We start from the raw sequence: 72,089 nt of genomic DNA, 5'->3' as shown, positions 1-72,089 counted from the left end.
TTTTCATTCCCGAATGGAAGTGGGATCACGTATCCATGAATTTTGTTATTGGGTTTCCGCCAACGCCACATGGTCAAAATGCCATTTGGGTGGTGGTTGATAGGTTGACCAAGACAACGCACTTTCTGCCCATTAAAGTCAGCTACCCTATGAACAGGCTAGTAGATATTTATATACAGGAGATTGTTCAACCCCATGGAGTGCCGGTATCCATAGTCTCAGACCATGACCCTCGTTTTACATCATGGTTTTGGAAAAGTTTACAGGAGGCTTTGGGGACTCAATTAGCATTCAACACTACTTTCCACCCTCAGACTGATGGTCATACTGAGAGAACAATCCAGGTATTAGAAGATATGCTTCGTGCCTATGTGCTAGACTTTGGAGGTAGTTGGATTCAATTTTTGCTGCTAGTTGAATTTGCTAATAATAACAGTTATCAAACTAGCATTGGCATGATACCCTACGAGACATTATATGGTAAGAGATGTCGATCTCCTCTTTTTTGGGATGAAGTAGGTGAAAGGCGAGTTTTGGATCCAGAGATAATTCAGCAAGTGTGTGATAAAGTCCGACTTATTCAAGATAGGATCAGTGCAGTGCAGAGTCATCAAAAAAGCTATGCAGATACTCGTGCTGAGAACTAAAAATTTGAAGTGGGTGATCATGTATTTCTGAGAATAACTCCACTGAAGGGGATCTTGAGATTTGGGAAGAAGGGTAAGTTGAGCCCTAGGTTTATTGGAACATTTAAGATACTTGAGAAGATTGGGTCAGTAGCTTATCGGCTAGCGTTACCGCCATCTCTATTTTGAGTTCATGACGTATTTCATGTTTCTATACTAAGGAAATACGTCCCAGATCCTTCCCATATCATCAGCCATGCAGAACTGGAAGTTAGTGAGGCTTTAGCATATGAAGAAGTTCTAGTACAGATTTTAAATAGAAAAGAACAAGAATTGCGTAGTAATAAGATACCATTAGTAAAAGTTTTATGGAGAAACCACGCGATTGAAGAAGCCTCATGGGAGCTTAAGGGTGGAATCAGACGGAAATATCCCCACTTGTTCGATGAATTATAGTATTGATGTATGTGCTAGAATGGTAATTTTATTTTGTTGAATCCAGTGTAATTGTAATGTAGAGCATAGGTTAGGCAGTATTTTGATTTTGGGGAAAATTTTATTTTATGGTTGTAATCTCTCTGGACTACCCATGTAACCACGGTATTCCTCGGCCATAAGTGAGGGCAAGTAATAAAATAAGTAGACCATTTACCTTTGAGAATGAAGGATCATATGAATGAGTGAATTTCGAGGACGAAATTTTATAAGGAGGGGAGAATGTAGTGACCTGAAGAATAATAAGTATTTAAATAATAAAGAGGGAGAGAAATGAAAACAGTAATAGAAGGAGGTAGTCGACGACATTACATTTTGGATATAATAATCCCAAAAAGTGTCCAAACACTCGTCGACAAACACAGGGGTTTCGTCGACGAGGGTTCTTCAAGATCTCGTAGACGAGGTCCCGTTTCGTCGACGAGAAGATATCGAGAAAGGATTATTGGGAAGTCTGAAATTCGTCGACGAGGGGACAAGTTCGTCGACGAACTTTCTACAGGACTCATCGATGAGGTGACGTGGCTCGTCGACGAATCCCGCAGTATAAATAGTGCAAAAATTCAGATTAATTCATAAATTCAACGCCGTTCTCTCTCCTCTCTCTCTCTCTCTCTCTCTCTCTCTCTCTCCTACGGCCTCTCCTCCATCTTTCTTCGATTTCGGCCCCGTTAGTCACTAGATTGACGATCTGAGGCCACAATGACGCTCCTAGCAGAGTTCTCTTTAAGTCTGCTGGGGCGGATCGTCTGTGGGATTGAGTCAAATTTCGCCCTAGAATCAGGGTAAGGTTTTTTATTCAGTTTTTGACCTTATGGAAGTTGTAGGAAATGATTTAGGCCAAGAAATATTAATATTCTTTTCTGAAAATTGTGGTTTTCCGGGTGTGGAATAAGAAGCCCTGCGGGTGTAGGACCAGTATACGATAGGGGCTTTTCGACAGTTTGGTAAGGGAAACATGCTATGCTAGGAAAACCCAGTATGATTTCAGTATGAAGTTTATGTTTTTACTAGATTATTATTCAGAGCAGAAATTTATGCAATTTATTATTGAAGTTAAAGTGTTTTTAATTATTGTGTGGCATGAGAGTATGAATACAGTATAGAAACATGTTTATATAGTATTTTCAGGAATATGTTTTACAGAATATACAGACAGTGAAATGCGTTTAATGTATCTTTTAGAATACCATAATTTTACAGTTTTACAGCACCATAACAGGTAGATTTATAGTTTATCTCAGAAAGATACAGTTGATATAGTTACAAATTATTACAGAATCATGATAAAATAGTTAGTTGTATATAGAAACGTATTATATAGTATCAGACCCTGATGGATCAGACAGCAAAGCACGGTACCGTAGCTACAAATATAAAGATATTCAGTTCAAAGTGCAACCACTTAACTCAAATAGTAAGTGGTGTGAGGTTGATCGTGCCTAGTTGTGGACAGGCTCCCCATCAGATACGAGTTGAAAAGGGCCTATCTGACCGAGGAGTAGAGTGGTTTACCCTAGTAGGCCAACTAGGATAGATCCAGCCTTCAAGCCGCACAACCCTGTCATGAGGGGTTAAATCATGAAATACAGTTATCCAAGGAAATATTCTTAGATATTATGGTATTATCAGATTTTTTGAATTTGTAGTAGTATTATGAAAAGTAATTTCATACAGTTTGACATGTTAAATTATGTAGTTAAAGATTTTATAATATATAGTATCAGCATTTTTAGCTTTAGTTATTTGTACTACTCTTAACCCAGATTACTTTTTACAGATCTACATCTCAGTAGCCACACACTAGTGATAACATGTTTCGTCTTACTGAACTTTGACTCATTCCAGTATTGAATTATTTTTCAGGTGAACCAATAGGGAAAGCGGAGTAGGCTCGCAAGTCGAGGAGCTATTAGTCTATCCTTTTGAGGGTGAGTGTTTTTGGGGTACAATTTTGTTAGCCCTGGTATTAGTAAGAGTAATTTTTGTGAGTACAATAAAATATATAATATTTGTGGAATATTTAGACACTCTGGTATTGTATATATATATGAGGATGTGTTTCATGTTATTTGCTTTCTGCTGTGTAGGAAATTAATTTAATTTAAAATAGTAGAATTTATCTTTATAAGGAGGTTGTTACACTCAGCGCACAGGAAGAGGAGGGGGAGGAAATTATTTTTTTTTTCACGCAAAAAGGGGGGGGGAGTTCTCCATTTTTCATTGCCACTGTTCACGCATCACCCAGGCTTCTCGCTCCCTCCATTACTCTCCATTTTCCCTCAAAAGGCCTTCTTGATCTCTTCTCCATCCTCTCATCTCTCCATTCTTTTTATTTTCATTCGTCACCCTCACAGTCCATCTCTCATTCTCCAACCTCCATTTCGGCATCTCACCCACAACCTTCACCCAAGCTCTCAGATTCTCGCACTTGCACACAAAGCATGAACCTCGCCTCTCTCTGATCTCTCTCGCTCTCCTTTTCATCTCTCAACCCGCTGCCCACTTACCTTGCCATCGTCACTTCCTCAAACTTTGGCGATTCCTTCGACCTTGCCGTCTCTAGCACCACCATCACCATCATCCGTATCCAACCAGTAGTCGTTGCCTATAGCTCCCACCTGTAAATCTCACTCACTCTCTCTCTCTCTCTCTCTCTCTTTCCCTGCTCTCCCTTCACCATCTCCGGCCAGCCACGACCGCGAGCCATCCTCTTTGTCTCTCATTATCCTCCTGCCATTAACCCATCTCTGAGCACCCCAACAACCACTACAAAAAATAAGGTTATTAGTGACAGTTCAAAATCGTCACTAATACTCACAAAACCGTCAGTAATACTATTAGTGATGGTTTTGTGAGTATTAGTGACGATTTTGAATTAGTCGCTATATATGTCGATACTAATACTTATTAGTGACAAATTTTTCAAATCGTAGAGTATTAGTGATAGATTAAAACAGTTACTTAAAAATCTAAGTCCGTCACTATAAATTCTACACCAGCTCGATCAAAAATCGTCACTATTGCTCACAGGCAACTATTAGTGTGGTTTTCAAACCGTCACTAATACTACAAAACCGTCACTAATAATTTTAAATTAATTTTTTTCCAATTATTAATTCCTGTAAAAATCTGTAATTACATTTTCGTATGCGTAACATTAAACCATAATTGCTAAAAAATTCATAAATTATTCAAAATTATAATTCAAATTTAAATAAAAATACAAATATATTATACAAATTCAAATTCAAATACAAATATATTATACAAATTCAAATTTAAATACAAATACATTATATAAATTCAAATTCAAATATAGAAATTTCATCTGTTCATATAATAAAAAAAGTCAAAAGTTGCATCCATAGTGCATGGCATCGTGCTGACATTGTGACAGTTGCAAACCCTACAAATTAAGAAAATAAAAAAAATTAGTATATGCTTTTTGAAAAATTTTGGCAGCATTTCTCCTGTAAATATGACATTTTCCATAGAGATATGCTCCAAGCTTAGGTGTTTACAATAAACAATTCACAATAATCCAACCAGTAATGAATTTTACGAGTACACAAGAGTTTCATATAATAAGCATTAAATAATGTAACATGTTCATGCATCTTATAAACAATATATATCAAAATATAGTTCTATGAAAAAATAGAATGTGATGTTTATGGTTTACATGGCTTCCATTGGACTCTAAAACAATTATAATAATCAAATAATGCAAATGAGTCCATGATTGATAGAATTTTCACTTAACATATACAAAAGTAAATTTAGAGATGAAGTTCAAAGTTCATTTGAAGTTCACTCATTCTTTCAAAAATGCTTTAACATTCAGCACACTATAATCATATGAGCATATGGTATATGACTATGATTATTTTAGGAAAAAGTCAACAAATTTTCGGTAGCATGCCGTCTATAAATAGAACATTTCCCAAACCTGCAAGTCACAAAAGCATGCAATTCACAATATTTTTGCATCATACAGATGTCATTTAGATTAAGATGTGTAACAACCTAAAAGTATCTACCAGCAAGCAATACACATCACTACATTAGCCATGCAGGTGGCGTTCCAATCAAGCATGTAGTCCTAATGTCCACTACCAGCATGCAGTTCACAAGATATATCAATCCAAGCATGCAGTCCAGAAGTTAAATCATCTATTAAATTGAAGTTAGATATATACCCATCTCTAGCTGCAATGAGGTCATGGATGACAGAGAAGGATGACGAAGCTATGGATGGTGGTGGCTGCATCAACGATTCTTTATCTAGTTTACCCGGAGTTTCTTTTCACAATTGATTTGAAATGCGATAAGCCTGCCCATGTAGACAAAATGAATTTTAGCCTTTCATCTAATAGGTTGTCTCTTATAGTTAAGGTATGATTTAAATATTAATTTTATTTCTCTTGAATCTTGATGCCTTTCTTGTGGATGCAATGACCGCAAGAAGGGCATCAAGATTCAAGAGAAATAAAATTAATATTTAAATCATTCTTTAACTATAAGAGACAACCTATCAGATGAAAGGCTAAAATTCACTTTGTCTACATGGGCAGGTTTATCGCATTTCAAATCAATTTTGAAAAGAAACTCCAGGTAAACTAGATAAAGCCCCTCCATTCATTGTATATACATTGCAAATGATATGCCCACTATCAAAAATAGAAGTTATCAAAAGTAGACCTAAAATTATATAACAAATCCTTCTCAATGATGGCAAAATCTAAGCTAAGGATAGCTAAATTATGTCTCCTTGACCCTTTTTACACTTTTAGGAAACATTTGATAATGTTGTTTCGTTCTAAAGTATTGTATACTATCAAACAAGGCAATCGCCTGGGGATGAAATGATGTAAACAAAATTTAAAATTTCATGAGCTCAGTCATAAAGTTAGCTACTAACGAAAAAATTAATGATCCTTAAAAGAATAGAGCCTGAAAAAACAATGGTCCTGCATACAAAATAAAGTAGAATTGACAGGAAAAAAAAAATATTACCTATGCAATTTCCTTGATTTTCTTATTTCATTTCCCTTTCCTTCGTCTAGTTCATCTTCTAATTCATTTATACCTAGTGTTCAAACATATGCTAGACCTAGCCACTCATAGCCCATGAAAAAACACACCTTTACACCCGCATACAATCGGGAAAAAAAATAATAATAAGCTTCTAGGAGATTGTATTGTACTCTGGAGTCTCCCAAAAAGACACGAAGCCGATCCCACTAGTGTTAGCCCCACGAAGGTCTTTACGGAAGACTCCTGGATACAATCTCCTAAAAAGTCAATCAAACTCCTAAGAGAATCTCAAAAATGTCTCATCACCATAGTTTTAAGTTCCACTATCATTTAAATTTGTACACAAACTCGTTGGAAACAAAATATAAAAATATAACATATTTTAAGATCTATACAGTTTCAAATTTATGTATCATCCTAAAGGCTGCTAGGCCGTGTTTGGAGCCATGGCTTTTAAGTTTTAGATATAAATTGATGTAGATTTGGATGGGACTAAATATAAAATCTACATTTCATCCAAATTCATGAAAATCTGAAAACCTGAAATTTATGCTCTAGGTTAAGAAATTCTACAAGAATAATGTTGAGAATGAAATTGGAACACTACATAATATAAAGTAGTTTTACTTACTAGGTTGAACTCACGCAGCCTTCTGATTAGATTAAGAGACCCAACTAACAAATATTCTTGCATTCTAGTGCAGTAAGGCAAAAAATTTTCTCTTGTGCCCATCCCAAACTAAAATTGAAAATAATATCCTGTAAAGGATGGTCCTCTGCACACTGTAGAGGAGAAAATCTTTGTCCATGTGTATTTTTAGTCTTCATGCTGCAAAAAAAATTCTAAGTAGAAGAATGCAAATACTATATGTTCCCCCCGTCCCCCCTCCCGGCGTCCCTAGTTCACAAACAAAATCACTTAAAAGAATGGGATCAAACTAAAATCTCTTTTGAGCATCCATGATCCAACTGAGTCACTGGCATATAAGATACAAATATTAGCATATCCCTACAAATATTAGCATATCCCCCCATGACCCATGATCTCCTACTGCAATTGTTAATGACAGCAACCAAAAACAACTGAAGGAGAAATGAGAACTTACTATTTATAGAAAAGGGCAGATTGCCACAGCCAGATTGCAGAGGGGAACCGAGCAACGGCCTACGGCAACTCGTAGGCGGTGGCTTGCGGCTAAGAGCAGGGGGAGATTGGGAGACACGATCGCGGGAGCAGGAGGCTAGGGAAGAGGAGGAGCTGGAGCAGGAGGCCGGGGAAGAGGAGGAGCTGGAGCAGGAGGTTCGCGGGAGCAGGCAGAGGGGAAGAGGCCAGACTAGAGAAGGAGGGGAAAGCAGAGTGGGAAAATATCCCGCGGAAAAGGAGTAAGGGTTTTGGGCATTAGTGAAGGTTTCAAAACCGTCACTACTACTCTCTATATATATTTTTTTTATAAATTACAAAGTATTAGACACCGTCCAAAATTCGTCACTAATAATGGACTAGTAGTGACGAATATCGAAATTCGTCACTAATAAGGAACCAATGGTGACGAATTTATAAATTCATCACTAATATTCTAAACTTAAATTTTTTTATATTTTTTTTTTAAAAAAATGAAGTATTAGTGACGAATCTAAATCTAAAAATTCGTCACTATTGGTCCCTTATTAGTGACGAATATATAACATTGTCACTAATACTCTGAATTGAAATTTTTTTTATTTGTTTTTTTAAAAAAAGGAATTACTAGTGACAGTTCTCAAATTCGTCACTAATAAGGGACAAATAGTGACGAATTCATAAATTCACCACTAATACCCTGAACTTAAAATATTTGATTTTTTAAAAATAGGAAGTATTAGTGACGATTGTCTATCCATCACTAATATCTTGTTGTACTCACCCATATTTTAGCTTAGATTAAAAGTTTTTTCTGGCTTGTGTGTTTAAGAATGATGTTTTTCTTGAATATGGTAAGAAAAATATATTGCTTAGTCACAATTTTTCAAAATTTGCCATATGATCTGGTATTTAAATTGTCATATCTTTAGGATCTATATGGTTGGTTTTTCTGGTTATTTGTTGAAATATTCTGTGCTTAAGCATTAAACCAGAAAAATATATTTTGCTTGAACTTGCGTGTTAAAGTTTCTTTTTAAGCAAGCATAATCCCCAATACTTGTTGATAATATCCAAAGGGAAATTTTTTTAATCTTTATGTCAAGAAATGAACTTTTAATAGATAATATTCTGTTCTCTTACTTCAAAATTTGTAAGCTTAAATGCATAATGACATGTTCTTTTGTAATGTTCTTAAAATCAATTGTGTGTTATGAAATTTTAAAATTCAAGGGTTTAATTTTTAAATGATTTTTTTATCATAGAATAAATTTGTTAGCCCTTTTGCTGATGACAAAAGGGGGAGAAGTATTTGGAGCAAAACTATCATATAAATTGCATCCTCTTGCCCTTTTGTTAATTACAAAATGTCAAATGATAAATGTGTTTAACTGAATATTTTTTAAATCAACTTCAACATAAACTGTACATTAAACTAAACTGATCTCAAATGCTCACCTTAGAAATTTTTAAAGTCTTCATATGTGAATATGAAATTTATTGAATATCATTTTAAATTATGCATTTTGTAAGGGGGAGCATTGTCAAACAATCCCAATTTTGCTCTTGTGTTTGTCATCATAAAAAATGTGGAGATTGTTGACTTTTTGAGTCTGATCCCTATTTTGATTATGACAAATCACAACATCTCATTTGTACTTTTAATCTTTGAACATATTTATGATGCAAAAGGCGCAAATGAGGGATGCAAAATGGAAGCCAAAGAGTACCTAATCGAGCACAAATTATGGTGTATTCCATGAAGTATTAAGGAACAAAAGCATGAAGATATTATTTATTCTTTAAGTTGCAATTGTAATTAGGTTTTAATTTGTGCATGCATAATCATATGATTTGAGTTGAAACTCTCACAAAATGATCAAGATCTTAGATTGACCTTAGAGGCATAAACTTTTCATGAAAACAAATTTTTTTTTTTTCAAAACAAGTTTTTTTTTTTTTTTCAAAAAACCCCTTTATATTTCTTTCGTCACATTGATGACAACATTTCTCTATCAATAACTCTTTATCTTAAAAGGTTTTTAACATAAAAGTTGTGGGATTTTCCCTTAACTTTCTGTTGATACAAAGTACGTTCAATTTGGAATTATATAGTAAAATATATGTGCAAAATATTGAAAGGTATCCGCAGTAGAAAAATTCCCTTCATGTTTCTTCTGTCTCATTAATGATCGATTTTATTAATCAAAATCTCCATATCTTAAAAAGTGTTCAACATGAAAGTTGTGAAAGTGTCTCTTAACTTTTTGTTGATACAAAGAACGTCTAATTTAGAGTTGTATAGAAAAATTTATGTCTTAAAAACTGAAATGTGTCTGTACGGAAAGCGCCCCAACGGCCGAAAAACGGCTAGTTTTCAACTTTATTCATATTTTAGTATCCCAACAACCATAAAATGGTTATATCTCCAATTTGTCTATAAATGCCAAGTTTATATACTTGGAGAAGATAAGAGAGACACTAGGAAAGTCATGTTGAAAATTCTTTCATTCTTATTCATTTTTATACTCTCTTTGAAGATCAAAATCTGTTTTCTCCTACCCTTTCTTTTTGAAAATCTTTTTGGGGAAATTCTTTTGGGTTAAACAAGCAAGACTTGAGCATATATTCTCTTCCATATATTTTGCTTGAGGGTCTTCTTACTATTTGTTTTTAAAGGTCAATCTTGAAGAAATATTCTTCTCCTAAATCCTTTGGGGAAAATATTTTGAGTTTTACAAGTTAGCTTTGAGTAAATCATTCCACTTTCTCATTTTTACTTGAAAAATATTTTTGAGAAGAATATCCTTACTTTACCAAGCTTCAAATTTTATAAATCATTTGAGAGTGCATTAAGGTTTTTACATTGTACAACTCAACTTATTGAGAAGCATTTCATTGTACGAAAAATTCATTGCTTATATCATTTGTATTTACAGTTTGGATTGTGAACCGTGGTGAGGTAGTTACACCTCGTGTAGAAGTGGCGAATTGTAAAGAGGTAGCTACGCCTCGTGTAAGCAGCGGATTGTAAAGAGGTAGTTACACCTTGTATAAGCAGCGGATTGTAAAGGGAAGCTTCGCCCTAGTAAGAAGCGGATTGTAATGGGAAGCTCCATCCCAATTTTAAGGAGCGGATTGTGGAATCCTTGGGTGGTTTGCCCAAGGCGAGGACGTAGGCAGGAGTTGCCAAGCCTCGTTAAAAACTGTGTTTGTGCTCCCTCTTCCCTACTCTATTTAATTTCCATACTTTCTGGACTTGTATGTTTATGTTCAATTTGCATTGAATGTTATAATTATTTTAAATATTTGCATATATTATTATTTGTGGGTTTCATGCTTGTTTAGAAAAACCCTAAGTTATGTTATATACTGATTGCGGAATTAAAATAGGGATAAATTGACCTAAAAATAATTTTTAAATACCCAATTCACCCCTCCTCTTGAGAATATACCATAACTCTCAATAACTATATATAATGCTAATATTACAAATTAAACCGCCATTTTGATTGACTAGTTCCACCAACCAAAACTAGTTGCTTCACCGGATCAATAATCCATTTGAATTTTAAAATCAAGATGTTTTGACTATGCTAAATCCAAAACTAACCCTCACTAACATTCTTTCACATAAGCCTCTATCTCTTTTTACTTTTTTAAAATTAACTTTATTTAAAATTTAATTTATTACTTATCATTTACAAATTTTTTAGGGCATAAGTAAGTAAGTTTAAAATATTTTTATTTTTCATTTCTCACCCTATAAATTTTGATCATTTATTCAAGTTTTACAACCATTAGTTGAATCTAAAATATTTTATTTTAATATCCATAGTACCTAATTATAAATCTAACAAATAAACTATTAATTAACTTAGGTTTGGCATACTGACATAGTGATAGCTAATGCAACGGACAAGACAACAAGAAAATTTAATGAATTCATGTTATACGTTAATAAATCTTGCCCGCATAAAAAAACAAAATGTTGGGAGATGAGATGACAGGTTAAATTTCAAACTCAAGTCTAAAGGAAAGTATATTTCTATTAATTGGCGACTTATGACTTTAGTAATCTAAGGTCACGGATTCGATTCTCACTCGAGAATTTATCCCAATAAATTACTAAAAGTGTGTTAATGGGCAGACGACTTTCACCTCCCTGAGTTTTGTGTCACACCATATTGTCTAAAGTGACGCGATGGTAGTTAGAATTCTCGAGTTATAAAAAAAATAAAATTAATGTGACAAATCAATATTTTCAACTAATTTAATTCAAAAATTAAATTTACTTGATTACAACATTTTTTAAAAAAAAATTGAAGATTTAATTAATAATTTTGATTAATTGAAATATCAAAACAAACATATATTATTTTAGTTATTTTTATATGATAATACACAATATATTTTTTAATTTAAAAAATACGATTTATCCTTTGATATTAAACTAAATAGTATTGTTATTTTGTGTCAAGGTTCAATTATTGGAGTTAGACGACCAAATATAATTCATATATTTCAATTTCAATTAATTCAAATTTATCAATATTTTGATCAAATTCATTTAAACTATATAAAATTTGGTTTAGTCAATTAATATAAGATTTTATTAAAATTAAATGTCATGCCACAACAAAAACACTTCAAATTAAATAATAACATTTACTCAAGAATATTATCATGTTACTAAATTGGGCAACTGGACCTTTTAAGCTTTAGTGGATTGTACATTACTAACTTTTAACTTTAAATTATGACATTTAACCTTTTAAATTAAAAAAAATTAATTTACAAAATCATACCTAACGATTAATTGCCAAACTTTCACAAGGTTACGTGACTAAAATATGATTGCATTTTGTGAAATGACTATCTTACCCATGGTGAGTGCACTCAACAAAATATTGCATATTTTTCTCTGCTTGTAGCTGACATAAAGAAAAGAGTTCATTTTAAGGCACTCAAATGCTTTTGGTTTTTTTTTGGGGGAGGGGGGGGTAAAAAGTCATTTCACAAAATATAATTATATGCTTCAAACGTTATTAAGACTAATGACGGTCCATTGTGAAACTAAATTTTTTTCCCCTGAAAAATATCAAGTAGCTAAAGGTCATAATTTTGAAGTTCAGGACGACTGACCGTTAAATTTTCCATTTTACCCCCGCTTAAACCCTAGTAGCAGAGCGGGCCTAAAACCCAGCCGCGGTCTCATTTAGGTTAGAACCCATGGATAGGTTCATCATCATCCTCTTGATGTCTTCCTCCTCCTGCAGGCCTGCCCCAAACCCAAAGGCCCCGCCCAGGATGTCGTACACGCCAGGGTTCTGGCTGTTGAGCACAGAGAAGGCCGTCACCGCCTCGTTGTCACCATTGTAGCAGTAGTGAATCAACCCCCGCGGGAATACGAACACCTCCCCTTCCCTTACCAATTTCCCGAAGGCCTGCCCTCCGGAGTCCACGAACCCCACCCGCACCGAACCTTTGCTCACGAACATCATCTCCGAAGCCCTGGGGTGGTAGTGGGGCAGAACGATGCCGCCTGCCGCCACGTCGGTTCTGGCCACCGAGATCCCCAGGGTGTTCAGCCCGGGGAAGTCGGCGGCGGTCGACATTGACACCGCCGACCGGATGCGCGGGTCCATATCGCCGGGCAGGTTCAGTTTATTGGTTTTGAAGTCGGAGGCGGCGACGTCGGCGGGGTTCTTGCAAGGGAAGCCATTTATGAAGAGGGGTTGCCGACCGGGGTTCGGCAGCGCTGTCGGACACACGTCCTGGAGGTTGTCGGCGCCGGCGAGGGTGGCTGCGAAGAAACCGGAAACTGAAAGCGTAAGGTGAAAGAGAAGAGAGGGGTTCATATTTGATGTTGCTTTGGAGCTCAGTGGCTCCTCGATCGTCGGATTTATATATGTGAATTGGGAAATAAGAGTGGCTTTGGTAATTTATGGTGTGGAGGCTTGGAGTTCACTTCTGCAAGGTTTTGGATTGAAGCGGATTACGTTCTAAGAATTAGGTTGCTTGGAAGAAAGAGCACTTCAATTTGCTGAAAAATTCAGCTTCTTATTGTCAGAAAAGAAATAATAATCTAGATCAAAATTCTGCGAGTGTCGTTTTCAATGGGACGGAACTGGCACAGCTCGGACATCACCATTTGCGGTTGGGGCGTTGAGTGGTCTTGGGAGTCGCCATGGCTAAGAGTCCCAAGTACTACCGGAATTTATAATCTTTCAGTTCACGCCACCTGAGCTTTGAATTTAAAACTTTAAATATGGATGTCTTTTAGTTTGGAACACTTGTGCACAAGCGTCTTTTATTAAGAGTGCTTAATTCTAATAAATGGTGATAATAAGTATAGATTACTGAAAGTTATAATTGCAACTTGATTGCATCTCAGATGAGCAGTGTTTGAATCAATTTCTCACGAATCCCTTCAGGACTCAAAATCAAACCGATTTAGGATGAAAAGGGGGGAAAGGAAAATTAATTAACAAAAGAATATTACCTTACCTTGATTTTCTTCTCTCAACCCTCTACGACTTGTATCAGTAGTTTTTCGTATCCCACTATTATGCTTGTGTTGAAATAGTAAACTTGACTAGAGATGGCTGACAGCCCACCGCTGTTGATTTTTTCTGGAATCGGTAGGCAACCTACTCTACCTACCAGCCAACTTTCGTTGAAAATTTACTCCCACAATTGTTGATTATTTGTTTTTGTATCTGTTATAAATAGTTGTGTGTGTGTGTGTAATGTAATGGGATGTGTTGAGAGTATAAAACCAGTGAGCTAGAGAAAGAGTTCTGATTTGAAGTCCTTTATATTTTTTCAGATTGAAATATATTGTTATTGTGCTTTTATTCTCACTGAGTTTCAATCACAATCAGTGACTGAGCGTTCCTCTCCACCCATATGTGGTATCAGAACATCCAAGTACGCCGGAATTTGCCAAATAGAAAAAAAAATTCAATTTTTTCCCATATTTGAAGTTGCTCAAAATCTAAAATTGAGCCTACCATTATGAAATTCGACTCGAGACGATTCCAATGGTGAAAACCACGTCTCAAACGGACTCCGAGAAATGCTGTAGGCGCTCACACGTGCCTCAAACGGTTTCAACGTTTTTCTCACGCGCCTCACGCGCCAACGAAAACTTTGTGCCGGTGAAACGCACCTCACACGCTCAGCACGCATCTTCCTTGCCCGTTTGGTGAGATCCGACCCAGGTAGCAACCCGCGATCTGCAACTCGAATCCGTACCTGATACCCGACCCACTTCCAACCGGCGTCCCAGCCGCCGACACGCAGCACGCGCAGACACTGCCACGTGGACAAACGGTAAGCATTAACACCATTAAACAGCCGTTAAGTTAAACCAGCAAGTTTAAAAAACCACCCAAATTTCCTGTAGCTGGTTCAGTGATTTTTGGACCGGTTCTTTGCAACCCAAAACCAGTTCCTAAGGTTTTTTGACCTTCTGAACACATTGGTTGCATCAAATTTTCCAAAATCAATCCCCATGTCTTTGTTTTGATATATTAAATTCGATGGCTAGAGGTGTTACCCAAGGTGTCATTCCAATGTTGACCCGGGAGAATTATGACAACTGGTCTATTCAAATGAGAGCCCTTCTAGGTGCTCAAGATGTCATGGGTATCATTGAAGATGGATACAGAGAAAGTCCATCAAAAGAAGTTGAAGCAACTTTGTCCGATACTCAAAGAACAATCCTGCAAGCTGATCGAAAGAAGGATTGTAAGGCAAAATCCATAATCTACCAAGGCCTTGATGAGGCCACGTTCGAAATCATCACCTCCGCCAATACATCCATAGAAGTTTGAGACTCTCTCCATCAAACACACAAAGGTGCAGATAAAGTGAAGAAGATTCGTCTTCAAACATTGCGAGGTGAGTTCGAATCTCTAAAAATGAAATCTACTGAATCTATTGCTGGCTACTATACATGAGTTATTGTAGTATCAAATCAATTGAGAAGAAATGGAGAGACTCTCAATGACGAGAGAATTTGTGAGAAAATTTTGTGATCTTTAGATCCAAAATATGATTATATAGTTGTGACTCTGGAAGAAACAAAAGATTTGGGAACAATGTCCATAGAAGAACTTGTGAGCTCACTCCAAGCCCCTGAGCAGAAAGTCAACAGAAGGAGTGATGATAAAGCACTGGAGTAAGTCCTCCAAATGAAGTTGTCCCTCACTACAGATAGATACGACAATGGGGGGACATCACAGCAAGGAAGAGGACGAAGCCGAGGATCCCGTGGAATAAATTATGGAAATTTTGACTCTAGAAGAGGTGGCAAAGGCGGAAGAGGTCCCACTAGAGAAGGATGTAATCAATAGAACTATGTCCCACGAGGTAGAGGATAAGGAAGAAGAGAAGGATACAATAATCGCCCGAACATAGATAAAAGAAACATTCAATGCTACAACTGTCATAAGTACAGACACTATAGTAATGAGTGTTGGGGGCGACAACAAGAAAAGGTTAGCGAGGAGGCTAACATTGTCGAAATTGAATATGCAGATGGAGAGTTGTTGATGCTGATGGCACACAATTCAACTCCCCAGGACCAAAGTATTTGGTACCTTGATTTTGGAGCCAACAACTATATGACTGGTAGAAAGAACCTATTCTTTAAACTTGATGAAAAAGTTCAGGGGGAGATCTCTTTTGGCGATAATTCTAAAATCACAGTTTGAGTGAGAGGAGATGTTTTAATCAAATAGAAGTCCGGAGATCATGCTTGCCTCTCCAACGTCTACTATGTGCCAGCCATGAAGACTAATATACTTAGTCTCGGACAGCTCATGGAGAGAGGCTACCAAATTAGCCTTAGTGATAAACAGATGGTGATAATAGATGCTCAAGGAAAGCTTGTTACTCATGTTCAAATGGCAAAGAATCAAATGTTTCCACTCGCCATTTAATATGATACACCAAGGTGTTTGAGTGCTATCCTTAGAGACAAAGACTAGCTATGACATCTAAGATATGGACATTTGAATTTTGAAAGTTTGAAATAATTGGGAAGCAAGAAGATGGTGAAAGGCCTACCCAATATCCACCATCTAAACGTAATATGTGAAAGTTGTATTCTGAGCAAGCAACACAGAAACAGTTTTGGAAAACAAGCCGACTAGAGATCTACCATGCCACTCCAGCTAAAACACACAGACGTGTGTGGTCCACTAAGACCATTTTCAAATGGACAGAATCGATACTTCCTAACCTTCATCGACGACTACAGCAGGAAGTCTGGGTCTACTTCCTGAAAAGGAAGTCAGAGGTGTTCGACAAGTTCAAAAAGTTCAAAGCTCTTATGGAGAAAAAAAGTGGCTATCACATCAAGTCACTTCGGTCAGAGCAAGGAGGAGAGTACAAAGATGAAACTTTCCTGGAATTCCTTAGGCAACAAGAGATTCAAACACAGTTCACACCAACCTACACTCCCCAGTTGAATGGTGTAGCCAAAAGGAAGAACCGCACAATCTTTAACATGGCCAGAAGCATGTTAAAGGATAAGAATGTGCCTAAGAGTTTTTGGGCAGAAGCAGTGTTATGTGCAGTCTATCTGCTCAATCGGTATCCTACGAAGAGTCTTGATACAAAGATATCACATGAAGCCTGGAGTACTCATAAGCCCAGTGTGAGTCATCTTAGGGTTTTTAGCTCCATAGCCTACGTCAAGATCCCAGAAGCAAGAAGGAAACTAGATGATAAAGGAGAGAAGTGTATCCTATTGGATACGACAATAGCACCATGGGATATCGACTCTACAATCCCATCAATAAGAAAGTATTTCACAGTCGGGATGTCATTTTTGAAGAAAATGAATCATAGAAATGGGACCAGGCTGAATGTTCCAAAGATGCAAAATTGACACTTGAAGAAGAAGAACCTACACAGACAAGAGAAGTGGCTATCGAGCCACAAGTTCCCGAGCTACAGACACCTCCACATGGTTTATCACAAAGGAATAAAGCTCCATCACCAATAGAGCGTGAAATCTCAAACATGAGACCTAGAGGAGCTCAAAATCTAGCTTACTTGTATAAAACTACAGAACCAATAGAAGACTATGTTACTTTATACTGTCTGTTGTTGACCAATGACCCGGTTAACTTTGAGGAAGCTAAAAGAAGACATATGGAGAAAGGCAATGGATGAGGAGATTCAATCCATCTAGAAGAACAAGCTTTGGAGTTGACAAATCTCCCGAAGGGCCACAAAACTATTGGTGTGAAATGGGTCTACAAGACCAAGAAGAATGCTCAAGGAAAAGTTCAAAGATACAAAGTAAGACTTGTCGCCAAAGGCTACAAGCAAAAATAAGGGATTGATTATGAAGAAATCTTTGCCTCGATTGCCAGACTTGAAACCATCAGATTACTAATTTCATTATCAGCACAAAATGGATGGAAGATTTACCAACTGGATGTGAAATCAGCATTTCTGAACGTTTTTCTGGAAAAGAGGATTTATATCAATCAACCACCTGGATATGTAAAGAAGGGCAAAGAAGATAAAGTATACAAGTTGAAGAAAACACTCTATGGCTTGAAGTAGGCACCTCATGCGTGGAACATGAGGATTGATGACTACTTCCAGAAAAATGGATTTGAGAAGTGTCCCTACGAGCTTGCTGTAACACCCCGACCCCGAAGGGGCTGGGATATTAACTTTTTACTACTAATTTACAGCGGAAGCAAAATAAACTTAATTGTTATTAAACCAGAGCGCTAATTATCCATATTACACTCATTTATTTCAAAAAAAGAAAATTTTCATAACATAAATATCTAGCATCATACTAATATTTCTAATCAATCTTTATTTTTTTTATCCCCACCCGCGTGCTTGCTAAGCCTGATTTCCTACATGCTCTTCAGAGTCATTTGAAATAAAAATATGATTGGAGTAAGACAACGCTCAGTAAGTAAATAAGATTATTATTAGTGTGTGGCCAAAATGAGTTTAAAAAAAATTTTGTAAAACAATATTTAATACTATAACTTCAAAATTGCTTTTAGAATAAATATAAATTTAAAATTTACTACATAAAACTTTTACCATCAATTACAACAGTAAAATTTTATAATCATACTATAACTGTTAAATTAAATTTTTAACTTTAAAACTGTAAAAATATTTAATGATAAACATACATATATTTTTCCTTATATGTTTTCCTTAGATTGTTATTTAAGTATCAGAATGATCATTTTCATGTAAACTTACACTTTTCTTTCAAATCATCAGTAACTTTGTACACGTAATTAAATATGTATAAACATATATTGTAAAAAAAAAAAAAAACCACCCTTAGGCCTGTTTGCCGTAAGTCATGTTTACCCCCATGACTGGGTTGTGCGGTCCGAAGACTGGACTTAGCTGACTGGCCAACCAAACTAAATCAACGTACGTAAACTTTAAGTGAGATTTTCCTTATTAAGTCCTGGTCCGGAACCAGGTGTGCACTCAGGAGAAATCTACTAACATAAATAACCACTTTGTAAATAATGTGGGTGCACTCTGATCCGTATAAACTTTAAGCTGCGGTACCGAGCATCTGTAACTTTGAACTTTCGTTGCCATAAGGGGTTTTAAAATCATCTTATAATAATTTATGCAATTTAAAATAATATCATAAAAATCTCATCTTTACTCATATTTTCATAAAAAATGCAACGTAGAAATAAACTCATGTCACACAATTTTTGTGTTAAAAATATATATAATTTTTATTTTTGAATAGAAAGAAATGCTGAAAATTTACCTGAGGAGATTAGAACATTTCTTAATTCAAAAATAGATGCAAGTATATTAAAGATAAAACTGGTATAATTAAATATGCGTAAAAATAAACTCATGGAAATTTGTGGAACTAATTAACATAATTGAAATATACTTATAAAATAAACTCGAGTATAAATTTAAAAAAAAAAAAACTAATATAATCAAAATTTACTTACCTTCTTCCTTACGAACACTGTAACTATCTCTAAGAAATGAGATCGGAAAGAGTAGGTGATTGAGAACTTATTCAAAAATTCTCTTTCTACCACAATTTCATTCACTCACTAATTCTTCTCTTCCTTGGAAAATTGTTGTGAAAAATGAAGCTTGAGAGCTCCCTATTTATAGGAAAATTTTGGGGAAGAAATGAAATTTATAAAAGTGTGGGGAGATGGGTGAAATTATAATTTTTAAAAATTAAAGAATGGGCAAGGGATGGGCAAGATATGAGTTGAGTATGGGATGGGGATGAAGACAATGTGAGAGTGCTTGCCACCATTCTCATTAAATAAATTTTTAATTAATCACTTACCTAATTAATTAATTAATTAGTTAATTAATTATTTTACTATTTTATTATTTTCTTAATCATTATTATCATTATTATTACTTTTAAACTATTTCTAGTATTTATTTATTTTATTATTTATTTTTGAATAAGAATTAAATTTAAATTTTGAAAACTCATGTGGGCCCCACACAACTTCGAGACCCGAATGGATCTTACGTAACTCGAATCACTCTTATACGATTTTATGCATCCTACATAGTTTTGAGACTCGTGTAAACCTCCATACGGCTTCGGGATTCATGTGGGCCCCACACAGTCTTGTGGGCCCCGCATAGGATACCTATATTATTATTATTTATCATATATTTCTACAAATTATATCAGTCAATACATTATTTTATGTACTTATTTACGTGTATAAACAGTATCTTGTGGCTCCGGGACTCATGTGGATCCCACATAGTCTTGTGGGCCCCACATATGATACTTATATTATTATCATCTTATTATGTATTTCTACAAATTATATCTGTCAAAACACTATTTTATGTATATATACTTATTTACGTGTGCAAATAGTGTCTATCCTGTTTATCCTATGAAATTCCATTTTGACCAGGCCGACCTCCAGGGAGCGACTGAGCCGCAATGGTCTCTGAGCACTCGCTTAGACAAAGTCTTTCTTAGGCATCAAAAATGGAATTAAGGATCCTACAGAAAAACACTTCTGTATTGATATTAACTCAATGACCATTTTTATTATTTTATTATTATTGGGCTTTAATCATGTATATATTTTTGGGTCATCACACTTGCGCTATACATAAAGATGGAGACAGATGGAAGCATGCTGATAGCCTACCTATATGTTGATGATCTGATCTTCACCGGCAACAATCTAGAGATGTTTGCCGCTTTCAAGAGGAGCATGGTCGAAGAATTCAAAATGACGGATATTGGCCAGATGACTCACTTCCTTAGCTTAGAAGTCGTGCAAAACGAGAAGGGAATCTTCATCTCCCAGAGCCACTATGCAAAAGAAGTATTGAAGAAGTTTGGGATGGACAAATGCAATCTTGTGACAACTCCAGTTGAAACGGGGCTGGAATTGAGAAAGAATGAGCAAGGAGATGTTGACCTCATATATTTTAAGAGTCTGGTTGGAAGCTTGAGATATTTGACATGCACCAGACCAGATATACTCTATGGAGTTGGACTTGTCAGCAGGTACATGGAGACTCCTGACCAGTCCCACCTGAATGCAGCGAAAAGGATACTCCGATATGTCAAGGGTACCATCACCAATGGTATGTTCTATTCATCAAGAGCTGATTGCAAACTTATCGGTTATTCAGATAGCGATTGGGGAAGAGATCTTGATGAAAGAAAAAGCACGACTATCATCATGTGAAGCTGAGTATATTGCTACCAGTTCAGTTGTTTGTCATAGTATATGAATTAGGAATGTACTAAAGTATCTGGAATTTCTTCAAGATAACCCCACAATAGTCTACATCAATAACCGATCAACGATTGCACTTGCGAAAAATCAAGTTTACCATAAAAGAAGCAAATATATTGATACTCGGTATCATTTTATCAGGGAGCATGTGAAGAATAAAGAAGTGGAGTTGATATCTTACAGAACGTAGGATCAGATGGCTAATATTTTCACAAAACCACTCAAGCATGATATTTTTTCAAGACTGAAAACAATGCTTGGAATGACAAAGAGTCAAATTTAAGGGGGGATGTTGAAATAGTAGCCCACCGCTGTTGATTTTTTCTAGAATCGGTAGGCAACCTACTCCACCTACCAACCTACCTCTGTTGAAAATTTACTCCCACAATTGTTGATTATTTGTTTTTTGTACCTGCTATAAATAGTTGTGTGTGTGTGCAATGTAATGTGGTGTGTTGAGAGTGTAAAACCAGTGAGCGAGAGAGAGAGTTCTGATTTGAAGTCCTCTATGTTTTTTCAGATTGAAATATATTGTTATTATGCATTTATTCTCACTGAGTTTCAATCACAATCAGTTACTGAGTGTTCCTCTCCACCCATCAGATTGGTACTTTCTTGGAACCTCTGCAAGCCTTTGAGCTTCTTTGGGCTTCCTTAGGACTTCAACCTTCACACAATAGTGTTTGGAATGAAAAGAACAACTCAAAAGAGAGAGATATCTTTGGACTTTACCTTTATTATAGATTACAATATTATTATTTTTAAATTTATTTTAAATTATAAATATTAATATTTTTAATTAATAATTTTATTAATAATTATTTTAATTATTTATAATTAAAATATAAATATTTTCTACTGAAAATAATATAATATTATCATTTATCATTAATAATAATCTTGTTATTAATTTATATATATATATATATATATATATATATATATATATATAACATATTACTATTACATTAAATTAGGATAAAAATAATATTATTAATTAAATTTAAAATTTTAATTTATTTAATACTAATTTGAATTAATAAATAGTTCTGTTCAATTTAAAATTGAATTATAATGACTAATATGTATTTTTTCATATATTTTGAACTAAAATATTAAAATTTTTATAACTAAAAATTTAACTGAATATTATATTAATTTTCTAATTAAAATTTAAATATTTTCTATTACTAAAATAATATCATGTTATTTATTAATTGAAAATAATCTTGTTATTGTTATTAAAGTATATTTAAAACATATGATTATTACATTAATTTATATTAAAAATAGTTCTAATAATTAAATTAAAATTTCTTAGTTTATTTAATATTAATTTAAATTTATAGATGATTCTTTTTATTCATTCCAAAATTTAATTATATTTTATTAATAATTAATAGGTTATAATGCATGATAAATTTATATATAATTAATTTTAATTAATAATAATGTTAACTGTCATTTTTAATTAACATTTAATTATTTTTATTAATTAAAAATAACATAGTGTTAATTTTTTAGTATTAATAATATTATTTTTAATTTATATTTATAACATACAATTATCATATTAATTTATGTTCAAATTATATTATTAATTAAATTAGTCTTTTTAGTTTTTAATATTAATTTAAATAGATCAAACTCTAAATAGAGAACGAAGGTAAGACATGAATTAAGCATGGGAACTTCCTTTATGTTTGAAGCAAGGTTTGTACTTGGATCGAACTCTCGGGTTTGGGGAATTTTGTCTACCTTATAGATGGTTCTTCTTCATTACATAATTGAATTGCGTTTCATTGATAATTAAAATATTATAATACATAATAAAATAATATATGATTATCTTCTAATTTATTTTTAAAATTATAAAATACCTACTAAATTTTCTTATATTTATAAAATTTTCCGCCTATGAATATTGCCACTTATAAGTGGCCAAAAAGTCATCTTAGATCGCTTCTCAAATTCACTTAAATAGTTCTCAAAAAATTTGTTCTAAAAAAAATCTTTTTTGTAATAAGTTTTCATTATAGTATAAGTCAAATGTCACTTTTTTGTAAAAATACTTATTTTAAGTGATACGTGATATAAGTACTTTTTTTAAGCACTCCTAAACGAGGACTAAAACTCCTCTTGCTTAGTACATGCAAGGACAAAATAAGTTGTATTATCCATTTTAATATTAGGTTAAAACATGAAATTAAGAGTAGAATATCACCTCCTACTTGCCCTTGATGTTACAAGAGACATTCAGGAGAGTGTCGAGCTGGGGTAGTCACCTGCTACCGATACGGACAGTTCAGCCATATGGAGCGAGATTTTCGTGCACCACCGAGCAATGTACCTACTCCTAGACTGTATCAAGGAAACTATCTAGCACCCTGAGGCAACCAGCAGGGGAATACCACCCCAACGCGGGTTTATGCTTTGACCTCGGGAGACGCAGAGGCAACCGGCGATGTGGTGATAGGTATCATTTATATTCTGTCATATAAAGTTATTGTCTTATTTGATTCAAGGGCGGCGCACTCCTTCGTAGCCTAGGAATTTATCAAGACATGTGAAATAAAAGCTCAACCACTGGATGTTAGTTTATTAGTAGCTACACCGACGAGGACTGTAGTGTTATGTAGGAGAGTAATAAAAGATTGTCCAATCAGTATTCATGGGAGGTCATTGCCATCTAACTTGGTAATCCTAGACATGTAAGGATTTAAAGTAATTTTGGGGATGGACTGGTTAGCTGCTAACAATGCTAGTATCGACTGCCATAAGAAAGAAGTAGTATTCAGACCTTTAGAAGAGCAGGAATATCGATTTATGGGGACATATGTGCACTCCCCACCACATATATTATCATCTATTCAGGTGAGGCAGTTGCTATTGGAAGGATGCTAGGGGTACCTAGCCTGTGTAAAGGAATCACCGGAAGGGGAATCCAAATTGAAAGATATTCCAGTAGTGAAAGATTTTCCTCATGTGTTTCCAAAGGATTTGCTAGAACTGCCTTCTGATCGTAAGGTCAAGTTTTCTATCGAACTATCTCCAGAAACAACGTCAATTTCTAAAGCGCAGTACGAAGTGGCTCCTGCGAAATTGAAAGAGTTGAAAGAGCAGATACAGGAATTGCTAGACAAGGGGTTCATCAGGCCTAGTGTGTCACCCTGGGGAGCGCCGATATTGTTTATGAAAAAGAAAGATGGGTTGATGAGAATGTACATCAACTACAAGGAAATCAATAAAGTGACAATTAAGAATAAATATCTGCTTCCCCGCATTGATGACTTGTTTGATTAGTTTCAGGGGACACAAACTTTCTCCAAGATTGATCTACGATCTAGGTACCATCAAGTGAAGGTTAAGGTAGAGGATATTCCAAAGACATCATTCCGAACTCAATATGGCCATTATGAGTTCCTGGTTATGTCGTTCGGACTGAAGAATGCCCCTTCCGTATTCATAGATCTGATGAATAGGGAGTTCCATCGGTACCTAGATCAGTCTGTTGTGGTTTTTATTGATGACATTCTGATTTATTCAAAGAGCCCCATGGAACATGAGGAACATTTTAGGATAGTTTTATGGGTACTGAGAGAAAGGAGGTTGTATGCATGTCAAGTTCAATAAGTGTGAGTTCTAATTAAAACAAATCACTTTCCTTGGACACGTGATATCCAGGGGTGGCATTTATGTGGATCCAAGCAAGGTTGAGGTGGTAGTGAACTGGTAAAGACCGAAAAATGTGTAGGAAGTCAAGAGTTTCTTAGGATTGGTAAGATGCTACCACCGGTTTGTAGAGGGATTCTCTAAATTGTTAGTTCCTTTGAAAAAATTGACCAGGTAGAGTATAAAGTTTGAATGGACAAATGAGTGTGAATAGAGTTTTTAGGAGTTAAAGCAGCGACTCATCACTGCACCAGTGTGAACAGAGTTTTCAGGAGTTAAAGCAACGACTCATCACTACACCAATTCTGACAATCCCTTTGGAAGAAGGGGATTTTGTAATTTACAATGATGCATCACACAAAAGGCTCAGTTTTGTGCTGATACAATAGGGGAAAGTGGTAGCTTATGCTTCCCAACAACTTAAAGAGTATAAGAAGAAATACCCTACGCATGATTTGGAGTTGGCTATGGTAGTTTTTGCATTGAAAATTTGGAGACATTATTTGTACGGTGAAAAATGTGAAATCTATACTAACCATAAAAGTCTGAAGTATTTCTTCCCACAAAAGGAATTAAATATGAGGCAGAAGAGGTGGCTGGAGTTAATTAAAGATTACGACTACACCATCAGTTACCACCGGAAATCAAGGAATGCCTCAGTGTCAGCAATAATGATTCAACATCCGATCCAGATGGATTTAGAAAGGCTGGGTGTGGAATTGGTAGAAGGAAATCACTAGACACTTATTTCCAATCTGGTGCTTCAACTGAATTTACTGGATAGAATTAAGATTGCTCATATGCAAGATACAAAATTGGTACAGATTAGGGATAAAGTGTAGAGTGGACAGGGAGGTGATTTTAATATCTCAGATGATGGAGTATTGAGATTCCGTGCCATACTATGTATACCTTGCTAATGCTGAGATTAAAATAACCATCCCAATGTGACTGGATTTGCTACCTTGTAAGGAGATTGTTTAAGTCACTGAGTCTACACTATGACAATTCTCTGTGAAATGAAGAATAAATGGATTGGTTGCCAAGAAGTTTACTCAAGCGTGTGTTGTAGATTATTTTTTGGCTTCCTCTCCTAACTAAGTTCTGTTAATCCATTTATGTTAATCTTGTTTCCAGTTAATTTCGATTGGGGCTTTCAAGTGGAATTTTATGTTAGGAGCTTTTAAAGGAATATCCAAAACATATAGTTTGTTAAGAGATAAAGGTTAAGTCCATGATAGATTTTGGGGAACTAAAAATGAGAACTGAAGTTGTTGGGTGTTGATGTTATAGCATGGGGTATTAGAGCAGGATGACCAATCCATCGGATCATGTTAATTACCAATTTTCATAGGGTTGTTTGCAAGTTTAACCAAAAATTGTTGGATTAACGAAGGATTTTATTTGAAGTGATATTTAGCAAATTTCGAGGATGAAATTTTTATGAGAGGAGAATGTAACGACCCCAAAAATAATATGTATGGAAGGTTTTAAAAAAATTAATTAATTAAAGTAATTAATTAATTAATTAATTAATATATTAATATATTAATATAATATAATATAAGTTATATATATATGTTAAAAGTATATAATATAATATAATATTATAATGGTATTACATACATATATAATCTTAGAATGAAACTTATTCACTTTGGAATTGAATGTGGAGTGTTAAGAAGCTCAAGAGTCGTACACTCCATTCCACTCTCTCTCCTCACGTTGTCCCACTCTCTCTTTTCATTTTTTTCTCCACCCATAAGTCGAATCGAAAAATGAACACCACCTCAAGGTCCTAACTTCGATTTTGAGCAATTAATTGGAGCAGATTTTTGATTTGGGAATCCTAAACACCATTTTAAAATTAAGGTGAGGAGTACAAATTATGTCTGTTGTTTTAAAAAAATTTAACCAATTAAATTTTAGTATTTAATTATTAAATTGTAGTATTTGATTATATTAGTTTTTTGAAAATATTCATGGGATTAAATTAAACTGCAGGATTGAATTATATTATGTTTTTAGAAATATTCTTGGATTAAATTAAACAGTAAGATTGGATTATATTAGATTTTTGGAAATATTCCTGAGATTAAATTAAACTGCAGGATTGGATTATATTAGATTTTTGGAAATATTCCTAGGATTAAATTAAACTGCAGAATTGGATTATATCAGATTTTTGGAAATATTTTGGAATTAGATTAAACTGTGGGGATTTAATCAAATTGGTGTTTTAAATATGTTAGGAATTAAATTTAAATATGGAAAGTGGATCATACTTGCATTTTCTTTAGAATTTAATCGGTTAACGGGAACGTGTGAGCTTAAGGATGTTAGGATAGTAATTTATTCCAAGGTTGAGCTGATTAAACTAGGATATGTGAATACAGGGATTTGTGCGAATGCCGTAGGCATTGCTTTAGGATCCCTGTAGGCATTTCTCCAAGAATCAGGCAAGGGGAATAAATTACGTCAGGATTTTTTAGAAATTAATTGATTAATTTAAAGTAGGATATGAATATATATTATATGTAATTTTCTGGCTTATTAGGCATATGAAAATAACGACTTTGAATAATTTTATGTTTATATGGACAAGTATTATGTTATGAAATATTACTGAAAATCTATGTGACATGAGGAATGGTTATGATTACTAAAAAATAAATATGCGAAAATATTATATGATGAAATGTGATTTATATTGAGATATGATTTATACAGAGTTGATGATATGATATATATACAGACATGTTTTACACGGATATGATGATTGAGTATATACAGATTTGTTTTAGACAAATATGATGAAACGAGATTTATACAGACATGTTTTTATTAGATATGATGATATGTGATATATACAGATATGATGGTTTTATACTAACAGATATGATGAACAGCCATGAGTTACAGACGAGATGTATTACATACACGTGGATACTCAGAAGCTTGAACATGTGAAAAGAAAGGTGTATTCCCAAGAGAGAGGTGAATTGGGATTTTAAAAATTCTTTTTACCCTCTTTAATTAAATCTTTCTTAAGTCTTTTTGGTTTCAGCAAACACACATACAAAGTTGGTTTCCAATCACAAATTTAGCAAAAAATTGTTTCAGTTATAAACCTTTATGAATGAGAGTTCTAATTTGAAAACTTCTTTTAGCAATTTAATTCAACCAACCAAGATATCCAAGACAAGATTCTTAATATAGAATAATTTTAGCAATGCTTCCAAGATTCAGCAATTGAGTAAATCAATGTTGAGATTAAGTATGTATCTAATAAATGCCCTGTCTTAATAGAAATGATTTCTCAATATGAAGCATAATTGAAATTTCCAATCACTCTTCCAAAACTTAGAATATAAACAAATTTTCAATTAATGAGTCTTAGGTGTTAATCAATCAACATACTCCCTTATGATTTTCGCAATAAGTATTGATCAACCAACGTACTCCCTTTCGGTTTCCGCAATCCTAATGTCAAATTAATGTTCAGTTTATTTAATATCCAATCCACGTAGTTTATATGAGCAAAAAATTAAACATCCAACCACGTAGTTTATATGAGCAGAAAATAAATGAGAGTAGGGAAGAGAGAGCAACACCGATATTTTACGAGGTTCAGTTATCCCCGCCTATGTCCTCGCCTTAGGCAACACACCTAAGGATTCCACTATACCACTCCTTCATGGGTAGGAGCAACTTTTTACAATCACTCCTTCAATAGGCTAGAGTTCACCTCTCTAAGCGATACCCCACACTCGGTCCAACAACAATTCAAAAACCTAAATCGTCTACAAAAACAAGAACAATTTTGGTGTACAAAGACACTCTTAACAAGAGTTGATTAGTACAACAATAAAGCACAATTCTATATACTTCAATTCAAAACAACAATAGAAAGAATTTGAAACTTTAGAAGTATATCACTGTTAGCTTTCTTTCTTAATGGAAAGAATTTAGAATATGCTCAGAAAATTGTGAGAGTTTCACAGCAAAATTCAATAGAGAATTTTAGAAAGTATGTGAGCAAGAGCTTTTGAGAGTTTTGTAAGTAAGGAAGCTTTGATTGCTATGTATTGCTTGGTGTGTTGAATCCTTTCTCTTGGGGGGGGGGGGGGGTTTTATATATGTTTAGAAAAGAGTATTTCATGTTCTTCAAGTGACTTGGAGTGTTTTCCAAGTTTTCATAACGTTTAGAATTCAAAAACTCAATTTTGGAAACTTCCCGTTATTTTTAAAATTTGAATTTTTGAAAAAGTCAGTTGACTGGATCATGAAGGGTTAGTCGCATGGATCATTAAAAACACTAAAAATTCAAAGGCAATAAGGTGTCAGTCGACTGGGTTCTTACGAGTCAGTCGCCTAGGTCCTCTCGAGTTTGCCCAAAATCCTTGTGCCTACTTGTCAGTCATCTGGGCCAACACAGTCAAGCGTCTGGATAAACAATTTTTTTCTGAATTTTAAGTTTGTTTCCAAATTCTTTTTGCTATTTTGCTTTCCCCAAAGTAATTTAAGACTTTTGAAAAATATTTTCTGGGATTTTCCAAAATATGGTCTCTAGGTCAATGAGTTTTCTAATAAGCTTCAAATTCAACCATATCATCATTTGAATGAAGTACTTACATAGAGACTCTCTGAAAACTTAAACATATTTTAAGCTTGGAGTTTTCATGCTTGTCATTTACTGAGTCCATCTTGCCTTTGAACTTCAATCCTCTAAGATTTCATCAAATCATCTTTGAAATTCATGCTTTCATGTCCTTTAAGCTTTTATTTCCTTTTCATGTAGTCTTTCAATGAGCTTCATGATTACTTGAACTTGAATTTAAAAACTTGATTCCTAAACTATCATCACTTTCAGCAAAACATGTTAAATTACCTTTAATTTGTTATCATCAAAATAAGATTAGTAAGTCATGTTAGGCCACCAACATGTTTATGAGAAATGAATGCTTTTGGAAGTATAATATTATGTATATTGAGTGGTGGAAATGAGAACCCGGTTGGTTAATTATATGAGAGCACGGTACCATTGCTAGAGATTGAGTCAGTGCAACCACACAACTTGGGGAGCATGTTGGTAATGGAAGTCGATTGAGCCTGCGGAGATATGTTGACCGCCCTTGGGTCCGGACTAGGCTGTGGTGTGCCAATCGTACTACAGAAAAGGTATTTAAACTTAACTTGGTAGGCCAACTAGGGTTAAGTCCCTCATTCATGTCGCACAACCCGATCATGTGGGGTTATTACATGATGGTGATATGAATGGGTTTCTCATTACAGACGCGATACACTCATATGATTGTATTTTGACAGATATGTTGTTTTGTACATAGAAAGAATTATTGAGCATGATTATATTTTCGAAAAAAGTATAGGGTTGCAAATATATATATATATATATATATATATATATATATATGAATGTGGTTATGAGTTCACTTACCATGATTTCTTAGTTAAATTAATATTTATATGAACATATTATGATAAACTAAATTTCATTAGCCACACACTAATAATAATTTATCCCCCTTACTAAGAATTGTCTCACCCAAAAGATTTTAAACATTTTAGGAAATTCAAACAGTCAGGCAGAGCGAGTTATGAGATAGAGGAGACATAGTTCCTATAGTTTAGGGTATATGTTTTTATTTTTGGGAGTTATATATATTTATGTGTAGACTCTAGAACTCTGGTATTGTACATAAGGATTAGAAGTATTATGTTTTTCCGCTGCATTGATTTTGATGATGATATTATGGTATTAGACATGTATGGCTATATATGAAAAAATAAAAAAATGGTTGAAAAATTAGGGCGTCACATTGCGGATTGCCTCCCTTTCACTCATATGTGGCACTAAAGCAAGACTTGGACATTTCCACTAAAGTTTTCATTTGATTATGCATCACTTAGAATTTTTGTTGGGTGAGGAGCACATGCCCTAATGTAGCAAGGGCTGTGAGCTCCTCTAATAAGAAGGATTGCCAAGGCAAGAGAATGCTGATATACGGTTTCAACCATGTCCAAGGCCAACCTTCCTCTTTTTCCCTCATTAGGTACATGAAAGAGCCATGATCTTTTGCCCCTTTCCTATAGACAAGGCCAAACTATTGGTGTAGAAATTGGTTTGGCACTTCTCATTAGATGCTCTGCTTATAAATTATTAGTTGCTATTTATTAGGGTGATCTTTTTTCTCCTAAAATATTGATTGTCAAGACATAACAATGTGTGTATATGCCTAGGAGCTCTGGCCACATTAGGGGACTCTTTCCCCCAATCCCTCTTTTCAACTAGCCTAAACACAACATTCAAACTAGCAGCTAGCCATCTGAACCAACATGTAATACTCTCTATCTCTTTGCATTTCCTGGCATTAGAGAACTACTGCTTTTCTTGCAACTTCATCTTTCAACCACTATTTTTTTTGTATATAAATGGTTGTTGCAGGGAATGATGACAATGATATTGTAACTCAAATAAATCAAGTTTAGAGATTGATTATAAAGTGAAATTTTGTGAAGGATTTTCTAACTATAGTTTATTTTCAAGCATTTTTTTCAATTTTTACATATTTATTTTACTTCTACTTTTTCCTTACTGTGCACACATATTCAATATATGTGCACGTTGACAAGTTAAATAAATATACCTAAAACTCAAATTTAGTTCATTAGAGATATTGAAATAATTCTATGTAGGAAATGTTTTTAGAAATATTTATATAATTGGTTATCACTGTTTATCGCTATATATCAAATAGTTATTATTACAATTACCAACAAACATTTTCACTATATATCAAATAGTTATTCTTACAATCATTGTAAAGGAATTGTATATTTAGTTATTTTTACAACTCCCCTAAACTTTGTAAGGGAATTGTATATTTAGATTATACATATATACATCATACATTATCAATGTATATGCATAAATAATTTAAAAGTAATCTTAATGGATGTTCTCTTAAAAACCAATGCCCAAAAGTAGCCACAATTGGGAAATTGTCGAGTATTGATTTGGTAATTAATTAGATAGTCATTTCTTTTGATTCTCATAAATTTTCCTTTCATTTCATCAAACCTAATCTTATAACCTTATCTACGTATTGTTCAACTATTTCTTATTTAGTCCAAGAGGACATGGATGTGTATATCCTTAATTTGTTAAGTTATAGAAACTTCTTTTGACTAGGCATAATAAGTGGGGCTGAGCATATGCACATTGCGTAAGATAAAGTGATCTTACTATTCTATCACATAATTTGAGAGCAATGTATATTTGGTATGCGTACATATTAACTACTTAATTAAGAAAAAATCTTACTGTTCTATCACATAATTTGAGAGTAATGTATATTTAGTATGCGTGCGTATTAACTACTTCGCCAATTAGAGCATGCCATTTTAGCACTTTGATCAATACAAGTAATTAAGATATGATTTAGTGTGAATTCTAGTATACAAAAGATGTCATTTAAAACTTGAAAAATATTAAGAAAAAGAAAGTTAAAAAAAAAAATTCATATTTGGCCATAAGAAAAGTGAGAAAGAAAATAAAATGCATAACAAATTAAGGAATAAAAATCTAATTTTACTCATTTTTAAAATTTTTAATTAAATCAAAATATATTTTTATTTTTAATATTTTTTTATGTGGAAAAAAAATATAATAAAAAGATAAATTTCTATCTTTTTCTTAAACAAAATTCTTGATCCAACGGATCTTAAGAGATCATTTTGTTTGCAACATAAAAAATATTTCTGGGAACCTCATTTTTTAAAATAGTATGTCAAACTCAGAAATATTTTTGTTTGCTTCGCACTGTAATATTTTTAGGAATATATACAAGATTCTCGTACCAATGTTTGGTTCAATAGAAATCTTGATAGGTATTTTAAAAATATGACCATTATACCCTTAGCACATATGTAACTAATATGTGAAAAATAATTATATTCTTCAACAAAAAAAAACTACTGAGAATCATACTTAATTAAATCTATATCCTAAAATTTTTAATAATTGTAAATTTAAAATATTTAACACTTAATAATCGATTAACCAACATAGTTTAAGATAATAGTGTATAAAGATTAACTATTATATTAATTTTTTATAAAACAATAACAATAATATTTTATTTAATAATAAGTTTTAAATGTCAATTAAAATGTTAATTAACATAAATATTTTCATTTTTAATGGGCATTTTAAATATACTCTAATTAAAAAATTTATTAATATTTGTAGTTAATACTTTAATTTTTTTCTAATTAAAAAATTAACTAATATTTATGTAAATTTATATTTTTATTTTCATTTTAATATTTTCTAATTTAAACTAATCAATTATTAATTAGACTTTATAATTAATATCTTTAATTGAAATTATATACATATATATATATATATATAAATTTCTAATTAAAAATAATTAATATTTATGCTAGTTTAACTTTCTTAATTTTATTTTACTAATAATTTATTATTTAAAATATAATAATAGAATGTGATTATATTATACTATAGGGGCATTGTTATCCAAAAGTCAAAATAGTGAGAGCTATTAGGTCCAAAAAGTAAGATTTTTTAAAAATAGAATTTCCATAAAATTTGTTCATTGGGGAAGGTAAGAATAGAATGCCCATCTTTTATGGAAAATCTTTCATTCCCAAATTATGAACCTTCCCAGCACATTAGATTCTTATGCTCAAATAAACATGAAAAAAAATCACATACCCAAAAATCTTAAAAGATGTTATGAGCCAAATGACTTGAAAGTCTTAGCATCATAACAATGCATCGATTAAAAATAACAACAAAATACTCTTTAATTCTAATATTCAAAGTGTCAAACTCAAACCCAAACCCAAACCCAATCATCACTCTCACCAACAAAGCAAGAAAAAGAAAAAGTGAGCAACTTCCATTTTTCATCAATGCATTAAATAAGTGACCATAAATAAACTCAAGTACATATAACATTTAATGAGATTTGAAAAAATGCATCATTGGCATTTAAAGAACTAACTAAATTATGTGTATTTTTATGTTTGAACTGCTTAATCTGACTGAGAGGCCAAGTCCACCTCCACCTGGTTAATCTCATCATCAATATTGGAAAATAGGATTGGAGGAGAAAATAATATTTATCATTTGATATTTGATTTTATTATGCTTGCCATTCAAATTTTCATTACATTTTTTTACCATCCTAAACCAAACATGACATAAGAAAACTTGTAAACAGAAATTATTTAATGTATGGAAAGAAATTATTTGAATTTTGAAAATATAAGCAAGTAAAAATGCTCGATTGTTATTTTAAATTGGGAAATGCTCAAACCATCTCCACAAAACACACTACGCAATAATCACCATGAAAAACAAATGAATATGGAAATAAATTAACTACTACAATATCCAATGCAAAAAAAAACTCTGCAAAGAGGGGTATGGCCCATATCTCTTACTAGTTATTATAAGTCAATATCAGCGTTAATTTGTTGTGGACTCCTGACTTGATGCTTGGATGTGTAGTTGTAGCAGCTTATGCATTCCTCAACATTATGATCACATCATAATCATCTTCTTCAAACCTAGGTTCCCAAAAAAATAATTATGTACAATGACAAATTACTGATCTGACCAAAGCAATCCTAATTAACTTGAAAATTGAAACAGCATTCATTGGGCTGGGGTTTGAATCTGTTGCAAGATTAACACAGGCGTTCTTCATGTTTTCAAAATTTCTAGAACCTTGGCTGTTTATGGCAGAAGTAAAGGATTTACGCCTAACTGTGTTGATGAGAGAGAATGACGATGAGAGAGCACTGTACTGTATCGGAATGGGATTAGGCATCAATCCTGATGTCGACCAAATAAGAGGCAATAAGAAAGATTTAAGATGTCCACCCAAACATGACTGGTGTCTTAATTTTTAACCCAGTCAGTGAACTGGTCCTGTTTACAGTTCATTCAATTCGAACAAACATCCCCTAAATTTCAACTTTTCAAAAGAAAACATATATATACTTAATTGCAAATGCTAATCTTGCATGATATTCTGCACCATAGATTCTAATCATATGAAAGAATAAACAATATTCAGAGTGGGTAAAATGGTCGAAGATAGTCATTGATAGGAGAATAGGAAGTAAATAACCATTAATTCATTAAAAGGATGGGCCATGCCTTGTTATCCATAACAGGAAGAATGGACCATATATGTTGGTTAGCTCTCGGAATAGTAGTTTCTGTATGCTCTAATTCAGACATGCATGACGCATCCTCTGCAGAAAAGTTAAAATTGTATACATCCATCATAAAAAATATATGACGGGTATGAAAATTAAGCCATTGATAAAATCCAGCGAGTGTAAATGGGCTGGTGAAGGGCTTGACATATGGGGCAAAATTTTAACTAATTCTCTGAAAAATGACATGGTCAAGAGCCTGTCAGCCAAAGCTAATAATTTCTCATCAAGCTCAAGTTCTATGCTTAGAGTCAGCTATGAATGAGCAGGTGAAGGGATTGCTTCTCATTGTTCAAATTTAGTAAACTGCTAGTGTAACGATCCAGCCCTTTAAACAGACTCAGGTTGCCAACCTACATACATAATAACCTGTACCTGATAGACATACATGAACAACCCGCCCTAAACAGGGACATATAGGTGTAAATCATACAAAACTGGGATTTAAATGTCGCGGAAAAACATAAATATTCATCGGGATTTATACTAGGTATATACCAAAGTCTACCAACTGTATTCTTAAATTTTCAAACATCCAACTTAATACATAAATCAGTGTTTACAACCTCCAAAAAGATGTTTCTAACTAAGTTTATTATATAACCGAATACTTACACAACTAAACCAAAAACCACCCTCCCAGTCGCTCTAGCAACTAAGACCGACGTCCTAAAGGACCTGAAAATAGAGGTTGTATAGGGGTGAGACACTTCTTAGTAAGGAAGAAAGTATTACAATCAGTGTGTGACCACATGTGAGTATTTCAATTTAAAACATATATCCATATAAAACAAAAGTTTTCAATACTGAAGCACAACACATATATCAATATAAACAATACCGTTTTTCCATATCAGCTTTTAAATCATGTATATGAATATAGAACAACCAACAGCTTGGTATCACAAATAATGTCTATTTTACCCCGTTACACGGGTTGTGCACTAATATCTCTAACAATGCCCTGTTAGTGCAGGCACTGTCATGTATCTCTACATAGTCCGACTGCCTCCCCTGGTCCATTATTCACCAGTGATTACAAACTCCTGCAAGCCGACCATCTTTGTACCCACACCGTTTAGCGTGTGTAGTTGCACTGTACTCACTGGCAACGAAATCCGAGCCTTTTGGTATCGGGATTATAAACCTCTTTACCCTGAAGTATTTCAACTCCAGTTCGGTAGTATCTCTCAACTCCTTAGTTGGTAGTATCTTTCAACCCCTTAGGTGGTGGTACCTTTCAACTCCAATAGTCGCAAGTTGTGGTTCCACTTATCATATATACAATTTATAACAAAACATGATAACCTGTGCAATTCAAGTATTTTCACAAATTCATATATCCATATCTAGTATAAACAGGCACATACCCTCTCAGTTTACCCTTTTTGCATAATTAGCACGATATATAACCGACACCTATTTTTCAGCATTTTCCAGTATAACAATTTGGAACTCCGTTCCCATAATCCATATCAATAATATCAAATGTTCACAAGTTCATTTTCATCCACATGTCACACTAATTTAAAAAAAAATCCGCTATATATTATATAATACAATAAACACCATTTAAATAAAAATAAGGGATTCAGGCATCTCTTACATACATAATAATACAAATAAAAAAGTTTTGAAACATTTGGAGACCATACGCCAATACCCGTATTTTTACCAAAACCGTAAAATCACGAAACTCGACATTTCAACGCGGTGAAATTTAGTAAAATAGCAGTCAAATCAATCATATGAATGTAAACTATCTTTTTAGCGGTTTAGTTTTACGAAGTAACTGTTATAATCAATTTCCCCTTACCTTAAACCTAAAATCGAAACACGAACGAACCGATCAAAAACAACGACCTCGGGGGTCCCCAAAACCTAAAAACCGAAGAACAATATTTCAATATAATTTCCTATACTACCGATCTACCGAACCGAAACCGAATTCAGATACCTCGATTTTAGGGAAAATCCCAAAATTCCACAAACAAAGATCCGTTCCACAATAAACGTAGCGATTCTCCTCCTGACCCACGTGGTAACGACAAATCGTGGATTCCAGTAACGGATAGGGCGAAATCCTAGAGAGAGAGAGAGAGAGAGAGAGAGAGAGAGAATGCGAGAGTTTAGAGAATAAAACCTAACTTAGCCTTTAAGTAATCTAAATAAATATCTCCTCTAAGATATTTATATATAAGTATCTCAAAATATCTCCTTTCAAAATATCTTCTCCAAAATATCTCCTCCAAAATATCTCTTTATTTATTTATTTATTTATTTATTTATTATTATTTAGTATTTATTATTTATTTATTTTTATTTTTATTTTATTTTATTTTATTTTGATCGGGTTACTACAGCTAGGGTACACTAGAATGAAAAGCAGCAATACAAAAAAGTGGTATATATATCAGTGTGGAGGAAAAGATGCAGCATAAGTAATCCTTACATGCTTACTTTTCATTTTGCACTCATTATGCGAAGTTGTGTTTGAGTTTCAAGGGTACATTTGCTATTCTAGAGAAAACAGATACTCATTTGCTATTCTCGAGAAAAAAGATACATCAATTCAGCAGAAGCAAGAGAAAACAGTGGATGTTCTAGAGAAAAGAAATGGTTGATTTTTTGTATGGCAAGCTGGTCATAGAATTATGTAGGGAGAAAAAAAGGCATCTTCCTCATCAACCAAAACAGAGGATAATATAAAATGTTGGAAAATAAATACTCAAGTTAATCTAGCAGAAACTATAAAATGATTTTAGGCACGTTGCTGCTTTTGAGCCTGAAACTATAAATGATTATATGGAGTTTTTTTTCCGTTTTATCTTTATTTTAAAATAATATATTAAATAATACCCTGTTTAGGAAAATATTTCCCAGAATGACTCTAACGTAATCTCGCTGCTTGGTCCAGTGAGATTTGTTAAACACATGGCAAGCAAGCCTCGCTAGACCATCCAATGAGATTTGCCTGAAAATAAAAAACGGCCATCTGCAATAGAAGAAATGGAAGAAATGGAACTTTCCACCTCTGGCCAGAACCCACTTCCCAAAATGTCAAATCCATCCACCGGAAAACAAAGCAGAGCTTCGTTCGCCGGCTTGTTCGTGGTCACCGGCGAACATTGATATACTAGAGAACAAACCGCATTTCATTGACATATGACAAAATCTTATTCCCTGTGGTCCTTCCAACGCTAGCACCAGGGATCGGAAAGGGAAATCCAATGCCAATATATGCTTCATCCACAAATATCATCCCAACTCCACCAGCTTCTTTGACTACCTTGCTCTGTTCCACCCTTGAAATTGTTTCATCACCATTGTGGCATACCACGACCTTCCCTTTGGCTTTGGTACCACTCAAGGAACTCTCCAAGAAGAAACTAGAAGAAAACAAAAAAGTGAAAAAAAAAAAAAGATAAAAAAGGTGGATTACCATCTCCATTAACATCTAAAGATATGAACTCTACTTAACTCCCAAATACTTTAAGCTTCACCTGGATTGATAAGGAGTGATGTACTCGGCATGAGCTTCGGAAGCAGGGATGATTTCTGCAGAGGCCTTCATTTCCAAGGGTAGTAGCGTGGAATGATCCCACAGAGATGGAATCATTGAAATAATTTTCCTGAGGAAGACAAGAACCCAGAGACACCAACAATACGTCAACTCCATCTTTGATAGCATCATCAAACGCAGCAAGTATGTCAACATCATAGCAGCCTGAAAACAGAGCAGAGCTTCGTTCACCGGAAAACAAAGCAAAGCTTCGTTCGCCGGCTTGTTCGCGGCTGCTGACGCGCTAGACTACTTCCTGATGTTGGTCGGAAGCATTGGGGTCTGCATTCACAGCACCGCCCTCCCTGTTGTTGGGTAGGTTGGAGGGAAAGAAAGGGAAGGAAGACAAGTGAAAATGGGAGTGGCTATTAATTGATGGAGTTAGGTGCCGTTTTATTTTCAGGCAAATCTCGCTAGATGGTCTAGTGAGATATGCTTGCCACGTGTCGCCGTCTCAACTGCCCTGGCCCTTTAAACATCAGAGTCATTCTAGGAAATATTTTCCCAAACAGGATATTATTTAATATATTATTTTAAAATAAAGATAAAACGGGAAAAAACTCTGATTATATGCCAAGGCAGGAGGAAGGGGTTTCAAGATTGTGTCAATACTAAACACTACAAACTATAATAATACAGACTTAGCACACATTAAACCTAAAGGTAAGACTAAAATTCATTTAACCAAAAAAAAAAACAGGTACCAACAGTGGGAACAAATTTTATCAGAAGTAGCATTTATAATACTATTCTGATAATTTAGAGAGTTTTAAATTGTCCATGCTTTAAAACACTAATAGTTATCTTATGGAAATTGCAATTTGATTCCTGAGAGGTGGGACATAGTTAAAACACTAGTTTTTCCTTGTGTCCTGAGATTCCTGAGAGGTGGGACACAGTTATAACAGTAAATGTTTGTTTTCCTCATGTCCTGAAAAGGCAGCTTTTAAAGAGCAAGGAATTACAGCTTTTTACGAATTACAAATCCTTAATTCAGCTATAAAACAAAATTAAATAACTACAGGCATCTCTTTTTGTCAAGATGGCATTTATCAGTTTATAAACAAAAAATATTTGAGTTCTAGTTTTTCATAAACTGGAGCTACAGATGAGCAAAAAACAAATTGCTAAATGTAAACATCTCGAGCCAGCTGCAGGTAGGAAAAGAATTCTGGTACTCTGTACAGCTGCCACTGTTACCCAAACCTCAAATCAACTCTAAGTTGATCCACAGGGCCTCAGCACAGATTCTGAGAGTTCAAAGCTACACTAGATCACAAGTGAAATAAATAAATAAAAAATAAAATGGGAGTGAAAAAAGAAATGACTGAAATTAATACCCAGAGATCAGCAGCTTCAGTTGAAAACAATATCCAAACTCCATTTATTAAAAACAAGCAAATATAAGGAAAAGTTAATTGTGAATAGAACAAACTATAAAATATATTACGTGGTGTTTCTGTGGAGAGGTAAAACAGAATAGAGTTGATATGGAGAGCATCCATGGCAGACAAGAAAAATCCATCGGTAAGCTTTAACTATTAGTTTCAGGCTCAAAAGCAGTAAGTGCCCAAAACAATCCCTTAACTGTAATCTTAGCCTTGGAGTCATTATCCCATGCTGAATACCTCATAGGAGCCATTAGAAAAATTTACACTTGATAATACCCACCATTGCACACTATGGAACAGGGAATCACTGTACTTCCCATAATCTAATTCCTAACTTTTCACAATGAAGGAATTGTTAACTCGTAATGGCTAGTTAAGATCCTCTTGATCAATTGATTGCCCATAGCATTTCTGCTTTCAATTCACTAGCATGGCAAGTACACATATCAATCAATATTAAGGAAAAATGATGTCATTTGGTGCAATCATTTTTTTTCAAAAAAAAAAAAATGCTGGTATTCAAGGAACATTAGTGAAATCACTCTAAAGATTCAAGGAGCAGCTAAAAAAGTGACTCATTTTCATGTTTATGCATATAATAATATGTAAGCACAAAATCGAGCCAAGAGACGCAAGAAAAAAATGCAGAGGCATATCAAGTGGTAATCTCTAAAAAAACCAAAAAAAAAAAAGGGCAGCCCGATGCACAAAGCTCCCGCGTATGCAGGGTACAGGGAATCTACAAAAAACCTGGGGGATACAATTGTATCCAAGAAACCCTTAAGGAGGTATAACGGCACAAAACCATAAGTACATAAGAGTCTATATGGATCGAAAGCCTTTTAACAAGGTATTGGATGATAATGGACAGCAGTCAATATCCTAACCTCAGAGATGCTAAAAAAATTATGCAAATCTGAATTGTATTTAATCCCTTTCAAATGTATAATATACGACTTCTCCAGCATTGCTTCTAGGGACCATAGGAGTAATCTTAATTAAGCTATTGGGAAAGAAAACTTCCATATATGCCTTCATTGCAATAGAATCTATTTCTAGTTATAATGCTTTGTCAGACGGGCTAGATTCATTTGAACAGATGCATTCCATTGTCTTTGCATCAACCATAGTCTTCTGGAATGATGACAATGAAATTAAAATTGCTGATGTAAAATGTAGAAACCATGCGTGAAAACTTCAAATTCTGTAGAAGATAAGTTATATAATGTACAATCAGGCACTGTTAGAAGGGCAGGAGCAAAGTCCAAATGTGGAAAGCCTGTTGGGTACCTCTTGCTAAAGAACCAACCAGCCCAGAAGAAAAGGTTGGATTGGGCATGCACAGAACTATCTAGGTCCCATTTACTAGGAAAACACCAGGAACAAGGAATGAGTTTGAGAACAATGAAAAATTCCTAAAAAGGGGAGATTGTTAAATGGAACTTTGAATGGACCTCCAAAGGTTAACTGCTTCGAGCAAATAAGTCGTCTGAATGTGTAATAGAGGATGGCGGCCAGGGTCCATACAAGCCTTATTGGCTCCAATTCATAAATAGGATACCCAAGGTTGTAATGGCTCAGCTAAAGGATCTGGAGGCCAGTCTTCAATCAACTAAGTCATCTGTATGTGTATCAGAGGATGGCCAGGGTCCATAAAAGCCTTACTGGCATCCAATTTGTAATTAGGGTCCCCAGGGTTGTAACGGCTCAGTTAAAGACCTGGAGGCCACTCCAGCAAAGCTGGAAGATTTAAGGGTAGAAATCCAAGATGTTGGCTACAAGGTTTCATTAACTAAATTTTGATGATACTAAATTATAATGACTAATGGCTTTGAGTTTGAGTTACGTTTTCGACGGGGTTTTAAATCATCAGAAATAGAAAATTGAGAAAGCTTGAAGGCCATTTTATTTTAAATATGTAGGTGTATTTGTATTGCAATTGTGCTTAGACTCCATACGGATTATCATAATATGGCACAAGAAAGAAAAATATATATTTTTTTAAAAAAAAGGAATGCCTTGTGCTATTCTAGCCTACCAACCAAGGCAGTTGGACAGTTGACTGGAGGTCAACCGATGTTGCTTTTCAGGTAGGTGAACTTTGTGCATTAATGGCTAGGTCAACTCATCAGATCAATTAACACAAACAGGCAAAAACATACACTTGGACCACAAATCTCATATATATGCCCTCTTAGCCCCAAAGAATAGTATTGAGACAATTAGAGAGATTTTTTAAAAACTCCTTGTGTCATAACTTGATACGCCTTCTTTGAGAGTTTAAAATATGCAAGTTCTACTTCATATTGTAAAGCTATCCTTATGAGGACTCTGTTTATATTTTCTTCATAATTGTAAAGTTTGGTGTCATTGCCTCCATGAAAGAAAGGGGATTGTAACAAAACTTCAGTATGGTATGGTGAAATCTCAAGGTGTTAAGGCCTTGAGAGAGTGAACATAGGCTTGAAAAGCCAAACTACTTTATAAAGAGTTTGCTTTCCTTCTTCCCTTACTCTCTTTAAATTGCTTTCATTTGTGCTATTGGTTGTCCTAATTTTTTAATTAAGCCTGTAATTTTTAATTAGATCCAATTTACCCTGCCCCCCTTTGGGTTGCCTTCGAGATAACTTAAGATTCACTACTTGAAGTGAATCCAGAAACTAAAGATGACATTAGAACGAACTATACAATCTAGGAAATAAATCCTAAGCCTGGACTTGTGAAGAGATGTTGGGATTAAATAAGCAGCTAGTTGAGCCTTAACCGCCTACTAGAAAAGGGATGAAGCTGCAGCGAAACCTCACAAGAGGATGTCTTTCGAGGTAAACCGTAAACCACAACATAAGAAAACAAAATGAACATCTCCTCAAGACAGGCTTCAATCATACAGCCAGGTATGTAGAATGGTTATTCCAAATATTCAAAACAAGAAGCTACAAGAAAAAATAGAACATTATCTCAACTTCTAGAAGGGATGTGATGGATGACAGGCTAGCCTAAGAGTGGCTGGACAGACTCAAGGTGCTTCAACATCTCATGAGGAGAACTTTTTTTAAGAGAGGGGAAGTTGGGACAATCAGTCCTTTCCCTCTTCCCAACAGTTCTTTCAGTGAGGGGATCCAAACTCCATTAATGTTAGAGATTGAAGTGAGGTGACCTCAGGGAATTCAAGTTCCAACAAAACTAAAGAAGAAGCACTTCATAAGAATGTTTGGATGACCATGAATGTTTGGAGGACTTCGTTGATTCATTGATTCGTGCCCATTAGGCCACCATCCAGTTCAGGAAAAAGCTGATTCACTAGGAATGTTTGGAGGGCTTCATAAGGTGCAAACAGACGACAGTAAGAAGGGAAGTGTCCATGAAAAGACCATCAAAATGCTTGGGGAGGAGGTAGAATTATTTGTGTTTCTTTGCTGACACTCTCCACTATGTTTTTAAAGAATGGGGTTATCAAATCCCACAAGTGTCCACCAAAGGGAGCTCTAACCACTCTATCCTTTTCTCTCTTCTCCTTGAGCTCAGCAAGGTCAGGCTTAATGCCTGAGGGTCAAGTTTTGTAATCAGTTGAGAACAAAATTCTATAAAGGCTTAGTTCATGATTTCTAAGCCTTCCCCTTCATCAACACGCAATTGGTTCAAAAGGAGTGGGTGGGCTTAGAGACTGCACAAGTTGCAATTCGCAAGGACAACTTTGTAATCATTGGTTCTAGTGTTTTAAAAGGAAAAATCATAAGGCAAGTTGTCACAGTCCCACATTGGATGTATACTAGGGAGATCTTGGGCAGTTGGGCTGATAAGGATGCTATGGGCTCCAACTAAAGGAAGCGTCTTTTATAGGACAAACCTATGAGACAAGAGGGCAATACCTCACCAAAGTTAGGCCCAAGACCATTACATTTGGTATCAGAGCCACCCTGGGAGTACTATCATGTGGGTGGATCCTACAAAGAGGTGTAAACCACCCTAATGAGGGCGTCAAAGATTGGAAGAGAGAGCATGTCTCAGTCCCACATAGGATGTGTACTAGGGAGATCTTGGGCTTATAAGGATGATTTGGGCTCCAACTATGGGAGGTGCCTTTTACAGAACAAACTCGTGAGGCCAACGGGCCAAAGCAAACAATACCTCATCAAATTTGGGCCCAAGACCACTACACGAGACAGTTTACTCCAGACTGGATGAGGCATAAGCCTCAAGGCATTGGGGTGCAAAAATTTTGGGTATTTAATTTTTTATTTTAAATATATAAAGAAATCATAGATATCAAAGATAATATGGATTTTATTAAAAATTAAAATAAAACCTGTCATGCAAACTTTACCCCTAAAGCAAATTAGAAAGTCTAAAACTCAGAACTCAAGCTGCCTATGGGGTACTTGCCCATGCAATACAAGGCAACTACCATTGCGCCCATCTAACTAGTGTCCTTTCCTGTTTAACAAGAGCTACATTGGTAAAAATAAAATTAAAAATATATATATTTAAACACAACATTTACTGCCTCAACTCTCTCTCACATACACACACACACACACACACAAACAAAAAACAATTCTCTCTATCATCTTCTAGACATTGTAGCTTGCCAAAGTGAAAGAGAAGCCGCTGGAGAAGAAAGAGGCTCAAGTGTCAAAGATCTGAATTAGATCTTTGATGGAGGTCAACTAAGAAGGCAAAGGCTGATAGAGTATAGAGATTTAGAGAAGATCTGAAGTTTGTCGACAATTTGAACCAGTATTGAACATCTAAAATGGTCACGAGCAATTCGAACAATTGTCTATCTTCTCTTTCCATAAGGCGTATGCCTAACTAAATTCTGCATAAAAGGCAAGTTTTTTATGTTGACATACACCTAATACCAAAAGGTGAAAGCCTTTGAGTTGTGAATTCACAAATGCGCCGAGAGGCATTTTTCATTCACGTTGCCCTAAAGCACGCCTCATCTATGCCTTTAAAAATAATAATTAGCTTAACTCCGCCTGTGATGCACTTAATGACCTAATCTTTTCACACATAGCTGGTCCCAAGCCCGAGTAAAGGAGAAGGGTTGCATTAGGTAACTAACAGACAGCGTAAAATTTGATAGACTGATATGAATTATTACCAAATATTCACTAGAGTGCCCCCTACGAGCAACGCGCTGCACTTATACCACCCAAGTGTAGTGAAAAGTGGGTGAGGAGGGACTAGATCATCACCCCAAAGTAATGCGCCGAGTCAACACCCAGGTACGAAGTCAAATATGTGAAGGTTCCTGTATCATTCTAGACGTGAGCAAGTAAAGAAGTTAGTTATGGAGACTAGGATTAGATTAGCAACTTGGAATATAAGCATATTTGCGGGTAAAAGCACAAAAATTGTGGACATAACGATTAGAAGAAAAATTAATATAACCTGCCTTCAAGAAACTAAGTGGGTGGGAGAGAAAGCTAGAGAAATTGATAAATCAGGATTTAAACTTTGGTACACTAAAAAAGAAAAACATAAGAATGAGGTAGGAATTCTTGTAAACAAAAACTTAAAAAATAGCATTGTAGATGTAAATAAAGTAGGGGACAGAATTATAAAAATCAAGATGGTCTTAGGCCAAGAGAAAATAAATATCATTAGTGCTTCTGCTCCTCGAATAGGCTTAGCAAAAATTCTTAAGAGACAATTTTGGGAAAATACGGACAATATTATACAAGGCATATCAATGACTGAGAAAATATTCATAAAAGCATATTTGAGTGGATACATTGGAAGGGATAATAAAGACTATGAGACAATACATTGCGGATATGAATATGGAGACAAAAATGAGTCTGGGGAGATGATCTTAGACTTCACTATGTCATATGATTTTATTACAATGAATATTTGCCTTAAGAAGAGAGAAGAACACTTAATAACCTTTAAAAGTGTACAAAATGAAAGGCAAATAGATTTTTTCTTGACTAGGATGATAGATTGTTTCTCATGTAACGATTGTAAAGTTATCCCTGGCGAACGCTTAACTGCGAAACAAAGTTTTAGTGTGATATATGTATTAAAAAAACTGAAAGAAAAAGGATAAAATAAACCTATATAAGAGAATTTGGTGATGGAACCTAAAGGTAGAAAATATAATAAAATTTAAAGATTAAATGATCAAAGATGGTGATTGGATTGTAGATGATGGTATAGACACAAATACTCTTTAGAGTAAAATAGCTAGCTCTATTAAAAAAATAGCAAAAGAGATTTTAAATGAATCAAGAGGAAGATTTTTGAATTGCAAAGAAAGTTGGTGGTGGGATCAAAATGTCCAAAAATCCATATAGACAAAAAGAATTTGGTATAAAACATGGCAAAAAATGTAGAAACATGGATTATTTTGAAAAGTATAAAGAGGTGATAAAAGATGCAAAAAAGGCTATTAGTAAAGCTAAACATAGATCATTTAATAATTTGTATGACATATTAGATACAGAAGAAGTGGAAAGAGATATTTAAACTTGCTAGAGCTAGAGAAGGAAAGAATAAGGACTTAGGTAATGTAAAATTTATAAAAAGTGTGGATGATATTGTCTTGGTTAAGAAAGAAGACATAAAAGAAAATGGCGAAGTTACTTAACAAAAAAATAAAGATCTTCAAAATTGTAATAACTCTCGTGAAATTAAACTTATGAATCACACGATGAAACTATGAGAAAGGGTAGTTGACCAAAGATTTTAGGGCTTTGTCGAGAAAGCAAAGGAGAAGAAGCTTCGCGGGAGAGAGAGGGAGAAAAGCGTACGCCTTGACATTTGAGGCGTAAAAAGGTGAGCCTTTACACTTGATGCGTACACCTTCTCACCTGATGCGTACACCTTTGTAGAATTACACATTTCCACTTACGCCTTAGGACGTTTTAGGCTCCAATCGCCTCAAGACGTGCCTCAACTACACCTTTTAAATCACTGTGATGAAGAAATAAATAACACTCATAAATTTCAATACCTTTGATCTATAATGCAAGTTGAAGAAGAAATTGAAGAGGATGTAACGCACAAAGTTAAAGCAGGTTCGGTAAAATGGAGAAGTACTTCAAATGTATTTTGTGATACAAATAAATTGTGCTACACTTCACATTCTCATCTCATTCTTCCCTTTATCAGCTCCTATGCAAATAACTTGAGTGTCTGACAGGTCACCTAGAGGCAACCCTAAACCTCCCAAGGCTTTTTCTATTGGAGAAACATACCCCTAGAAATAAATAAAATAAAGAAGAATCAACCAATAAGCATATTAATGGAGGAACGTCCTTTAGAAGTTCAGGCAGCACTATTTTTACCAGGTAGCAAAAAGGGGCAAGAAAAAAAACATTTCATTCATTCACATTTAATAAAATTATCTAAAGACGATAAAAGAATGAAAGTGAAAATGCATTATTTTGTGTGCTGAATTAATAATCAATACTTATAGCCTTTACATGCAGCTGAAAAGAAGTGCTATGCGAAAATATAAGCCATAAAAGATAGGACAGTATTTATGCAATGACAAAGAAATATCAAAATTTAGTACTTGTGTTTACCAAACCTTTCTCGGTAAAAAGAATCCCAAGATTCCAACAAGGAATGCAGGAATACCATGGAATTAAAACTTGTTCAACAACTGATTTTAATTTTCAGCAATCTCAATAAGTCAATAGACATATTCAGTGAATATGAGTGGAAAAAAAAAATCCAGATTCCAAAATGCTAGTGAAATGCAGTACATAAGCAGAAAATATAGCAGATGAGTCAGAAGACTCAATAAAAGTTTTCTGCAGTTCAATTGCACCATAATTGGTACAGAAACAAATCTTTTCAGAGCTCAAGAAGGATTTGGTTGCGTACACATTCCGAGTGATAAGTATCTCTGAGACAAACTTCACGAAATAGCAAAGTCCATCCCAAGAAGCTATGATTAATTAATGCCAGTAAGTATCTCTGAGATAAACTTTATTAAAGAGCAAAGTCCACCCAAGAAGTTGTGATCAATTACCCCTTCACCTTCCACAACATGTGCAAAATCAATAAGCTTCACTTCAGCACCTGAACTCCTTCCTTTCAACACTGCCTCCTTTTCATACAACATAAGAACTGAGCATGAGTAGAAATGGAAAATAGTCTGATCCTCAAACCATGCCTTGAGTTCTAGTAACTGTGCCAAAATCCCTGAGGAACCACCATAAACAGTCGATGCCAGAGAACAATCTGGATCTGAACCAGAATCACTAGACAAGTAAGAAGAAACAAATTTCCTCAAAACTAACCTAACATCATCTGCAGTAAAGTTCTTGATAAGCTCCTTTCCAGGCTTCCAAAATCCTGATTCTTTGCTCCCATAAACCTGCAACCCAGAAATCCTAAAACCTAATGGCAAGCTAGTGGTTTCTCTGTCTTTTTGAAGGCATTTATGCATGTAATCTTCAGATGCTTGCGGGTACCATGTTCTGGATCCAATCTTAATATCCATAACTGATGGATGGATGCGATTTGAGACAAGATCTTGCAGAACCAAGTGAGGATGCGGACCAGATCCATCAGATGCCTCCAGAATCTGAGTGCCATAAAAGATGGGAAAAAATCTGCGGATTGCTTCGGGAATATGAACATTTGAAGAAAAAGATGTATAAAATGCCACCTCTTTAGATCCACGTTCGTCACTTTGGAGGGGCTTACAGAAGCGTCCCGAATCATCCACAAGGGGTCCAAGCTTTCCATCACAGGCTTGGTGGCCGGCAACTTGATGGTCTGGAACCTTCAGCATTGTCAAGAGACTATGAACCTCAAAGAAAAGATAGTGTTTCTTCCTCTAACCTTGAGCCAGAAACAAAACTCACTTGAACAATGAAGCAAATGAGCCTTTATTGTTCCATTTAATATTTTCAAAGATTTATCTTTATGAAGCCCTCAAAATAGCTTAATTCAACAACAAGCAACTTCATTTCACCTCTCATACAAATTAGTACTTTGTTGATCCAATGAGCCAATAACTAACTGCGAGTTGTAACATTGTCATTTGATGAATGACCAATGAAACTTGCAGATTTACCTTCTTCCTCAATAATAGGTTAATAGCAACCCTGGAAATCTCCTAATGTTTTAAGTTACCCGCGATTTCATACCATTTTCCTGAAAGAAAATACGAATATTAGAAGTCATTGTTGATTACACTCTGGAAAATTTATAAAATAGTTGCTAAAATCAATAAATATACAAATAGTAAGAAATTTTATTTTGGTAACTAGCTATTAGAAAGCATGAGCAATTGAGCACAGTTGAACCATTAACCATCCTCCCCTCCATACAAATTAAAAAAGGACAGTAAGCATTAGTCACCAAGATTTCATAGTCATAACTAGAATAGAACGTTGACGGTAAGACAATCTCCAAATTGATTTCTCAATGAAAAACTAACAAAAAAAGGAAACATGACCTCCAAATTATTTGCTAAGGTTTAATTTTTTAAACAAAATCTCAATCATTAAAACCCAATAAAAAAAAGAGAGAATGAAAAAAAAAAATCATCATAATCACTATCGTATCATATCAAACCCCCGCATCAAAATAACTAAAAGGTAATAAACATTCCACGCCAATATAGAAGAAAATCACATTGGCTGCAAATATCCCAAATTTGAAACGAAACAGGAAAGAAAAAAGACTAACTGGCAACCAGAGAACAAAAGCTTGAGTTTCAGTGATAGAAAAGCAGGACATTTGATCCACAAATGCTGCATTATCCCAAATAAATGCCCTAAAAACCGCTAAAGCATTGAACTTTTGAGGGTAATGATAGCCGAGAAACATAGAAAACTAATATGAGTAGGCGAGCATGGCAGAACTCACCTAGAGGCCGGTGGCAGTGAAGTCGTCGCCAAAAGGGAGATGTCGCCGCAATTACAGGTAAGCGGCCGGGGGTGCGCAGGGTCTCATATTGAGTTTAGGATTTGATATAGGAGCGGAGAATGAATGACGGGGAGGACAAAGTGCGCATACCATGGCGTGATAATGAGGTTGAAAATCTGGAATATGTGCCGGTCCGTTTTCCACTGAAGTCCCTTTTATTTTGATTCGTAGAGAATAGTTGTCGGTCCCCCTTCCACCCCGGTGAACTCATGCGGTTCCGACGTGCCCAGAGGCCGGAGGCGAATCCGTTCACGGTCCGGACGACCTTATTCTTTTTATATGCTACTCTCTTCAACTATTTTCTATGTGTATTCAAATGTAATAAAGATAGTACATTATTTATTTATGGTAGTAGAAAATGTAAGAATGGAAGATAAAGAAGTGAAAGTAATTTATATTTTTTATAATATAAATAATTTTTAAAAATTTTATATTAATTTTTTTAATTGACAAATTTAAAGTAAATATTCAAAATAAATACTTTCAGGTATAATATCTTAATTAGATTGTACAAGTCATTAAAAAGTGTAGTATATTTGTATAGTATTTTGGTGGGTACTTATTATTATACTTACGTCTTAATTTATCATAATTTGACTAATTTTATAGTAATAAAATATGCATACTTCATGTGATTGTAATTATTTTTTAAAGTTTCTGTATTTCTTAAAGATAATAATAGATGTTAGTTTATGAATTTATATGGTTGCAATGAATTATGAACACCTTAATTTGATAACTTTTACAGAATAAAAAATGACATCTATGATACCAATTGATTTATTTTTATTTTTTTGAATTAAAAAAAGGGCAAGTTAATGAATGAGTAATATTTTTTAATATTTTAGTAAATGCTTATCACTATATTTCTACCTTAATTTGTTATGGTAATAGAATATATATTGCAGTATCAAAATAAACAGTAAAAAGTCATTTTTTTAATGATGTAGGTTATTTTTAACATGCATGCAATGAAGGAAACAATATTTGACAAAATGAGAGGTATGATTATAAAATGAATTGCTATGGTGCAATGTTAGAAATTCATAGGGAAAAAATTCAAGGGCTTGGTCAATAAATTTTACCCAAAATAGTGCGTAGAAAAAAAATCCCGATTTCCCCTTTCTATCCTCCCATTTTCATTTCTTTCTTTTTCCTTCTAATCTCTCAATGGGTTTTCGGACTATTATGAGGTGGTTGGAGTTTCTTGAATTCTTGAAATATCCTACTGGAATTCTCTCTGATGGTTTATCCTGGCTTTTGATTGGTTTTCTTCTGGTACATCTACAGGAGATGGAATGATGCAGATTTTATGTTTAGATGGTTTCTCCATCAAGGCTTCATGTTATGATTCTCTTTAGAAGGTGGATTGATCCTCTGTTATGGTTTGTGACTTATTCTTAGAGGTGTTCGAGTTGCTAATCTTCAACTGGTCTTGGTCTTCCTTCTACTTGTGGATTGTGAACCCGACCTAAGTTGAGGATTGTTGCTTAAGTTTGAGGGCTTTTACTCTCCTTTTTCCTGAAGGGTAGTGTGCAAAAAAAAAACAAAATTATTCTCTTTGTTTCCTTCTTTCCTTTCAATGGGTATCTGACCTTTTATGAGGCAGGAGTCTCTTTGTTTTTGTCTCCTTCTTTTCTCTCAATGGTTTTCGGACTATTCTGTGGTTCGGAGATTCTTGGGTTCTTGAGATATCATCTTGGAGTTCTCTCTAGTGGCTTATCCAGACTTTTGATTGATTTCTTTTGGTGCACCTTCTGGAGATGGAATGAGATATGAGATACGTTTTGATGCAGCTTTTGTGATGGGATGGTACTCTTCAGCAAGGTTTCGAGTTGTTTCTCTATGGAAGGTGGTTTGAAGCTATGTTAAGGTTTGTGTTGGTATTGGTTCGAGTGTCCGAGTGGCAATTTGGTCTTCAAGTATCGGCATGGTTAACCTTATAGAGGTGGTTGTGTGCTATTCTTCAGCTTCGCCTCGGTCTTCTTTCTTATGGATGGTGTTCCCGGGCTAAGTTGTTGATTATTTGGGAATCCTTATGCTTTCATCGTCTTACGGCTTGCTGTTGGAGGGTGCTACGCCTTGATTCATTCTAGAGTGGATATCCATCATCTCATGACATTATTTCTAGTGATGACTTGAGTTCTAAGGTATCTTATTTCCTTTTTGGTTGAATGATGGTATTTAGTTAATTTTTGGTTTCGGTTTGATGGCTTATTGCCCCTGGGAATGCCTAGGTTTGACGTAATAGTGATAAACTTTTGATGGAAGTCTTATTTTGCTTCCTTCCTTTTAGGTATGCCCAGAGTTTCTGTACATATCCATTTGATCAATATAATTTATCATTTACTGATAAAAAAAAAAGGAATATAAATAAAAATATAAAAACTCAAGGGCTTAATTGAGAGCCTGCAATAATATATTGAATAAGGGTCTAGAAACATTGATTGCAAGTCAACAAAATCTCTAATTTATATGGTAAGGACATATAAGAGTTGTCTTGTATCTCACGGTAAGGTATTGTCTACTTTGACTTGAGGACCTCAATGATTTTACCCCTAAAAAAGTGCCCCCATAGAAATAAGGTAAGCCCCAACATCATAAGCCAAAGTTTTTGCAACTCTCAACCAATGCAAGATTTTAAGTCTTATTTTATACATCAACACCTCTTATTTCTTTAATTAGTACAAGTACAATTGCCTCTAAGGACCGACTTATGCAAACAGTTGTGGCTCCTCTCCTCTATTGGGGGCAGAGGATCGTCATCCTCCACAATCTCAACTCAATGCCATCTAGAAATTACTAAAATAAAAGGTAGTGATTTGTTGTCCACTCAACTAAACAAAATGGAGTCGTTTTGTTGATATGAAAACATTGATGTCATTTGGAGAATTCTTCTCGTCCGCCATTGAAACAAAAAATGCATATGGAATGCTTCAACTTCCACACCTACCTATCTAGAACCATGGCAAATCCCTGTCCTCGTCCTCATCCACACTCCATGATCTAGGATGCATTTGTAAGCTCTAGAAGATCAGAAATTGAATAGGAATTGAGGATTAGGTGGAAGATGAGGATAATAGAAATCTAATAACTCATAATATGATGCACCCTCCTTTTCTGCCTCACCAAATGCTGGAACTACCTTGATCTTGATGAGAATTTCCAATCTTGAGTTTACTCATTTGATAAAGCCATCTAGGGAAGTATTTTTTGTGGCGATGGTAGCATTGGTCAGCGGTTGATGTGGGTGGCCAACTATGATGATTTTGATGTGTCGTTGTTTGCAAGGTCTCAATTCCTCCTCAAATTTCTAATTTTGAGGTGGTAGGCAAAGACATCCTAGATGATGGACGACCCTCTGTAATGATCATGAGTATGATTTGTGCTAGAGTTTTGTAATGCATTTCTCATAAGGATGATGACAAAGCAAAATTTTCTAAACAAATTTGTGTAATTTTTTAACTCAAACTTTAACTATTTATCAAAATATAAAAAATTTAAAGCTATATTCATGTATGTATGTATGTGTGTATATATAAATATATATATATATATATATATATATATATATATATATATATTATAGTTTCCTCTAATGACCAAAGAGAGTTAGTTGAAGAAGTTCACAACACAAACTTGTGGTCTTCCTCCTAAATTTGCAACTGGTTCTAGTACTTGCCTTGTCTGAAACCCATTGCCATTTGTCACGCCCCGAACCCGTAGGTGGGTCCTAGGTGTGAATTTAGTAACCTAACCTATCTCTGTATCAATTTAAAACATACATGATACAATACAAATGGAGGGTCTGACCCCATGGGGTGAACGGATACCCACATACATGCACACAACCATTCATACTCATCCAAAATACATAGCGGAATACAGTCTTTCTATACATAAACTGTACCATACCAGAGTCTATACTATACAAGGATATACATCCCTATGAATACCATACATACTACGGGCGTCTACAAAATCCATCACGACAACCCGGTTACAAAAACTCGTACCTATCAGGCACTAGTAGTAGCTAAACAACACCCCTCGCTTCCGAACGCTAGGATGCTAGTTTTGGCTACCCGAAGGACCTGAAAAATATTTATATATATTCGGGGTGAGACACCTCTCAGTAAGGGAGAAAGTAGGTTATTTTACATACTTCATAACACTAAAACATACTATACAGTTCGAAACATTTCCATACAGTTTCATACATATACATACAATTCCATACACTTCTAATATTTTCACAAAAACCATTCCAGTATATACGATACCCAAAACATACAGTTAGTGTCGTCACACTAGTTCGCAACTACATAAGGTCACCTCATCTCACAGCGATTACATTGCAACATACGCAACTACGCTGCAATGATCAAGGCCTAATAGTGATTACATTGCTCCATACGCAACTACACAAGGTCACCTTATAACGACCTACTCCTTTTTCACATATATTTTTTCTTTTATATAAATAAATTATCATCACATCATACATTCCAGCTCAGCAGGTCACAATCCACCTGGGCCCGTGGGCACCAGGGATATAACAAAACATACAGCAGAAGCCTACGCAGCAGAAAGTATAAAATCATATACATCTTATCATAATGTGCATAACACATACCAGAGTCACTACAATTACTATCTCACAGTATATACATCTCAAAAATGAAATCTAGGGACAATGCCTACAAAACCTAACTGTCCCTACTAAAAACTTACCCTTCCAAAGAGGGCAAACAACTAATCTAGATCAGCGGGGCTTTTCCCGCTCTCCTATCAGGGACTCTTGAAAAATGTATAAGATTTAGGGGTGAGACACCTCTCAGTAAGGGAAATAAACTAATACTAGTGTGTGGCAATATGAGTATTCTGTGTTCTACATATACCATACATAACATATTCACTACTATTTATCAAATCTGGGAAAACATATGCATATCAAAACATGGCAGAACATACTGCATTTTCATAAACATTTCTCATCTCATATCATAATAATAATAATATAAAACAATCCTGGTAGGTTAGTTGGCTGTTGTCATGTATTACCCCCACATGACTGGGTTGTGTGGCCCGAAAGCGGGACCTGACAATGGTTGGCCGACCACTGCCAAGTCAAACAGTAGTCTGTAGGTCCGATGGGTCTACCCAGACTGGTCCATACACCAGGGGCGATAATAGCACACTTCTTGAAAATAACCACATCGACCATCCAATCTCACACCACTCCGTACAACGGCGTTAACACAGATATCATGATCACGAGGACCATGGACACATAACAACGGTACTGTGCAAGTGCTAGCCTAGACCAAGCAACCAGGTTCTGATATCATATACATATACTAAAATCGTGATACATGGATATCTCATATCAATAATTATCAAATCAATCATATCATTTTTCACATACATATTTCATGAAAATCATCGGCCCGTACGCCGGAATTACACATTTTATCATAGCTCGGCCCGTACGCCGGCAAATCACATAGCACAGCCCGTACGTTGGCAAATCACATAGCTCAGCCCGTACGCTGGCAAATCACGTAGCACAGCCCGTACACTGGCAAATCTCATCCACATAGCACGGCCTGTACGCTGGCAAACATATCCACATAACACGGCCCGTACGCCGGCAAATCACATATATATATATATATATATATATATATCTCGGCCCGTATGCCAGTTTTCCATCATAGAAATCCATATCGTTCCCATTCGCAAAAAATAGTATTTCACAACATTTTTATACTCATGCCACACTAAACAAATTTTCTACATATTCAACATATCATCATTTAAACAGTATTTTCCGAATATAAATCATATATATAAACATATTTATTTTTCCTGAAACCAGATGTTACATATATATATACATGCATTTTCTCAAAACAAACTAACTTAGTTTATCCCCTTACCTGATTCCTGAAAAGCCCCTAAGAAAATCTTCCCCGTACCCACAAGGTTCTCAACTCAATACCCTGAAAATGAAAACTCGCAGAATTAAAGTTTAGTCTTTTCGTACGTACAACATTTTTTATAACTACCACTAAGTCAAATTCGACTTAAAAAGTCTTACCTCAACTTAGGGATGATTCCCAACGTTCCCAATCAACACCCCTGGAACTGAAAATTTCTAATATTAAAGTTTAGTATTTTTATGCGTATATCACTTTCTTTAACTGTCAAAAATCCAAATATTGAATATAAAATCTTACTTTGGATTTGGGATGAAATCCAACTTCGTTTCCCTAACGATCCGCTCCGGCAGACTTGTAGAGAACTTTGCCAAGAGCGTCGTGGTGGCTTCGGTTTGTCAATCCGGCGTAAAACTAGTCCGAAATCGAAGAGAGAGAGAGTCTTAGGAGAGAGAGAGAAGAGAGAGAGAGAGAGAGAGAGAGAACTTCCAAAAAATCTAAGCAAGCTTCTTAAAGAAGCTTGAGTTATATTTTATATATAGTAATCATTAATTAAAGTAAAGCTTCTTGAAGAAGCTTTCACACTTTCTATATATATATATATACCTTTAACCTTTATATTAAATGCATATCATAATAACTTATATATATATATATATATACACACACACACACACACATATATATATATATACATGCTTCAATATTTATATATATATATTTTCCTTATCATACTATTCGTTTTACTTGTTAATTTAATTAATTAATTTTATTTTATTCTTTTATTATAATAATAATTATTTTTTAAAATTTATTTTTTCTCGGTTACTACACACCTAGTCTCACATCGATTGCATTGCTACATACGCAACTATAATGCGATGACTCAGGCCCAATAGTGATTACATTGCTCCATACGCAACTACACAAGGTCACCTAGTCTCACAGAGATTACATTGCTACACACGCAACTACGAAGCGACAACTCAGGCCCAATAGTGATTACATTGCTACATACGCAACTACACAAGGTCACCTAGTCTCACAACGATTACATTGCCACATGCACAACTACGCTGCGACGACCTAGGCCCACAGTGATTACATTGCTACATACGGTGTAGAACACACCCTTCGGTGACCAGCCGGATCATACTGGTGATATTTCACACCCTGGATATAGAGCCGGCCACTCTCGCCCACGGTAGTTAACGATACATGGCTGTTTTACAAATCCCTGGAATCATTTTGGAACTCACGTTCCTATACATTTCAGCGTACGGTAATTAGCTGCCACATAACTGTTTTACAAATACTTGGAACAATTACATACATCCATTCATACCACACTTATTTGGTTTACGACAAATCATATCAATTACAATTTCAAGTATACAGTTTATGCAAATATGAATTACGGTCACCTCAATAGTACAATTTTAACATAACCAACAATTTTCAAAACAAAGTAGAGATGATGCCTGAAATCCCTAATTTTTCCCAAAAACTGTAACCCGAAAATCTCGTATTTTACCCGATAGATTTCCCCAAAATAAGTAGCCATAACATACATACGATCGTAGCCTACAAGCTTACTAATCCTGATTTCGAAAATAAACTGATATAAAGAGAATCCCCTTACCTTAACCCAAATTCCAACTACAAACTCTACGGTCCCCAAAACTACAAACTGAGACTCCAAAACCTACAAACCACAGTACAATGCATACTTACAATCCGTACTACTACACATATACTGAATCAGAAACGAAAACCGAGCCTTACCTTGATTTTAGCCTGAAACCCGAAATCCTCCAAAACGAGATTTTGATCCACTAGAAACGTAGAGAATCCTTCACTGATCCTCACAGTAACTTCGGATTTGTGATTCAGGCGACAAACGGCGAAGCAATCGAGGAGAGAGAGAGAGAGAGCTTCAAATCCTAGAGAAAGAGAGAGAGAGAGGAAAACCATAACTTAGCCAAGAAGAAACTACAAATATCCTTATAAAGACCTTTGACTTGGGGGATTTCATTGATGATTGGTGTTTCTCGTCGATGAGGTCTTTAGGGATTTTGTCGACGAATCCTGATATTTCCAACTTCCGCCTCTCGGCTTTTTCTTGTCGACGAACCTCTGAATTTCGTCGACGAGAAGCCTTCTATCTTCGTCGACGAATTATGGCCTCGTCAACGAAGTCTGTAGAATTCCATTTTTACCCCTCTTTTACATATTAAACCCACATCTCATGGTTCGGGTTCTTACACCATTAGAGTTAGAAAAACCCTTATTGTTGGAATTGTATCCATTCCCATTCTTAGAACTCATCCCCTTCAAGTTTCCATACCCATTGTTGATCCTATAGTTATGATTGTCATTCTTGTTGCTCCGATAGACATTAAAGTCGTAATAGAGCCTCTTGTCTACTGATTTTGTTGTGGTAGTTGAAATTTAACAGTGTTTTGCCATGGTTTTGCATAGTACTAGTCTAAGAGCTATTAAATTTTTTTCGACAATACTTTTTTATCCTAGTGGTGGATGGGTAGAATTTTCTTAACAACGTTAATATTTCCATATGTTTTGTTTAGGTGTGTTTGATTAAAGATCAAGCACCTTTTAAGGGATGGTGATGATGAGATTAAGACAGGGTGAAATGGACTCGTTATGTTGTCCAACATTAGAGGTACAAGGATGAGAATAGATTCGTAGAATTTGTAGAAATCTTAGAAGGAGGGAGAGGTATATGAAGGTGAAAGGAATTAGATTAGAAGATGAGGAAAAAAGGAGATGTGAAGGGATAGACTTAAGATATGAGGAGGCAAATAAATAAAAGGATAAGGGGATAAATGACACTAGGGAGCATGTTATAGCACCAGATTATTGCATTATGTGTTGAATTGATTAAGAGATGATATTATAAGATGGTTTGTACCATATTTATACCCTTTTGGGGTCAAACCTACATCAATTCTAAGGTTATAAACCATTAATTCAAGTCATAAATCATAATCAAAAATTTGATCTGTTTCTAAACATTGAAAGCCTTATAATAAATTAAGACAATTTTAAACACTAAAGATCCAATTATTATAGTTGTCACTCATACTGGCCTAATGTCTATCTATCTTGTTGCTTGATGACTAAGCAATTCAGTTGATAGAGTGACATTTTTTGCCTAATGAATAGGCAATCTCCGTCGCTTGGGTGGCTACTTATGATCTATTTGCCTTACTTGGTGACTATGCGATCAATGTCACCTAATGGTTATGTAACGACCTGAAATTCCATACCATTTTTTAAAAAAAAAATAATATATAAAATATATTGATAATCATTTTACTCTAATACCCCTAAAATCACCTATACGACGGAAAGCATAAAGTTATACATCCATAATTACAATACCAGAATCCAGTATTAACCCAAAGCTAACGACCTACTTAATAAATTGAGTTTTTTATTTTTATTTTTTATACTATAACATGCTACATGCTCTGATACCATACTGGGAGTAAACCCAATCAATAACCTAAGCAGTGAGAAGCATAAATCAATAAACATAGCCATATGAAAATATATATACCATACCAAACCAATACCACACAATACCAGAGTACTACATGTTTTCCAAAATATATACATACATCTGTTCCCATAATACCCTTAACTAGCTAGGTATACAAAAATACTCCCAAAATGTACTCACTCTCCATTGACAGGGCAGTATAGAAGGCCCTCTATCTACAAGTCTGGTCTACTCGCCTACCTGGATCACCTGAAGAATGTTTCAACACTGGGATGAGCCAACGCTTACTAAGAAGAAATATGTTATTACTAGTGTGTGGCAAATGAGCTACTATATCATGAAAATTTGTTTTCAAATAAACATATATAACTGAATATATAAATAAAGTATAAGTGATAAAAATCCACCACCCCTGTCCCTAATGTTTAACATGTCAGTATCAGAGAATATTATTCAAAATACTTCTAGTATAAGTAAGTATGTTCCCTGTTTCTGCAAATCTATACATACATAATAATAACTGAAACTGTTCCATGTGGATATCTGTGTGTCATGACTTATCCCCTTATGACAGGGTTGTGAGACCCGTAGGCTGGATTTACCCTAACTGACCAACCAGAAATAAATCACTATACTCCATCAGTCAATCTGCCCACCTCAACCCATATCTAGATGGGGAGCCTAACCTCTTCAAGGGCCTAAGTGATCGACCTTACCACGTATTATCTAAATAGGTGGTTGCACTCAAAAAGTAACGTAATATCTGTAGTAACAGTACCGTACTCTATAGTAGTACGCTGTATAGTCCAACAGAGTCTGATATCATATAATATATTTCTATATATATATATATATATATCTGATTTACCATGATTCTGAAATACTGAAATAACCATGATGCTGCATAAACTGTAACTGTAGTTCATACGTAATACTAAGAACTGTATAATCATAACACTGACATTTGCATAATCACAGTACTAAAACTACATGATCATAATACTGATATTCGTATTATCATGGTATTGAGGTTCATGAAATCATGGTACTGAAATATCGTAAAATCAGAATACTCAAATATCATAAAACATATCTCCGTACTATATTCATATTCACAAGCCACACGATACTGTAGTACATAATTTTCATCATTTAATAAAGTGTATAATATTCTAAAAATACCTAGCATAGCATATTTCCCTTACCTGACTACTGGAAAGCCCCTATGGAATACTAGTCTAACACCCGCAGGGCCTCCTACACAATACCTTGAAAACAATATTCGCCAGAACAAAATACCAATATTTCATCGCCTACATCATTTCTTATAACTACCATAAGGCCAAAAATAGGCTAAAAGGACTTACCCTGAATTTGGGATGAAATCCAACTTCGTTTTCCTAACGATCCGCTTCGGCAGACTTGTAGAGAACTTCACCAGGAGCGTCGTGGTGGCTTCGGATCGTCAATCCGGCGATTGGCGGGGCCGGAATTGAAGAGAGAAGAGAGAGAGAGAGGAGAGAGAGAGAGGGGCATGAAAAAATCGATAAAAACCCAATTTTTAGCTATTTATAGGGCCAGATTCGTCGACGAGACACGTCACCTTGTCAACGAGTCCTTCATTAAATTTGTCGACAAGACCCTGTATTCGTCGACGAATTTCAGAGTAGCCCAAAACTATATCTCGATATTTTCTCGTCGACGAAGCCCTGTATTTGTCAACGAATTTCCTTATGCACTCGTTGACGAAGCCTTGTATTTGTCGACAAAGTCTACGGCCTCCTTCTGTTTCTATTTCTATCTCTCTCTCTCATTATTATTAAAATGCTATTATTCTTCGGGTCACTACAATACATACATAATTATACATCATCCCAGCACCTTCTACCTAACACTCCCGAATACTACTCAAAAATACAATCCCCTAAAAATACTTACCCTTTAGACAAGGTAGTGTAGACGACCTCTCTACCTACGAGCTTGATCTACTCGTCTAGTTGGATCACTTGAAAAATGTTAATTTACTAGAATGAGACAATGCTCAGTAAGAAGAAATATGTTATTACTAGTGTATGGCAACTAAGTCTAAATAAATAATTTACTAATACATAACTGAACTGAGACATCATGTATATGCAACTCACACCTACATGACTTAAAGTACAATTGTATTATTTGAGTTTTCTATTTATCCATACTGATAAGAATATAATATATATATATATATATATATATATATCTGTCATTCTTCTATAAATATATATATATATATATATATATATATATATAACTGAGAAATATCCTTGGAAATATGTATATCATGATTTAACCCCTTATGACAGGGTTGTGTGGCTCGTAGGCTGGACTTAACTCTGGTTGACCTACCAGGATAAGTCATCTGAATACTTTACCAATCCTCAGTTTGACCTTTACTGCAATCTCTCCAAAGGCACGGAACTGGTATCTACCTCGTCGAACCGGCCTCCTCAACCCAGAATACTGGGGAGATTGTAATCTCTCCATAGATACAGTTGACGGAATCCACACACTATTTAAGATATGTGACTGCACTCTGATATGAAAATAGCAACGGTATCATGCTCTGCTGACTGAATCTGTTTGAAATAATTCATCAAAGATTTGATACTATGTAATACTAATATATATAATTATCTTGTTGTTTCATCATGATTCCAAAATAACCGTAGCACTATAAATCTGATCTGAAATACTGTATTATCTGACTAAAATAACTATAATATTTGACTGAATAATCTGTAATGTCTGAGTGTTATGGTTTTGGAAATCATGACATTCTATACATACTATAAAATATCTATTTGTATAATATCTTTAAAATATTTGTCTGATAAATATCTGTCTATATAATATCTGTATATATAATATCTGTCTACAAAATATATCTGTCAGTATAATATCTGTCTTTAAAATATATCTGTCTATATATACACTGTAATTCATAATTCCGTAAAATCTAGTAAAACATGTTCTATGCAAACAATGTAAATCATGATATTCTGAAAAACTGTATAAATCTTGAATTGATATAATATTAACTCATGCCACACAATCAAAGTAAACAAAAACCCCTATAATAAAATTTGTATTTTCTGATAATAAAAATAATGTATACCTTGTAGAACTCACCCCGAAACACATATATACTACTAATGAAGTTTATGAAATTTCTAGCATAGTATATTTCCCTTAGCTTGGCTAACTAAACTCGTCTACGATTCTAACTCACGCCCACAGTGTTCATAATTCCATTTCCCTAAAAATATCATACATACATACATACATACATACATACATACATATATATATATATATATATATATATATATATTCCTGTCAAATAACAGAATTCCCAGAATAATCTCATACTCACATTTCCCAAATTATAAATTGTTTATTATCTTACCTAAATTCCTGGGAACACCCACTAAAAACCTAACTTGCCTGTCATGTATATACCAACCCTGAATTGTATAAAATCTCAATTTCTCAATTTAACCTAAAAAATATATTCATATCTAAGCTTATACCTTCAATAAATTAATAATCGATCCAAAAATACCCAAATAACACCCTTACCTAGTTTCCTAAACTACTCCTGTAGGGATCCCAAAATTATATCTGTGACACTCACCCGAACCCTAAATTCAATAACCCTAATTTAATCAAATCAATCTTAAATAAGATACTATTTTAACATTTCCTAAGCCCATAAATTCCCAATAAACATTTAAACTTCCAAATATAACCAATTTACTTAATTCCCCAAATCTCACTCTTACTTTGGAGTGGTGCCTAGGATACCCAAATTGAAATTTTACTCTGACCAAAATGACGATGATCAAGACTAGGATCCCATGGTGGTGCCCGATCGTCAATTTAGCTGAAGATCTAAGGAGAAATTGAGTAAAAAGTGAGGGTTTACCTTTCCCCAGGAGTGGTGCTTACGCCACTCCCACGACAAATATGCTCCAGTAGAAATGTCGGTGGCGGAATTAGGAATCCAACGGTACCTTCCGTTTTCCGATCGGCCAAATATTGGAGAAGAAATTGAGGAGAGAGAGAAGAAGGAACAGAGGAGTGAGAAAGTAGAGAGAGAGAGAGAGAGAGAGAGAGAGAGAGAGAGAGAGAGAGAGAGAGAGAGAGAAATCACATTCCGGAGGCTTTCTACCTGATTTAATTTAATTGAAATCAGAAAGCTGAGAAGCTTCCTGATGCTATTCATTCTTTTTTTTTTTTTACTTTATTATATATTATAATAATATTATATTATATACTTATATATATATATATATATACATATATATATATATATATATACACATTTACATATCACTTATCCTTATACATATATCTTTCATTTTATTCATTTAATTAATTCAATTTAATAATACTTAATTAATTAATTAATTAATTCATAATAATAATATTTTATTATATATATTAATTTATTTATTTATTTATTTATTTATTTCATTTTTATTTTTATTTTTATTTTTATTTTTTTACATTCCCAAGCATATCATTTTTTGGGGCGTTACAGGTTGGGTGGTCTTTGTCGCCTAGGTGGCTACTTGATATTCATGGGTTGTCTAGGTGACGAGTAACTTGCCTAGCCAAGCAATTTTTCCATTGCGGCTCTTTGAGTGATTTCCTTAGCTACGCGACTATCACCATTCTACAAGAGAGTGCAAAAAGACGATGTAAACAATACCCCCCATGACTACTTCATTTAGTTGAACTTAATGTCTATAAATAAGCAATAATAATGCTTTATTCATTTTTTTGCCTAAATATATTACATTTTCTATGCTCCTAGGTTGAATAATATTCCAATCGACCACTTTATTTATGGGTAATGCCCCCCAAGCATGTTGAGCTCGAGCATATTTTGATCAATTAGGGGTAGAAGATAAAACATGGTCACCCTATACCAAATTTGGGCCAGCTAAATGATGACCCTCACTCAACTTTATGATTTTTTTGATGAATTTAGCAATCACCAAATTAGTCTTGAGATCATTTTTCGTTCTCAAGATCGCCTTGCCCTTTAGCATGCTTTGAAACATTAATCGAAAAAGAATTTTTAAATTCTTTATGTTTGGCCAAGTTATAATTTTCCTTCTCCTTAATATAAGTAACCACTAATATTTTCATACTTCTCAGGTTGAGCCAAAAAGGAGATTTTGTATTTATTATGTTCAGTAGAATTGAAATCTTCTTTTTCTTTTGTATGTTTGACCTTTAAGGAATCCTTAGAATTCCTATCGGTGGTGAGATTGACCTCTTCATCTTCTTCCATATAATCGGCCAATAGATTATTCTCATAATCTTTATGGTTGATGTTATTTGTAAAAAGGTCCAATCATGCATTGTGTTATGCTTGACCAAAATCATTATAAGAATTGGTTTGGCCAAAAAGAGACTGTGGGGGCAAATAATGTTCCCCCCCCCCCCCAACATCCACGTATAAAAAGTGATGGTTCGACCATGCCTATATGAAAACTATGTATGAATGACAATAGAGGCTTTCATAGTTGTCCTTGTAGTGAATCCTAAATTTTCTAACATGTCTTTTCCATGTTATCCATCTAGGATTTCATCCGACTCTTCAAATCTTCTGTTGTGGAATAGAAATGTCGAATGACCTCCGATGAACTTTTTGATCTTGATCACCTAAAAAAGGATTAAATAAGGGTGGCTTAGAGGACCCGGGGTGTACTCCGGGGGATCTCTCTGAAGCCTAAGTAAATGATTGACTTGAGAGGCTATAAGCAACAGTAGAATATGTTAGGATAACATCAAATCCCCTTACCTCTTTGTAGTGCTCCCCTTTTATATTGGTAAGGTTTGACCCTTATGAGATTTTCCATTTATGAGAAGCACATGAATCCCTTTGGTTATTACAGCGCTAGTATAGATCGCTCTGGTCATCATAAGGCTAGCGTCAATTGCTTTGGGTGAGCAATTGACTTGGGTGGTAACTGCCCTCATCAATGTTGGACTCTAATCTCCTCTTAACTTATGGTAGGGGATATATTTGGGGTATATCAGTTGCCCCCTTTCAATTTTGAACTTTTGAAACTTGTTTCCAAAGTTCGAAAATTGCCCTACCTCTTTTCCTTTTTTTTTTTTTTTTTATTTGGCTTCCTGAGCTGAAGGGTTTACGGCTTGCCAAGCTGAATTTAGTGAGCAATCAGCTTATCCGAGCCTACCTGATCAGTAGGGGTGAGCATAATTCGGGGAAAACCGAATTAACCGACCGAAATTGGTTGGTTCGCTTCGGTTATGCATTTCAATTTTTCGGGGAATCGGGTTTCGGTTCGGTGAATAGAAAATATTAATTTGGTTAATTGATTAACTGAATTAATAATTAATTAAATTTTAAATTTAAATTAGTAAATAAAAATCCTGTTATTCTATTATCTATATTTCTAATTTTCCATTCCCTCTCACAGTCTCACTCCCAGTCTCACACTCTCAGACCCTCAGTGCTCTCAGAAGTCAGAAGGCCCTCCCTCTGTCCCTCATTGTCTCTCCCTTGCTCACCCGAGCTCAATCCACCACAGGTCGCACTTCGCACCACCATCTTCACGCGACGGCGATGCTATTGCCTGCGCCCATCGCCATCGTCGTCGCTGGCAGAGCAGTTCGCGCACAGAGCAGTTCACCGAGAACCACCCCGGCTCCTCCTCACTGGCATCAAGCTCACCCGAGCCCAATCATCTCCCTAACCAACCACCTTTCCTCCACATCAATATCCACTTCTCAGTTCTCCGATTCTCCCTCTTCGCGAATCGCCTCTTCCTGGCTTCGCCTGAGCCCCTCTTCTAGTCTTCCCAGTTCGTGACCCGTCCCGATCCCGAATCCCTCTTTGATCAGCTCTTCCCTCGCGTGGGCGTGGTGATGGATCTACACTTAGGACTTCAAGGCTTCAACCTTCCCCCACCTTCCCTTGTTTCAGTTTGGATTTAGATACATATACAGTGATACACCTTCCCTCCTTCCTAGTTTCGGTTAAAATGGTTAACCGAATTACCCGAAAAATAAATTCGGTCGGATTCGGTTCGGTTCAGTCAAACGGTTCGGTCGGTTCGGTCAACAGTATTTTTTAACTGAAATTTTCAGTTAATTCGGTTAATTAACCGAATTTGGCCGAACCGACTGTTTGCTTATCCCTACTGATTAGTATATAGCTTACCAAGCCGGATTTGCTAGGATATCGGCTTTTTCGAGTCGACTTTGACGTGTGTGGGGCTTTCCAAGCCCGTGTCGTTGCATTATCAGCTCATCTAAGCCAATCATTTGCCATGTACATAGCTTCCTTGCTTGTTAGCTTTTCTAAGCTAGTTGTTGATGCGTAAGCAGTCTGTCGAGCCAAGCCCATTGTCGTGTCGGCTTGCTCGAGCTGATTATTGATGAGAAAGAAGCTTCTTGAGCCGAGACCATTGTGGAGTCAGCTTATCCGAGCTGATTATTGATGGGTACACGGTTTTCAAGTTGAGACCATTGCAATGTCATCTTATCCGAGCCGAGTTTGAAGTAGTATCGACTTTAACCGAGGCGCTTATTGATGAGTACGCGGCTTCCGAGCTGAGATCGTTGCAATGTCAGCTTTTCTAACCCGACTTTTCTAGGTACGCGACTTCTTGAGCCAAGATTGAAGCAATGTCGACTTTTTTGAGCCGATTGTTGTTGGATATTTCATGCTGAACCATTTTTCGAGGGCATTTTATGCCAAGAAGCTCTTTAAGGGGCATTTCATGTTGAGCAGCTTTTCAAGGGAATTTTTTATCGAGCAGCTCTTTAAGGGCTTCTCACGCTGAGCAACTCTTTAAGGGGCATTTCATGCTAAGAGGCTCTTTGAGGGCATTTCCTCTTGAGCAGCTCTTTTAGGGCATTTCAGGCCGAGCAAATCTTTGCAAGGATTTTTGTGCCGAGCAGCTTCTTTAAACTAGTTTTCCCTTACCGTCTTGTGTTTTGCTCATCATTTGGGTTGTCTTCAGGCCTTAGTTGGGCCAGTTCTTCTTTGCCTAATGAGTTGTACTCATCTTTTGGGCTGTCTTCAGGCCTCAGTTAGGCCGGTTCTTCTTTTCCTAATCAGTTGTCCCCATCTTTTGGGTTGTTTTCAGGTCTTGTGAGCATTGCTCATCAGTTGGGCTGGTTTTTCTTTGCCTAATGAGTTGTGCTTATCTTTTGGGCTATTTTCAGGCCTTGTGAGCGTTGCTCATCAGTTGGGATGATTTTTCTTTGCCTAATGAGTTGTGCTCATCTTTTGGGCTATCTTCAAGCCTTATGAGCGTTGCTCATCAGTTAGGTCAATCTTTCTTTGCCTAATGAGTGTTGCTCATCTTTTGGGTTGTCTTCAAGCCTTATGAGTGTTGCTCATTAGTTGGGCCATCCTTTCTTTGTCTAATGAGATGTGCTCATCTTTTGGGCTATCGTTAGGCCTTATTAGCATTGCTCATCAGTTGGACCAGTCTTTCTTTGCCTAATGAGTTTTGCTCAACTTTTGGGCTATCTTTAGGCCTTATGAGTGTTGCTCATTAGTTGGGTCGGTCTTTCTTTACCTAATGAGTTGTGCTCATCTTTTGGGCTATTCTATGGGCCTTGTGAGCGTTGCTTTTCAGTCGAGCCAGTTCTTTTATTTTTTGGCTAATGAGTTGTGCTCATATTTTGGGTTGTCTTCAGACCTCATGAGCATTACTCATCAATTGGGCGGATCTTTATTTTCCTAATGAGTTGTGCTCATCTTTTGGGTTGTTTTCAGGTCTTATGAGCATTGTTTATTAAATGGTTCGGTCTTTCTTTGCCTAATGAGTTGTGCTCATCTTTTGGGTTGTTCTTTGGGCCTTGTGAGCGTTGCTTATCAGTAGGGCTAATTCTCCTTTGCCTAATGAGTTGTGCTCATCTTTGGGCTGAAATCAAATAGTGTGACAGAAAATGCACTTATAAATATGTACGCAAAATTTGATAATTTCATAGAGGCACACAAAATGTTCGAAGATATGACTGATAGAGATGCAATTTCATGGAACAATCTCCTTTCTTGGCATGCTAGATTGGGTCGGAACCCCTTAGGGCATTGGTACACAAGACATTTAGGGGAGTGTAGGACTGAAACTTACTTGTATGTCCTAACCTCCTAGGGTTGCTCTGCAGCTTGCTACTCTTTTGCCGCTTCCCTATTTTAAAGGCCTCCCTCGTATCCCTCGAGCTCATTCTTTTCAAACTAGCTTGGTTTCTCCTTGTGTTCATTACTTCCTCCATATTGTTATACTTCTGTTTCCGTGCCATTTTTTCTCCCATGTCGACTAGGGGTTTCTTTCCCAGTGAGTACAAGAAGTCCCCAGGTTGGAGGGTCATGGTTAAGGCCGCCAATACTACCCGGTGATTTGAGTTATGAATCTTTAGGAACAAAACGATGTATGAATTTTTTCAACATCTCCCTTTATCCTTAGACCAGGCTCTTCAGATGGGCCAAGGTTTTAGCTATCCTACTGATGAAGTGCCCAGTAAATTTATGTTCCATCTTAGAAAATAAGTTTATGGACCCAGGTTTCAGGGTTCGATACCATGTCCTAGCATTCCCTTTAAGGGTGGCGGCAAATGCATGGCACATGATGGCATTTGGTGCGACTTGCAATTGCTTTAACACCTTAAAAGTATCCAGGTGGTCGACTAGGTTGGACAAACACTTATACCTTTCGAAGCTAGACATTTTGAACTTACTTGGCAATGGATGTCCATCACTTCTTTGGTGAAGGGCGGATCTGAAGACTTCAACAAGGCATCCCCACAAGAGGGGTTAGTGTGAGCCTCCTTCATCATTTTTTTTTTCTAATTGGTCAATCTTCTTGATCCTCTCCTCCTGTTCATTTGATCGTCGTTTGTTGATCCCCACGTTGTTTGCGTCTTCCACTTTCTTTGCGAGGTTGGTTTTTTCATCGCTCTCATTTAGGTTGGCAACTTAATCATGTGACTTAGGATCTACATGTTGATAGTGGGGGACTAGATCTTTATGACCCTTTTGCTGTAGGATCATGTTGAATATGTCCTCCATTTTCTTATAGGAAGTTGCCATGTCTTCCATTCTCCTCTGGAAAGTAAGGAATTCTTCCTTTCTCACACTATAATGGTCACCAGGTGCAAAGTGAATGGACTAAGGTGATTGATCACCCGCAGTAGACTCTGACTTTGAATTGTTGGAGGTGGTCATGGTTCAAGGATCAAAGATCGGAAGTAGGAAGAAAACCTCTTAGAAGCGTTCCACAGACAACGATGACTATTGCAGAATAGAAATGTCAAATAACCTCCGATGAACTTTTTGATCTCGATCACCTGAAAAAGGATGAAATAAGAGTGGCTTGGAGGACCTAGGGTGTACTCTGGGGGATCTCTCTAATATCTAATTAAGGGATTGCTTTAGAGGTTATAAACAACAATAGGATAAGTTAGGATCAGATCAGATCCTTTTACCTTTTTGCAGTGCTCCCCTTTTATATTGATGAGGTTTGACCCTTATGAGATTTGCCATTTATGAGCATGTTTATGGCGCTTGGCTTGAATCCCTTCGGTTATTACAGTGCTGGCGTAGATTGCTTTGGTCTTTATGGCGCTAGCGTCAATTGCTTTAGCCGAGCAATTGACTTGGGTGGTAATTGCCCTCTTCAATGCTAGGCTCTAGTCTCCTAATGACTTATGGTAGGTGATATAATTGGGGTATATCATCTCCCATGATTATTTTTGTTGCAATTGCCATCTTGTGATAAGTGTGAGAAATTGAATGAAAACTTACTTCGGCAAATTTTACTAATATGGCTCCAAATCCACATCAATGAGTCCAATTGGCTTTTGGCAACATTGTGTTTTACCTTACACCTTTGGTAACTAGTAGCATAATGGTTCTTATGCGAGATTGCCTAAAAGACCATTTAAGAGAAAAAATGAACTCATTATGCTATCCAACATTAAAGGTGCAAGGATAAGAATAGAATTGTATAATTCGTAGAAATCATAAGAGGGGTAAGGATAGGGAGAGGAAAGGATTCAAATTAGAAGATGAGGGTAAAGGAGATGATAAGGGATAGATTTAAGATAGGAGGGCACAAAGAGATAAAAGTATAAGGGGATAGGATTTAGATTAGAAGATGATGGAAAGGAGATGGTAAGTGATACGGAACCCCAAGAATAAACGTCCAGAGACCTCAAATCAAATTTATCAAAACCCCAAACCCAAAATAAGATTCAACATGGTAGTGGATCCTTGATCTATTGCTTGACGTGAAGCACAAACCAAGAATATCAAATTAATGGATGCCACAAAGGTAGCACCTTTGATAAGTTCTGTGAAAGTTCAATGAAGAACTTGAAGAGAAATAAACCTCACTTGTAATTGTATTCAGTCAAAAATAATCATCCTTTAATAGAATAGAGAGTTGGCTACTTACAGAAAATAAAAGAAACCCATGACATCAGTTCAGCCAATAAAAATAAGTTATGACATCAATCTAGCGAATAAAATAGCCCCACATAACCTTAAGCATGCCATGTCATTTAATGAAACATGTGCAAGTCACATGCCATGTGTCATGTCATTTAATGAAACATGTGCAAGTCACATGTCATGATTAATTGACATAATTGGCCCACTATTTAGTCCATAAAAATTCCCCAAACAGCCCTTATTGGCTTAAGGTTCCAGTTTCACACGTCTTTAGACAATTTACCATCTTAGGCTCTTCAAGAAAGTCCTTTTCTTTAGTGTCCATGACCCTCATTGACTCTTGCTCAAGCAACTTCTCGATTAGTCTTTACATAGCCTCCTTGACCTTCTTGGCTCTAGCTCTTGTGATGGGTCCGCTTGGCATGTGCAGATCATTGTGTGCAATTGGAGCTTGTGGGTTCATATCATTAATGATACGAAACCCAAGAATGAACGTCCAGAGACCCCAAATCAGATTTATCAAAACCCCAAACCCAAAATAAGATTCAACATGGTAGTGGATCCTTGACCTATTGCTTGACGTGAAGCACAAACCAAGAATATCAAATTAATGGATGAACACCACAAAAGTAGCGCCTTTGATAAGTTCGGTGACAGTTCAATGAAGAACTTGAAGAGAAATAAACCTCACTTGTAATTGTATTCAGCCAAAAATAATCATCCTTTAATGTAATAGAGAGTTGGCTACTTATAAAAAATAAAAGAAACCCATGACATCAGTTCGGCCAGTAAAAATAGGCTATGACATCAATCTGGCTAATAAAATAGCCCCATATAACCTTAAGCATGCCATGTCATTTAATGAAACATGTGCATGCTTAATTAACACAATTAGCCCACTATTTAGTTCATAAAAATTCCTCAAACAGCCCTTATTGGCTTAAGGTTCCAACTTCACATGTCTTTGAACAATTTACCATCTTAGGCTCTTCAAGAAAGTCCTTTTCTTTAGTGTCCATGGCCCTTATTAACTCTTGCTCAAGCAACTTCTCGATTAGTCCTTGCATAGCCTCCTTAACCTTCTTGGCTTTAGCTCTTGTGATGGGTCCGCTTGGCATGTGCAGATCATCGTGTGCAATCGAAGCTTGTGGGTTCATATCATTCCCCCTCTCTTCAAAAATATTCATCCTCAAATCATCACCTACATCAAAAAAGGTTAAATCAGAAATATTGAAAGTTGCATTGACCTTATACTCACC

General features: G+C 35.3%; 2 protein-coding genes across 6 annotated transcripts; both read right to left on the bottom strand.

The window, feature by feature from the left end:
• Positions 1 to 4,329: 4,329 nt before the first annotated feature.
• LOC131155412 (germin-like protein subfamily 3 member 4) lies at positions 4,330 to 13,454 on the bottom strand. Its single transcript, XM_058108535.1, has 2 exons — positions 12,427 to 13,454; positions 4,330 to 4,530 (listed from the first exon to the last, which is right to left on the bottom strand). Exon 1 carries the CDS (start codon positions 13,140 to 13,142, stop codon positions 12,477 to 12,479), a length of 666 nt encoding a protein of 221 aa, XP_057964518.1. The 5' UTR covers positions 13,143 to 13,454; the 3' UTR covers positions 4,330 to 4,530; positions 12,427 to 12,476.
• A 20,685-nt stretch (positions 13,455 to 34,139) lies between these two features.
• On the bottom strand, positions 34,140 to 50,191 carry LOC131155407 (inositol polyphosphate multikinase beta-like). Of its 5 annotated transcripts, none has more exons than XR_009136815.1 (3): positions 49,818 to 50,148; positions 47,820 to 49,100; positions 34,140 to 34,367 (listed from the first exon to the last, which is right to left on the bottom strand). XR_009136815.1 is itself a non-coding variant. In XM_058108502.1 (2 exons), the coding sequence occupies exon 2, from the start codon at positions 48,733 to 48,735 to the stop codon at positions 47,890 to 47,892; it is 846 nt and encodes a 281-aa protein (XP_057964485.1). In that variant the 5' UTR covers positions 48,736 to 49,100; positions 49,818 to 50,191; the 3' UTR covers positions 47,585 to 47,889. The 5 variants fall into 5 exon arrangements, 1 of the variants encoding a protein (XP_057964485.1); XR_009136816.1 differs by lacking the exon at positions 34,140 to 34,367 and adding an exon at positions 35,520 to 35,702; XR_009136813.1 differs by lacking the exon at positions 34,140 to 34,367 and adding an exon at positions 39,501 to 39,850.
• Positions 50,192 to 72,089: the final 21,898 nt, after the last annotated feature.

The sequence above is a fragment of the Malania oleifera genome, chromosome 1, assembly GCF_029873635.1.
Source record: "Malania oleifera isolate guangnan ecotype guangnan chromosome 1, ASM2987363v1, whole genome shotgun sequence".
Taxonomy (NCBI): Eukaryota; Viridiplantae; Streptophyta; class Magnoliopsida; order Santalales; family Ximeniaceae; genus Malania; species Malania oleifera.
The sequence above is the reverse complement of the archived record's forward strand: the minus strand, read 5'-3'. Positions and strand labels throughout refer to the sequence as shown.

Excerpts from the sequence above, each read along its gene's own strand:
- LOC131155412 (XM_058108535.1), bottom strand. The coding sequence starts at position 13,142 with ATGAACCCCTCTCTTCTCTTTCACCTTACGCTTTCAGTTTCCGGTTTC.
- LOC131155407 (XM_058108502.1), bottom strand. The coding sequence starts at position 48,735 with ATGCTGAAGGTTCCAGACCATCAAGTTGCCGGCCACCAAGCCTGTGAT.